The 72,089-nt window shown below is 37.1% G+C and overlaps 1 protein-coding gene across 1 annotated transcript; it reads right to left on the bottom strand.

Annotated features, from left to right (window-relative positions):
• Positions 1–3,249: 3,249 nt before the first annotated feature.
• On the bottom strand, positions 3,250–51,831 carry LOC139150862 (heat shock 70 kDa protein 12B-like). The gene is made up of 5 exons (XM_070723292.1): positions 51,808–51,831; positions 50,921–51,046; positions 45,016–45,234; positions 39,187–39,318; positions 3,250–3,453 (listed from the first exon to the last, which is right to left on the bottom strand). Exons 1-5 carry the CDS (start codon positions 51,829–51,831, stop codon positions 3,250–3,252), a joined length of 705 nt encoding a protein of 234 aa, XP_070579393.1.
• Between the last annotated feature and the right edge of the window lie 20,258 nt (positions 51,832–72,089).

Here is a 72,089-nt window from a genome sequence, read left to right on the forward strand (position 1 = left end):
ACAATTTTAGCCTCTTACCAATGAAAGTTCGACAAATCAGCAGGTTTTTTAGCGCACCTTGTCGTCTCTTACATTCCAGATTTAAAAGACCCCGCATTAATTGAGTCACATGGGCCCGTGGGCCAGGCTTGGCAAACACAGCAACACTTGTCACTAGAATTACAACTCGAAAGTAGTCAGTGTACTGCATCATGGGAACTCCGAAAATATAAACAACATATTTCAGTTATTTTAAAATCTTCCAATTCAACATTCTTCTCCTCTGCTTAGGTTTTCCCGGTGTCACTCAAAGATATGACCTGCGTGTCTAAACGAGTTGAGATTCTTTTAACATTTGCTCTGAAAAGAAGAAGTCGCTCTTTAGGACTTAATAAATACGGAAGAAGGGAAGAACGTAGGGCAGAAAGGGCATCAATTCTTAGAACGAAATACATATACCTGCAAGAAAGATTGAAGAGAAGTTTGTTCTCAATCAGTAAAAAAAGTTCAAAGGCCGAGATTGTAAAGGGAATATTTACCGTTGGTTCTCTTTTAAGCGTACCCGAATAATAAATTCTGAAATATTTATATCACCCTTTCACCTGTCATGACAAAATATAGAAGGAATGCGGAACAGTTTAGATGAATTTAACAGGAGGCCATTTTGAGTCATTTTGGAAGGATTGCAAGATTGATGTATGGACTACAAGTACATACACGCGTTTGCAAGATTAAGAGAGCTGCTTCTGCATGCGTCTATGGTCTTGTAGCCCACAAATGAATTTGACGTAGTGAAAACGGGACTCACAGTAAGCTTATCGTACGCGGGCTATGTCAAATTTTATCACTGTCGATGCTTGCTAGGTGCATTTTAGGTGATGCAAAAAAGTGTGTGAAAATGAAGATACACCTCTTGTGTATTAGGCTGTATTGCATTTTGCAGCGCATGTGTATTATTAGGATGTATTGAATTTTGCAGCGTATACTTTTTCTTTTGTGCAAATACTATCAACAACAACAACAACATCAACAACATCAACACTAATAATAATAATAATAATAATAATAATAATAATAAACAACAATTCACTGAGTCCAAATATATTTTTATATTTCTTCATTTACTAAGTACTTAATCATCATCATCATCATCATCTTCATCAGAGATCAAGGGCCCTGTGCTCATGAGCCTTTATGTCGTACCTTCTGGGACAAGGACATCCCTATATTTAATGCGCCAGGCTTATGAGCCACCACTGCCCTCAAGGCGATTTTACCCTTAGACTCGTCTTGATTGACAAGGTCGAAGGCCTTCCCATGGTTCCTTTTTTACTGCTCTCCCCATGCTCTTGACATCTTTGATATCTGAGAGAGCGAAATCTTGAATCCAGAGACCTAATAGAGGGGTTTCAGGGCACTTGAGTCGAAGGTCAGCCATAAACAAGTAAGAGACTGGCTAGCGTGGCAACTGACCTACCCACTCCATCGACCCGCCAGGTGGATCTTGTAGAGATGCAGGGGTATGTCCAGGACAACTGAGGGTACCGCTACATGCTGACCGTCATTGACGTGCTCAGTAGGTTTGCACAGGCGAACACCCTTTTGGCACTCAAAAGCACCATCAGCGAGAGCAGACGGAGGCCAGGAAAGCTCAAGACAGAAAGAGGGCACAAATTCATAAACAGAAAGATGCAAGACTGGCTGGCAGTAGAAGACATCCTCTGGTTCAACAAATACAGCGGCAAGAAGGCCAGCTTCATGGAGCACTTGAACAGGACCATTAAAGAGCTGATGTGAAATATTTCACCAAAAAAACACATATCTGGGAGGATGTCCTGCCAAAGCTTGTTGCGATTTACAACGGCAATAAAACATGGCAGCATCCTCATGAAGCAACAGCCACGGATGACCACATAGTCTTCCCATCCCTGTACGGCAAGAGTTCGCAGCCAGAGGGTTGAAGCCCGCGTTCCATATGGGGAAAAAGAGCGCTTTTGAAGTACAAGGGCCTCTTCACCAACAAGACAGGAGATCTTCACTGTATCCAGGGTCCCTCTTGACCAAAACCCCCGTGTACAAAATCACCGAACTGCAGGGCAAACAGGTCCTTGGCACGTTTTATAAGGCTTAGCTGCAAAAGGTGACGATTCATCACGATGACCTCTATAAGGTCATAAAGGTGCTCACGACGTAGAAAGTAAAGGGAAGGTTCTTCCTGATCAAGTGGAACTGCTACCTGGATAGCTTCAAATAATGGCAGCCCGAAGAGAATATGGTATCGCTCGATTGAAAAAGGAAGTTGCCTTGCCCACGAGCACGATTTATGTTCGTGCTCTTTTAGCTAGCCTAGTGCCCACTTCACTTCTTATTTGTCCGGCTCCATCCCCTCATTCCTTGATGATGCTCTCATTGTCTGTCTTGTCTTTCACATGTCAGAATTCACTGACTATTTTCTCAAACAAACCATGAAGAAACAACCAACATACATCAAAGATACAACTGACTTTATATGGAAAATTGAGACAATCAAAGTTCCGGCCAGTTCGACATTGGTAACACGAGACAGTTTCAATGTACAAGAATACATCACACAATGAAGTAATTGAATCAGTCCAGAAAAGGGGTGGGGCATTGACGCTGTTGACGCTGTTGATGGCCTCCTCCAGTGTGTCCTTGATGGGGTACATCAATAGCCTGTCCACGTTGTGTTTTGTCGGTTTGTCAGGAAACAAAGTTGATCAGAGCACCCAGCAAAGCCAGTTGTCATCTCATTTATCATGTTAATGGTTACTTTCTCGTTTCTTAGGGTTGCTGGTAGTGGGATGCAAATGACACATCTCAAGGGCTAGTATTGCGTGATGTTCAGCCAGAGTGTGGTAACTCTATCCACCCTCCAGCCAGAGCCCCTCTATGTTCACTGTTCCTGCATCTCAGGAGATGGGGAAAGCATCTAGCACCTCATCAATCTCACGGACCTGTAGGTCTGCCACTTGCTTTTGGTGGAACATGGGCTGTTGTTTATCTGGGAAATCACCTGGTTTGTCAAGTAAAAGGTGGACACTCATTGCCAAAGGAAAATTTCGGCTGCCATGGTCCGTAAGTTTTTGGGTGAGTCTCGGTCTGATCTGGCTTCGTACACCGACCAAGAGAGCTTTGGGGTCAGTTCCGAGATGATGCTCTTTGGCAACACCCATCGCCCAGCTTTGCAGGTAGTTTATTATGGTATAATGCGTCTGAATGAAGATGAGGTCATCTTCATAAATATTCTCTTCATTTGGGAGAGGTTACGAAAGCACTGGCTTTAGGAGGGGCATCCTCTGATGAGTGGGTAACTCTTTTGCTGCTACTCTCTAAATGATTGTTCAATACCTGCTGGGTGGTTCCTCTAAGTGATGAGTGGGCAACCCCTTTGCTGCTGGTAGCTCCTTTTGCTGCTACTCTCTCAATGAATGTTAATACCTGCTGGGTAGTTCTCTTTAAGAACATAACCTCACATCAAAGGCCATTCAATTTCTGCCAGCCGGGCGTATTCCTTTTCAAATACCCTTTGGTTCCTACCAAGAGCCCTCTGCTCTCTGTGCCAGTTTCGACACCTCATTTTTGTAACAACACCCTCCATAGAGAATTAACTGATTTGTCACCCCCTTACCACATATAGCAAGGCTTTTGTACGATCCTTTCCTGAGTTTGTGTCTGTGAAATTTACAAAACTCTGCCATGCATCTTCGGCCACAGAGCTATGCAGAGCTCAAATTATGCTACTAGCGGGTGTTTTATCCTTTCCCCATTGCTCTTCTTTCGGGGATACTCTATTACCATTGTATGTTTCATTAGAAAAAAAACTAGAGGCGCCACAAGGATGCAAATGGTTACTTGGGGCGCCAGCTGAAAATTGTGTTGGGCCTTTAAAACGGGGGGGTAACAACAAACTCATCCGCTAAAGTGAGCCAGTCCTGGCTCCTATTTCTAAGGAGTTTGGAGCTTCCATTTTACCAACTTAAGGGTAGATATAATTTTAAAAAAAGGGTATTTTTTTAATTGGCAAATGATGGCTCTCGGGCCATTTTCAAGTGACTCTGGCTTTTCGAAAGAATTTTCTTGGGATGGGAGCCTCTATTTGCTGAATTAAGTGCCTTCTATACCATTTTTGACTTAAGCCTTAGACTTCTTATAAATGATGCTTGCTTCTCAAAATCATGTCCCACCATGCAAGGATTTGCTCTTTGACCTGAAAGGCAGCCTGCGGCGTCGTGAATGTTTTAAAGTTCAGTGGAAATTAGGTCACCTCATGAATGTAATAGTACTATGTCAATGGTCATCAACCCGAACTGAACCGATTGAAAACTAGCCGTATTTTCTACCCTGGGTTGGTAACTCTGCTGGTGGATAGAATTGTCCCCGAGGTTATCGTTCGCCCGGTTAAAGCGATGAATTCGTTTCTTCGCTTCGATAAAGTTTGTATGTGCGATGTGTGATAGTGAGCATGCGTGCGTGAGTGCTTCACGAACTCTACAACGTGTGGAGCGGTCTCAGTCAGAAAAATGTAACAACTTAGCCGGCTATTGAACCACTCTTTTTTGGGAGTGGAGATTTAGCCGAGCGGTTCTCTCTGTGGCCTCTCCGCTAGGCGACTGATGCCGTATGTTTTCGGTTCGAACCCGATTGAAAACTGTCAAATCAAATCTGATTGGCTCTTGCCATCTGACCATGCAGCTATTCACTTCTCAACAGTATTCATGCGACCACCCCCACGGAAAACTCTCCGATCTTCGAGAAAATTTGCTAACATCGACATTAGTGCTCTTCAACAGGAAATTGCGGCATCGTCATTGTCAAGTTTCACGGAAGTTGATGGCTGCTCCAATGAGCTTGTGAACGCGTACAATAATGCCATGACTTCAAATATTGATGACATTGCACCTGTTGTCACCGAATAGATTTTGGATAAAGTGCGTTTTCCGTGGTTTACAGAAGAATTGTTAATGCTACGTCGAAACCTTCGTCAGTTAGAAAGGCAGTGGATGAAGACAGGACTGGTTGTACATGAAGAATTGTTTAAATCTGCTAGAAACCAGTATACAACCAAATTACGTGAAGCCCATTCATCCTACCATCGCAATTGCGTGTGCGGATACCAAGAACTTGTTTCGTATAATTGATGAGATCGCTGGTACTAAGGTGTGCGTTAGCTTCAGTCATACCGGACATGGACCTAAATAGTTTACCGGACATTTTCGCAGAATTCTTCCGCTCCAAGATCGAAAAGATTCGTGAGACTCTGATAACTGTTCCACCTTCAGACCCTCCTACAGACTTAAGTTGTGATCTCAGTGCTTTCGAACCAGTATCTATTGACTTTGTTGAGAAACTCATAGGTTCACTACCCACTAAATCCTCAAATCATGATCCTATACCAACAGTATTGCTAAAGCAGTGCGTGCATCAAGTATCTCAAGCAATCACATGTAACATCAATTCTTCACTAAATTCTGGTAAATTCCCAAACCCATGTAAATCAGCGATTGTACGTCCATTATTAAAGAAATCAACACTAGATAAAAATGTTTTGAAAAATTATAGACCCGTTTCAAACTTAACATACATCTCTAAATTGATCGAGAAGTCAGTTTTATTTCAAATTAATCGTATCTGTGCAATAATAGTCTGTATGCCAAATGTCAGTTGGCTTATCGAGAGGGACATAGTACTGAGACTGCACTCATTCGAGTCCAAAATCACGTACTACGGGCTCTTGATCGCCGGGATGATGTTGTTCTAATTCTTCTTGATTTGTCAGCTGCCTTCGACACCATCGACCATAATATCTTGATACATAGACTACGTCATCGGTTTGGTATTCACGGTACTGTCCTCAACTGGATTACTTCATATTTACAAGGCAGAACAATGAGAGTATGTGTTGGGTCGGTGATGTCGGAAGCACAATCGCTTGCTTGTGGTGTTCCCCAGGGTTCTGTCCTTGGACCTGTTTTATTTAGTTTGTATATAGCACCCCTTGAGGACATTATAGATAACCATGGATTACAAGGTATGTTTTATGATGATGATTCTCAGCTTTACATTGTTTGCTCGCTTAACGTACAGTAAGACTGAAGTTATAAGATTCTCCTCTAAGTTTGGTAATGGTAACCAACCACGAGAGTGCGATGTACAAGTCGGGGTGTCAGTGTGCATTCATCATCTGCAGTGTATGACCTTGGTGTCACATTTGATGCTTCAATGACCATGACATACCATGTTGCAAATTTGTGTAAAACAGCGTCTTTTGCTTTATGGAGGATTAGTAAAATCCGAAATATTTTAGACCAGGGATCAACAGAAAAATTAGTCCACGCTTTTGTTACTTCAAGGCTCGACTACTGTAACAGTCTTCTTTATGGACTGCCAAATTATCAAATTAATAAGTTACAGGCTATTCAGAATGCCGCTGCACGGTTAATCACTAAAACAAGGAAAACAGAACATGTTACACCATTACTTAAGAGATTGCACTGGCTCCCTATAGAAAAACGGGTTGAATTTAAAATAATTTGTTTGACTTACAAAGTTTTAAATAATATGGCTCCTTCGTACCTAAGAGAGCTTTTACATATTCGCTCTTCTGGCCGCACTCTTCGCTCTTTTACAGATGGAGCTTATACACTTTATCAGCCTTTTGTTAACACGGCTTTTTAGGAGACAGGTCATTTACTACAAGTGCTCCACGGTTGTGGAACAGGCTGCCCATTTTACTCCGTTGCAGTGAGAATTTTAACATTTTTAAATCAAACCTTAAAACTTTTTTATTCACCGAATGACTTTTTATATCATACAACATTTTAAATGCCTTTTCACTTTTTATCAAGTTATGTACAGCGCTTTGAGATGTGTTTACATGGAAAGCGTTTTTTTCAAGAAATAAATATTATTATTATTATTATTATTATTAGCCGTATTTTCAGGAAAGCATCAACTCGTATAGATATATCTTTTACGCATAGAGTTGCCCGTATACCTTTCTTCTGCTCCAAAGCAAATTATTCACTGTAATTACATGTACATGGTGATGACTTGCTCTAGATCATAGCATACCCAGTTAGCAGTTACAAAGTTTTTAACACCTTCTCAACTCAAGCCGAAATATGAACGTTTTGTACCCATTTGAGTGTCCGATATTAACGTTGAAGGGATATGAAAAGTAGAATGGCGATTTACAGAAGCCCCATATCCAGTATAGTTATGTTGGTAATTAACTTGTCATCATCTGGCGTTGACCGCAAAAAGAAACATCGGATGGAATAGACTTGATCATGAATGAGAGAGAGAGAGAGAGAGAGAGAGAGAGAGAGAGAGAGAGAGAGAGTGTGTGTGTGGTGTGTGTGTGTGTGTGTGTGTGTGTGTGTTTGACCATTTTTAATGTGAATTCAGGAACCTAAGCTATTAAACTATTCCATCGGCACTCAAACTCGTCCGCAGATTAAATTCATGTTTCCGTAGCGACTAATTCGGCTGTATGCGTCGATTCAAGGACGTAATCGCCAGTTTATCGCCAGTCTTCTTTAAAATCTCTCATTTTATTTTACAAACATTCTTGATAAAGGCACTACACAACTTTGGGATATGCTACCTCCTTGAAAATGTAATATATCTTGGGCAACAACGAACTATTTGCACAGTACAAAACTAATGTCCTCCTATGTGAAGTTACTGTGCTTACATGTAAAACTTTACGATAGAAATAAAGCACGTGGTTACCAATTTATATATAGCATGTGTGTCGAAGTTTGAGTTACATAAAGAATTCTGTTGTATCATAAACAAAACATGCAGGACGATAGCAACTCTGAATATGATAGCAGATTGCGTCAATGAGCTCATTATCCTGTCCTTGTCGCATCCGTTCTTGTTTGCATTAGGCGCTAAAGCCGGGCTAATGCGTGGGCAAATGCATGCGTAAGAGTGCGTTAGCGCGAACTAGCACAGTCGGAAAGTAATTCTTGATCTGTATTGTATATCTCTCTTGATCTGTATTGTATATCTTAAAGAACTAAAAACTTTAGTGACTTAATGGCATACCAGTCTAAATTTGTGAGTGAGTCACAGTTATCACCTTGAAAATAGTCCGTTCCTTTCGGGTACTTTGTACTCCACGGATAGTGTAGATGGCCACAATCAAGATATAAGATATAATCCCCTGATAATTTGCTGATATCAAAGTGTTGAACAGCAATCACAGTTTTTAATGCACCTTTTCTGTGTGATCGCATATTAAGCGTAGGGAGTATTCATGATAGTTGGAACGGCCTATTTGAACAATAAATGATCTTTCTAGGTTTGGTTTCAAGTCAAAGTCAGTGCATACATATAATGATACTCACACCTACATATCACAGATTACACCTCATTTGCATCAACTAGAGTCATCATCTGTTTGTAATGGAAAATGTCATCATATATGAAATTTGACTGTTCAACTGTCTATCCTCACTAGAAGCAGAAAGGGGGAATTTCAGGTGCATATTCTGTGTACCGGAGATTTGTTTTTGGAATGTAACTGAAAATGTTCATTCACTATACATGAGAATCAATGATAAAACTGTGAAAATTTTTCAGTGAAAAACTTGCTATACTTGTGCTTATACAGACGTTGGATAATTAACATAGTTGTACTTATTAGAATATAATGGTTACAGGTGCATATTATGTGTACAAGAGATTTGATTCTTGACTTTCTCTGAAAATGTTCATCCACTATATATGGTAGTCTATGAGGAAACTATGAACATTTTTTTCGCTATACAAAACTAGCTAAATCTGTGTATTTATAGACGTTTGATAATTCGTTTTAAAGTGGTTGATTAGACTAGGATGGTTAAAAGACGACATATGTGCAAAAGATTGAAGTTTGGAATTTCACCGAAATGTTGATTCACTTTACATTGGAGTCGATGACAAAACTATGAATATTTTTTAATGCTAAAGTAACTTAATCTGTGATACATATGTACTTGATTCAAATAGGGTTTTTGAAAGTTCAGATGTGGACAACAAATGTGATATTGGAATTTCAACTGAAAGTATAATTTCACTTTTCATAGTACTACTAGCTGTAGGTACATGTTACATGTTTTCCCTGACAAAACTTGCCATGTCTCTAACATGTAAGTAAAAGGAGTTGTTCATTGCCTTAAGTGAGCTCGATTTACAATAAGACAAGCCTCAGAGTTGCCAAGGAAAGCTGTTCATAGGTCAGATAATTATACTTTTTTAGATCTACAGTTAAATGATTAGAGAATGAAATCATGCAGTGAATTATTTATATCTCTCAGAATATTTCTGAACACTGAAACTGCTTTTGACGGGATGGATACTTATGGAAATTAAGTGATCCCCTCTGTGCTGTTTGAAAAATACATGACTCCCACCCTTTGCAGTTTTCAAATGTAAGGTGACACTCCCTGGATTTTACCGGCCCCGCCCCCGGCTGTAATAACTGAACACTCCCTAAAAAGGACTTTGATGGTTCGTTGACAAAATAAGTTTTATTGGTCTCTGAATTATCATAGGGAAAACGTGCAGCAGCAACTAACGTTTCTGCTTTTTTGTGATTGGATAAATAATTTGACATCACTTCAAATGCATCTGTTAAATCCATAAATCAAAATGAGTTACTTTAAGTCTGCATGATCTTGACAAACTTTCTAAGAACAACACCAACGGTCAAACAGTTTTCTTTTGGTAGAGGCAATTCAACATAAGTTTGCTCTTTCGCTTTCTAGCAGTCTCTAAAGTTCTTACGATAAGCTTCTGGAAGCAACTCACAGCAATTGAGGATTAATTGTTTCACGGAATTGTAATCTGGAGTTTGGTCAACTCACAATTGAATGCCAATTTATTCCGGCTTTACCCACTAAAGCACTCTGCTGAAGCATAGAAGACAATGTTCTAGGCGAATATAGACCCTGTGCAATTTTCTCAAAATGAAGGAAATATTTGTCAACATTCTTTTCTTGAAAGGGTGGAAACTTATCTGAAATGTTTTGTCTTGTCAAATTTAACTGAAAAGGAAATCTTTCCTGGATTTGAAGCTCTCTTCGTTTTGATTCTACTTGCAGTTGTTGCACTTCTACCTTGTCCTTTCGTTGTCTTTCTTCTTCTATTCCCATTTCCTCTTTCTTCCATGTGTATTTTTTTCTTTTCAAAAACCAATTTCTTAAGTTCAAAATCTGCTTTTATTTCTAATTCTTCTTTTTGAGTTCTGGATAAGGCCCAAGTTTCTTGTAACAACAGAAATAGGCGGCGTAATCAGCGAATTTCTTTAAAACATATTAATTAAAGCCAATTTCTAAACGCAGCCGTAAATGTATAAAAATACACAAAGTGCACTTATAGAGGAGTCGCAGTCAGAAAAATTGAGACATCTTCGCCCAGTGTTTAACCACTCCTTTCAGAGTGGGCATTTTGCCAACTGGTTTGACTGCGTTCTTTCTGTTTTTTTTTGACTGAGTGCAAATCGAGCGTAAGTATTAAGGGCTTTAAGTGAATATCGACGTGAGAAATTCTAAGAGAAAATCCGAACCGTCCCTATTAATACTAATAATCGCTATCCAGAGAATACAAGGGCTTTCTAAAATTTGTATTGATAGGCTAATTACTGTTTTTAAAAATGTCTTCACTTGTAGTAAACATGACCCTCAGAACATTCTAAATTGGACTAATTAACTCAGATCATGGAGGAGAATTACCTACATAACGATCAAAACATTCAATTTACCATGCAAGTGACATAGTAAAATTTTACCTATACCAAGTTTTATTTGATTATTTCAATCTTAAGCGATAACCATTGATACATAGGTTATGTAAACATATATTATTTTATGAAAAAGTAACATTTCTTATGATAAAAATCATGTCAATTATGTAAATATAATTTTTAGGTATTAAACTGTGATTTGCTTTTCAATAAACTCACACGTTCTTAAGAGCTATATTTTGTATAAGGTGTCCTCAGATTTGGTGAGCGCGACAATTATGAACGAAGTTGTTATTGAAATGTAGTTAACATATGTGAATAAGCGATTATTTGACATGGAACTACCAAATAAATATCGCTATAATTATATCGTTGCATCATCAAAATACATCAACACATCATTTAAGATTGTCAAGCTAACCCAGATATATCACTATTTAAAAACGTTTCTTATAAGGAATAAACAGCATGATTAATAAAAAGTGTCATTAGTTGAAATGAGCAATAAATACAGCACAATGTACAAGAATCGATGCATCTACATACGATGTTGTAGAATTTTAAGGGGGGTGCTGCATCAAACACAGCGTATTTTGCTGAAAATTACCTTTTCTGCAAATATTCATTAAATGTTAATTAATTTGTTAACCAAATATTAAAATATTGGTTGGTTTCACCTTCAAGCTTGTCAAGCAGTCATAAGTTGCGTGATAAAGAGGTGTTAATTTATGCAAACGTATGCAAATCCTCGTATTTCCTGGCTTCTCTTTTCTCCAAATTTCAAGATTTCCAACGAATATAATTCCACTTTGGAAGGGTAACATTTTCGAAAATTTTCTCACTATTTTCTTTAAATACTATATAACGAAACGACTGTTTTGTTGGGCAATAACATTCTTACATTTTGAATAAGAGGCATTTTAATTTTGATAATCAAAATGTTTTGAATCACTTTTCTGAGTGTCGGTCTTTCAACCCATGTCATTTTAGAATAAGGATAGAGAAAGGAATATTAAGCTCAAAAAATAGTATCAAGTTTCCGAGTTAAATTAATTTTTGTCATTGATGCCAGAAATGAGGATTTTTACCCCGAATATACACCCCTATGCTACCATAGTAAACTTAAGATACTCTGCTTTTCGAAAATATATATTATGAGCGGGTGTCCTTGTTATCTTAGAGGATAAATATTCCTTTGAAAAAAACTGTGATGGCAACATACGGCTTCACCTTAAAAATGCAAATGGTCGTTAACTTTCCATACAACACCTACAATTAGACGATATCACATCTTGCAATTACAAAGAAGAATTCAAACCTTAAAATAAATAATTCCATACCTCCAGCTACTTTCATTCAAAATACTATGTGTAAAATGTTGATCAAATGTTGAAGTGTGTAAATTCAATTTTCAAGTCTCTTATCTACTGCTAAATATTTTTAGAATGACTCTTACAGCAATGTCCCCTTACATTGCATGCGGCTGTTCTAACGAAATAGACATTCTTCTTAAACTATTAACTATGTAAAGTAACGTAAAGTTTGTAACAAAACATAATAGATCCTGTTCTTCCCACTTCGAAACTGAATGTACGTACCAAATTTGATTCAGATTTGGAAAGCCATTCCCGATGCCTCGGTATCGTGCCAGCAGACAAACAGACAGACATGAAGAATGTTTTGATAAAATTTCACTCGTGTTTTTACAGTGACTAAAATTGAAAGGGCATGCACACACTAACTTGCCATACACAATTGAACATACGGAGTTTACCATACGTTCATCAGATCTTCGTCTGGTAGGGGATAAAAGATGTAAACTTTGATTTCTATTAAATGTTTTGTAAGTATTGACGTTTGTCACGTTCTTGTTTAAATTTCTCGGTTATTTGCAAATACAACCGTCGTCTTTAAAGTATATTTTATCATGATGACTATTCAGTAAAAGCAATACTTGCGTTTTGCATTATTTCCTGTCGTATCATCAATAGCGAAAACCTTAAATTCAGTATCGCCAAATTTAACTCTAACTCTGACTTTTCTGTTCATTCCCTTGGAAATATCAGGACTTAAGACAGCTATGGTAGTTCCCTCTAGCTTTACATGAGGTTCGTCGATGTATAAGGCATCATCCTCTTCGGTGACGTAGAAGGTAAAACAAAACACAGTATCATCCGCTTTTAATGGGCCAATACAAAATTCTTTTGTTTTGCCGCATTCTACTGATTCATCAATTTTAACAACTCTGTTGAACAAGTTTCTGCAATGTTCAACACCGTTTGGCGTTGTGAACCTTTTCTTGGGATCATGAACTTTCGGATCAAATTCACGGCTCACGGCGAAACCATACGTTGCTCGACTATTTCTTGTCTGTATAACATCTGGTTTAATGCCGAACGAAACCGCTCCCTTTAACACTGCAGTGGCTGGGTCCGTAGGAACAAGAACTTTGTTACCGGTGACAAACTTTGCACTGATTTGTTGTTGCAAATATTTACATGCAGAGAAACCTCCAACAAGGAAGATTGTATTTAAGGGTACATCGTCCTTTGCCAAGTCATTCACACGTTTTGACATATGATTGATAATTTTCTTTGTTGAAGCGTCAAATAAAGTTTTGATAAATTTTGCAGACAAGCATACATATTCTTCATCATCAGATAGGTAAAATTCATTTGACTTTATTTCGGTGGCATTTTTCACCTTCTCATATTTTGGCATAAAGGTTTTACTAAAAGCTCGTGACATAGGAAGTCTGGTTTCTTTGCCTTCTGTGTATCTGTCTTTGCGCTTCGCTATCGCTAACTCACATATAAACTTAAACCAAAAATGATGATTGTTAGTCTTAAAATCTTCAACAAAATTGTGACCAAAGATCTCAGCTAGTTTCCTTTCGAACTCTTGTTCAAATAATACTCCTCCCCATGGTCCACCAGTAGCTCTTTTTGCCTCATGGAGCGTTTTATCATCATTTTGAGTGAAAACTGCGATATCAACTGTTCAGCCTGTAAAACATGATACAATCACAAAAAGCAAATAATGTGTACCAAATAATGACACACGCCAGTTTACTACCTGCCCCGAAAATGCATGCAAACCTCGTGTACATATATCTCGCACAAAGTCTTGTACTTTAATATGTTGCTCATGGCGTTGTGCCTTTTTATGAAGGGAGACGTATATGTGTCAATTAATTATAAACTTTTTATAGATTGCGACCAGAATGACTTCCGGATATATACCAGAAAAACTGTCTCATAGTTCTTCATGCAAATGATTTGACTCTCCTCATTCGATACATGGTTAAATTTTGACAAGCACATCCTAAGGTTACCTTCGACATTTGTTACATGCAATCTTATCACTAAGATATAGTTAAACATCGGAATATGAAAGGAAAGGCACAGTAAGGCTTTGGTTATTTGTGAAATTTGACCACAAAGATAAGAAAATGTGTTTTCACGATTTCTTATTCATCATGGTTTTTTGATAACTAATGCTTCAATTGTAAACTCAAAGGGAAGAAAGTGCCATACTTGGTCAAAACCGGTCCTCAATTGCGTTTTATCCCAGATGTAGGTACGTGCAAATAATAAAGCAACCATGAAACGAGTACAAGTAGAGCAAATGTTAAAAGAAAGTGTTTTTTATTTCATGATTGGTCATTACTTTCCCTTCCACTGACCACTGACACTCCTGATTAACATCAAAGTGTAAATGTGTATATTTTAAAACTCAACGTGGGAATATTCTGTCAGTTGAATATAATACACTATTATCAATATGAAGCCCTTTAAAGTTACAATTCCAAAGAATTTCTCAGAAAGTCATACAATTCAAAACACCCTCTGTAATACAAATCTGTGTAATTCTGGCATGAATGTACAATCCTACAAAGTAAAAAGCACTCTTGACCCATCCTATGTCATAAAATGCACCAGCATTACACGAAAATACTGCAATATTTAAGGGAAAGATAACAATGAATTGATCAGATAAGCGAATGCCGAGGGAAGTGAGGTGGGATGGCAGCGCAAAGATGTTGTCTCCCTTTGACATTCTACAACGGTATTCATAATTTTCTAATTGCTAACTTTTACGAAGATAAACGAGACATTTGTTTGCATATTTGCTTTGAAATTAAGCTTAGGTAAAAGCTTTCCATAATAGCATGAATAATCTGCAATGCTGCTCACTCAGTGTGGATCGCTTGCTTTCAGTTGTAATATGTGGACATCGTTTAAGTGTACCTATTAACAATTCATGTAGCAATATAATTTACAGCCAAACACTTCAACGAGTCTTCTTTTTAGGCAAACAATAAAAGAATGTCGGTTAAAATTTAGATAAAAGGAATTCTCCAACCCAAAGATATGGTCAACTACAGATGTCCAGGCACATGACGTTGTCTGGTACCGGTACCTGAACCATGAAATAGCAGTGGACTTGCTTGTAAAATAACTAGTTCACTCCGAGAAATCCTATCACAGTACAAGGAAATAGTTCTAATAATAATAAGGTATTTTAATACAAAGTTGATGAAATATATGCTTTATCTTAACGCAGCAACAATATCGGAACGTGAAAATCTAAAATCAGCCCTAGCTGATTAGGAAGCTGCTATCTGTTCACTACATATACGCAATACACGTGTTGCCTTAACGTATAGAGCAGTAATCTTCATTAACCTCATTTTTAATTGACAGAAGTCTTAGATTGGTACAATCGAGGTTTAATATATTTTAGTATATGTCTTAAAACCCATATTATTAAAAAATTTAAATTTTGCTATCAGAGCACCTAGGGCCCTGTTAGCTGCATCAGCCAGAGCTGTGGCAGTTACTGAAAAATCAAGATGTTCGTCGAAAACAATTCCTTAACATTTATATTTTGATGCATAGTCTAGAATATAATCACCTACTTTAAAGCAGTGACGACTGCGTTCGTCGTTATTTTTTCGAAAATGGACAACTTTTGATTTCAAAGCATTTACAGACAATCTCCATTTTTACACCAAATACTAAATTGATCTAATATTTTCTGAAGATTAGCTTCCGAATCAGAAAAGAGTACAATATCATCTGCGTAAAGTAACATACAATAGTTAGTTCCTCCTATGGTGATACCACAATTTAAAGCACACAACTCGGTAACTACATAAAAAACTAGAATCAATAAACTTTGAAAAATGTTTTTGCTTCGCCAACAACAAATAGATTGCAGTTTATTCAACTTAGATATACTCTGAACAGGTTAACTTTCATGAAGAATCAAAATAATTGTCAACAAAACGAACAACTGTATAACATATCAATGCACTCTCCAAGTGTCAGGCCCTGAGCTCTACAAGGTATGTGTGCCTTAGAAACTTAAAGCGAGCCAAAAGGATCTAAGTGGGACCAAATCGATCGGAATTGGCCCAAAATGATCCCATGAAGTACAAAACAAATCAATGCGAATTGGCTACACTATCTTACCCAAAAGAACACATAACGAGTCCAACTCACTCAAAGTCGAAGTATAAGCCATTTTGTTTTTGTGGTCGTCCTGATTTGTTTCCGAGAATCTACAGAAATATCTTTGGCACTTAGATATTCACTGCCTTTCGTAAATAATCCAAAGGAACCCAACACTAACCCCTAGCTGTCCCTAGATTATGACGTGATACTCTCAGCCACAATGACTTGCATGAACATACACAAACAGCTTTGAAGAAATGTCAGAATGATAATGTCAAGAGAAAGGTGTCGTTACTGATGTTGACGTTTTGAAAATATCATATTGAAAGAAAATGCAATTGCAAATTTGATATTCTTTGTATTCTTAGATACTAATCTATACAATTTAAAAGACCACTATTCTTAGTAACAGAAGTAAGCACATAACCACAGTCAAGTAAACAAATGAAACAGTTTGAAGCCAGATGCGGTGTTTTGGGTCCATGCTTTACTATATACCCGGTTGTGTGTTTGATGACCAAGCTGCTGTGAAGCATTGAATGCACATGGAAAAATTGCCCTTCCCTTTGCAGAAAGTTTTGAAAAGTTATCATCGTAACAACGCCATTTGATGTACTTGGAACAGCTGCCACTTGAATATATTTGCATAACGCGGCTGTTTACTTATCGTGCCTTGAGTAAGCTCTCTGTTGCTAATCTTATTTTGATGGAATAACTCTCAGTCCAATGAGTCCCACTGCAAATAGTGACGGCTTCTTGACCGCACCCTTTCTCCTTAACCTTTCAGTCACTTTAGCCCTCTAATATGTTGTTGTCGGCCAAGATAGTCGTAGGTTTATCTGCTGACGTTCGCTTGGATCCGTTTGGGTTATTTGATACTGTTTTAATTGCTTTTCTCCGTCCAAGTGTCAATGACTCTCAAAAGTTGCTGTGTGAGCATACAACACTTTTAAGCCTAATTCAAACCTAAGAAATCCATGCTTGGGAAATTAAGTCCATAGGCACACAAAGCTTCCTAATAACGGACTTTGAACAGGTCCTCATAAACCAACAATATATGAAGCCATTAGAAGGCAGACATTTTGTACGGTGCAGTACAGTAATAGAGCAGAGACAATAGACTTGTAAATTTAAAACAGATTTTCATAACATTGATAACATTGTTTCTTTCTACTTTGTTTCTAGCCTGTATACCGTACAGCAATGACCTTACAGGTAATGACTTCATAACATACAGTGGTTGCATAATATACCTAGGTAATAAAGGTAATAAGAAAACAAAAAGTTGTAGACTAAAACAAAACAACAAACAATGACATTTCAGAAGAAGTCGGTTAGTGATTTAAAAATCCACCGTCATGAGGTCATTGTTCTATTGCAATTAGAAGTCCAGATGCCCGATTAGTCATATGACCCCGTAAGCCTCACAAGCCCTTAAAGTTTGTGTTTAGCTGTTTTAAGTTCTAGGTTCAAAAAGAAATGGCCGAAGGAGAAGTAGAACTCAAGGAAGAACACCGGGCCTATACCCTTATAGTCTTGTGCCCAAACAAACAACCTAACAAACCAAAAAACCAAAAACCATTCTTTTGCTCCGCTATTTTTTTCTGTTTATTTTCATATCTTCAAACTGAATCAAGATCTGAGTGACGCCACCCAGCACCAAAGGGCATCTCTAAATACATGTATTTAAGATGCATGCCAAAACATGCCAATGGTAATCAACTCTATGAGATCCTGTGAAAATGGTTATTGTGCAATATTGTCCGACGTGTGAAACTCTTAATTTGCATGATATTTCAAGATGGCTGTCGAAACAACTGCTACACAGGTAAAATATTATATCTCGGCTCCATAAGATGCTGTTTGAGTGATTGTGGTGTCCTTTGCCAGGTAAACAGGTTTGAAGGTACATATACAATCAAGAACCATTGCGGGGTAAAAAGTTTTGGGGTTGACCAAAAATCAGGGATTCGACACCAAACTACTAGAGAGGAAGAGGGGAAGGATAAACTCATGTAAAATCAATAGGGAACAATGCCTTGTCGGCCTTTGCCCCTGGAAAAGAAAAGAAAATATATCGTAATTAGTTACTGCCAAAGTTCAGTAAAAGATGTACCCGGATACTAGTCCTTAGTTTACACTAAGTAGAATTTCTGCATGACTATATTGAGAATCAATTTGCTTTTGTTTTAGTCTTATTTCAGCGACTTTATGTACGGAAGGAATTGCCTCTAAAATTGTACTTTATGACAAGTCCATTAGTTAAATTCTTTCTGCCCTTCATCAAAATCATGTATTTAAATGAATCGTGGACAAGCGTCTGTGTTTGCAAAGGGTTGCACTTAATAGTCAAATGAAAGCAATACCTCGACATCGTTCGAATATATCAAATAGTACTGATTGAAAGAGTAAATTAATATTATATTAATATTAATATTTGTATTAATATCCAATACAAATCAGAAGCAAACGTGTAATTTTGTATTGAATTTGGTTGTACAATAGATGGCAATAATGATCGCGTTTTATCAATCGAACCTTTGTAAAGATGGTCATTTAACAAAATTATATTCGCAGTGGTATTATTACCTGTCTCAAGATCGATCGCTGAAACTTTGAATTCAGTGTCACCAAATTTAACTCTGACCTCAACTCTTCTATCTTTTCCTTTGGAAATATCTGGGCTTTTTACTGTAATTTCGGTTCCTCGCGTTCCACGTGAGGTTCGTCTACATATGTTGCATCATCCTCTTCAGTCACGTAGAAGGTAAATGAAAAGTCTACATCATCAGGCAATAGAGGGCTTATTAATGATTTACGTATTTACCTGATTTTACTGGTTCATGTATTTTCACAACCCTACGGAACAGATCGTCGCAGTGTTCGACACCATCTGAAGTTGTAAATTTTTTCTTTTGATCATGAATTTTAGGATCAAATTTACGAGTCACATCGTAACCGTACGTTGCTCGGCTTATTCTTGTTTTTATAATGTCTGATATAAGACCAGTTTGAACAGCACCTTTTAACACAATACTGGTGGGGTCATTTGGTACAAGAACCGTGTAATCAGCACCAAACACGTCACTGACCCGAGTTTGCAACATTTTACATGCTGAGAAACCTCCAACGAGAAATATCGTGTTTAGGGGAATATTTTTCCTCCTCAAAGCGCTCACAAGACCTGAAAGGTGGTTTGTTATAGCCCTTATTGACTTATCAAACAAAGTTTTAACGAAATTTGCAGACAAGCACATATACTCTGAATCACTTGTGAAAAAAAGGTCTTTTGACTTGAGTACCTTGTTCACATTTTTTAACTTCTCATACTTTGGCATAAACTTATTACTAAACGTTCTTGACATAATAATCCTATGTTCTCGGCCTTCAAGATACTTCTCTATACGTTTTGCAGACTGTAAGTGACACATAAATGTAAACCAGTAATGATATTTTTCTCTCTTAAATTCTTCAACAAAATCGTAACCAAAGATCTCAGCTAGTTTCTTTTGGAATTCTTGTTCAAATAATATCCCTCCCCATGGTCCACCAGTAGCTCTATGTGCCTCATGGAGTTTTGTCAGCACTCTGAGTGAAAACTGTGATGTCAACTGTTCCGCCTGTAAGATAATTGTTGAAAGCAAACCATTGAAGTATATTGCAATGTTAGATTCGATGGTTTCTTTTTCAAAATGAATTATATAGTTATGAATTATGTAATTACCATGAGTTATTGTAAGGTTGTAAACCATAGATTCAGTTATAATAATACATTAATTGGGACCCATTCAGGTAATAGCTTTCGTAGAGCATTTCCCTGTCAGCAAAACATTTGTATCAGATATTTTCTTGTCACTAAATACTTTGTACTGCAGCAGCGAATTCTTTCTCTATCTGAAACTTTCAACAACGATCCAGGCAGTTGATCACGTCCGCTATCCGGATTCAAAATGGATATATATATATATATATATATATATATATATATATATATATATATATATATATATATATATATATATATAAATATATATGTGAAATTGAAATATGACAGGTTCCCCAGTGTTGTGTAGCGTGGAAATTTTAAAGTAGAAACTAAATTGAAAAACACACAACTACATCTGATTGTCTCTGCACAGCAAATTTTTGGGGCTTGAAAAAATGACCCATGTAGGACTTGAACCCACGTCCCCCGAATTCAGTTCGGATGCTCTACCAACTGAGCTAACGGATCAGTTCAAGTTGGTTTGACGTGCGCCGTCCTGTTGGCCTTTTTTCTTCCCCGAATGAGACCTCAGATTTACACTGGTTATTCTCTCGAAAGAGTTGTTTTAAGGAACCGTAAATATGTAACTAGAAACGTGAAATTGAAATATGACAGGTTCCCCAGTGTTGTGTAGCGTGGAAATTTAAAGTAGAAACTAAATTGAAAAACACACAACTACATCTGAGTGTCTCTGCACAGCAAATTTTTGGGGCTTGAAAAAATGACCCATGTAGGACTTGAACCCACGTCCCCCGAATTCAGTTCGCATGTAGTTGTGTGTTTTTCAATTTAGTGGAAATTTAAAGTAGAAACTAAATTGAAAAACACACAACTACATCTGATTGTCTCTGCACAGCAAATTTTTGGGGCTTGAAAAAATGACCCATGTAGGATTTGAACCCACGTCCCCCGAATTCAGTTCGCATGTAGTTGTGTGAATTACGTGGGAACTATTATCAGAGCTATAGATTAACCGTGTTCGATTCACAAATCTCAAATTATCAGGAGCTCTGGAGATTCCATTACACCCAATAAAATTGTGTTAAAGAGTATACAATTTGTACCTTTGACACACAGCTCTTGTAATATGACACTTTTGTTGGTGTCATAGATGTTCATCTAATTTTGTACTACCTTCCAGGCTTTGACTTATAATGTTAAAGGCACCATCAACCGACTCACTGGTAAATAATGTATTATCATCATAAGATCACATTTCCAGTCCCTGACGAGAGGTTCTGAAGATTTCACGAAACTGTTGGGAATTATTTACATGATGAATATAAGTACCAACTAGTGATGCAAACACAGCCAACACGTACTTAGCACAATTGCATGAAATGGAATCAATGCAACTTACTAAGGGTATCTAGGTTACTCCCTCTTTATAGATTGTTGGCAAATTATTTTGGTGGTGTATCTGTTGGTGGATATAATCTTCTGTTTTTTAAATGTATATCGCGTATACAAATGTATGTAGCGATCGATGAAATGAAAATCTAATCACAAAATATGATGAGGCGCACCAAACCAACTGGCAGTGATGATGAGTCGAATTTTAGCCACAGGTGGGTGCAGAAATATACGAAAAGATTCTGGAATGGAATTGAGCGATCGGTGCAAATGAAAGTCTTGAATTTGCAGTGACCCCTGCCACTTGCAAATCATCAATAACATAGCTACAACAGAATATCTGTGCAGACACTTCGACCAAAGTGATTCTAGTGCGTTGTTTGCCAAAACACTTGTGTAATTAAAAAACATGACAGGGAGGGAACAAAATCTTAACCAATTAAAGCACTCAAAAGTCACACACCAACCCAAAGTTCTGCCTATGGACAAATGGGATGTACATTCGGTTTGGTCTTGGACATGTACAGAGAAAACCTTTGATCACTAACCCCAAAAATACTAAAAGCGGAGCCCACGTAAAACTACAAACATAGTTTATAACAGCGCTGATAGACCTGTCAGATACGGGCAGCATCAGTAAAGAACTTCACAGACAATTTTATCCGACAACACTAGACCACCCAAATTGTATGGTTTGCCAAAAATCCATACAGAGGGTTACCCCAGATGCCCATAATTATTTGCATTGGTTCGATATCATATAATGTGCTAAGTACGTAGCGGCTGTGTGCGCACCAATAGTTGATACTTCTGTTGATCACATGAATAATTCCCACCAGATTTATGAAATCATCAGAACATGTCATCTTGCACTCGATGACAAAATGCGATTTAATTATATATTGCATTATTGAGCAGTGTACAATGCATGAACATCCATGACTCCTATAGAAATTACCATATTACTAGAGCTGTGTGTTACATGTATATATTTGTACATATAATGCACACATTCACGGGTTCACACATTGAAAAGTTACAGAAACATTGGAGCACACTTCAAGAAAATATAATCTGCAGTAACCCTTCAACACCATTAGACAACAAAAGGTGTCCTCAAACAACTCCACGTCGATGAAAGACGCCCGTGGTCCTATTTATCATATCCGATGTAAGGGTCGTGAAAATAATGTGCATGATGGGTTATATCGGAGAAACACAACGATCTTTGCAAGCGCGAGGGAAAGAACATAGTAGTCCAGGCTGCATCTCTTCGAAGTTTTCCAAACACATTCACAAGGACTTTCTGTGTCAATATTTTATGATAGAAAATTAGAAAATTTTGGCTCGTAAGACGGATTGGTTTAAAGAAGTATAAAGGAAGTTTCAAACATGAGAACATACAACCAATGTCGAATCAGGATGATGGACGTTATCAAATGCATAGATTCTTGGATGATAGTTTAAGATCACACAGGCGCAGTGGTGCTAATTAACTTAATTTATAAAGACGACTGGATAATTGTCGAAAGCGTTCGATAGAGAAATAATTATGTGATTCAGTAAAAGTATTAAGCAAAACAAACTATAATATGTTTGCACAGAAGAGTATCAAATATTATGTCAAATCTTGCTAGTGACTTCTAGGCGCAATGGTATTCCATACTGAAACCACGAAATCAAAAGCTGATCTTTATTCTACATCCATCATGCATTGAGTGAAGAAAACAAAATATAAACATTCTAATGGATATCGGATAGTAATACAATGACGATTCTATGTAATGTTTCCCTGAACCCCTTTCCTCATTCCATGTAAACTCTGGTTCAATTTAGTATTAATCGATTACAAACATGTGACATGTAATGTGACTGGCTACGCAGTGCCACATGCTGATTAAACGATATGGTACAATTGGCAACGCAGTGGTGAGGCCCTCATAAAATAATGTTCAATCTGTTTACATGGTCATTTAACCAGCTATGTTCTGGCTTTTTGTGCACATCGTTAAAGAACAGTGTCTGTCAGGGTTTCAGCTCTTTGGTCATGCATACATCATATTTATACACATTGGAAACAAGCAAGCGATTTTGAGATGAAATAGGTTCTAAAGCAGAGCTCAATGAAATTCGAAACATGAAAAATGAATGATATTTTAATACGTAAGTTTTGTAAAACAGTTTGTTAAGAGCACAGCTGCCACGATGCAGCATGCACTTTTAATAGTATCCCCATCAGAACCAGCTTAAATTGCTTGCCTATGTGCAATCATATCAAGCAATGATTTCACTCCTTTTGATTATACTTTTTTATGAACTAATAAGACTAGTATATGAAGTAGTCAGCAAAGCAAGTAAGGCCTCTGAAGACCAAGCCTAACACTCTCTACATATTATACTGTGACATCACTGACAGGAAGTACAAATTTGGTCAGTAAATCTTTCCACTGCCAAACCCTTGGCTGAAGTTACTTTGAATTCTACTGCATTTAAAAACATGACAGCACTTCTTGCAATAGTATACAAACAAGAGCGTTTTTTACGATGATAGAGTCTCAAGAAAGGGGATTTCACAGATAAATTTTGTCTTAAGAGTGGGGATTTAGCAGAGCGATTTTGACTGTTATGTCTTCACCATTCATTGTGAGTTGGAAGCCAATCGATAATTTACTGAATTTTCGACCCTTGTTCCATGGCTCTTCTTGTGGACAGAATTTTGACAGAGGCTGTCTTCGCCTACTTAGTTGGTGTATTAATTACTTTGATAATGTTTGTTAGCCATGCATGATAGAAAATGTGTGTGTGCGTGTGTGTGTGACTAATAAAGTAACTCAGTAGCATGACCGGATTACTTTCATTTTTACAGTTTGGGTCTAGAATGCTAGCAGGGTGCACTTACCCATCCCAGCCATCTGACACCCCAACATATTTCTCATAATTATACATTTTGAGTTTATGTTACCTGGTAATTTTATTATCCTGAGCAATTTGAATTATTAGGGTTTTTGACGCCATATTGTGACGCACGTTTAATTCAATACACGACTTTCTTTTGAATTAGAGGAGTGAGGGTTCATACCACAGCTAAAGAAGATACACATAATAGAATTAGCGTTTGTTACAGCTTCATTATCACATTCAAAGATATGCCGCTTGACTAATGCAGACAGATATTGTGAACCGGACCCGACCATACGGAATATAAGCTCTAGAAGAACCAAACAAGATGCACACGAAGTTCAAGCACACTTTTTTTAGAAATTTGTAATGAACACACACTTCATGTTTGTTAAGTAGTGAACAACTTAGACCTTCCCTTCTCAAGAGTATACATCACTCAATGATTGATACAGAGACAATAGATTCAGTTGATTCCCCATGGGCTTTCAATTTTGGTAAAGGGATTTTAATAAATGATGTTGCAGAAGAAAAACTTCAGAATGCTTATTATTCTCCTAACCAATAACAATTGGAACAACCTAAGATCTCACTCGAGAACCTCCCCTACAAATTGTTCATACTTGTGACACTATATGTGCATTAATTCTACATTCGATCAACTAGCACAGGGAATCTATCTTAACTCAGATACTGTTGCTTGCCAATGGCTCATGGCAGTTGGCTGCATTGTTCTTCAACCAGATCTACTCAAGAAGCTTAAAATGTTCTTGAGAGAACAAATTTTGGCAACATTAGAAGTCGTTTTGAGGATTTCTAAAATCAATATGCTGTCATGCCCCTCCCCTTTCAATTACAACCAACAAGGATGCAATAAGTGAACAATAGTTATGTGAATATATAATAGATACCTCACCAGATGAATGCAATAAACATGAACCTTTCAAGACATTTTTGACCAGATCTGTGGTATTTATTGAATAATGTTTGTAGTTACATGTCCAAGTACCACGAGCTCATCACAGTGTAATGTACAAAATGTCTGCCAATCATTTTCCTCTGTTTCGTCAATGAGTTTTATTCTGATACTTCCGATTCCATGTACGGTGTTGTCATAGTTCTCAAGAAATTGTGGTAGAACTTCTAACCACTAATGTGTCTGCTTGTGGGTGAATCATTTTCATATAATACACATATACAAGCTCAGATGAGTCTCTGTTGATGCATTATGGTGTACACCAAATATACTCAAGCGAATGCAAATCTTGCCAACTGCTGTTTCATAAAGAAGTTATTCTATTGATATTGCTAAGAAGTAAAACAACATCTACATCCCTAGAAACTAATGGTCCCAACAGTATGGAAATCAGGGAGACAAACAAGGACTGTTTACTGATATTTTTGCGGTGAATCCATACATATTCAAAGAGTTTGCAGACATGGTTTTCTTATTACTTGCTTGGCCTCCAGTGTCCAAGGACACAAAGCACAACACTGCAAAGCCTTTCACAGACAACGCTAGATTCTCGGCAAAGATGAGCAAGCCGCGGACTTTGTGAACTCTCCAAATATGCGTTCGTCTCGTAAAAACTCTTCTAACGGTGTTCAATGGTTCTACTCCGGAATAAAAAGGACACGATGCGTTCTACAGACTCAGTACGCCCAAATAATCACGTGATGCCGGTACAAACAAACCCACATGTGTACTAGCGCGTATGGAAATACACGTACGTCTATGCACGTTTGCGCACATGGCTTTGTTTGTACCGTGGTCGATTCGAATTCCGGGTTTGGCCTATTAGGTCACTGGAATGTACATTTTTACAAACAAAATGAAAACTGCAGATTACTCATTATCTGACGGTTGGCATATGTTTCTCGCTTGACGTGTTGTTTGTCCCTGAAACCATTTTAAATAGCGCAAACCCTGTCAATGATTTTACTTTTCCAGGGTTTCATATATAGAGTTGATAGAGATGAGAAAAAAGGGAGTGGCATTTGGCTGATATTCGTTCAAACATTTGTTACACTAGAAGGTTAAAACTTGCACTTGCAATGTGATCAATTTGAAATCATGAGGCTTGAAATCATGCCCCCAAAAAGCACCAGTTTCCTCATTGCCGATATTTATAGACCACCTTGTACTTCACATACCATAAATTTAACATTGAATCGAATCTTGAAAAGGGTTTTTATATCAGTAAAGACCTTAATATTTTCGGCTACTTTTTCGGCATTGACTTATCAACTGCTAGAGGCAAAAGTCACTACATTTACAAATCTTTGAGTAATATGTCTTTCATTCAACATCTATCGCAACTCACCAGACAAGTTACTAAGACTTGTATGGACCATATGTATGCCACCGATCATGCGAATGTCGCCAAACTTTTCGTACCGGACATTGGTCTTTCGGTCTCTCTGATTACTATAATTTTTGTAGTGTTTAAAGAAACTCAAATTTTTGCCTGTAACTCTCATCTTATAGTCAAATTTCGTTCTTTTACAAATTTTGACCAAAGTTTATTTCTTCGTGACCTTTGTCATGCACCATGGAATCTAGTAAATATTGCGAACAATATAAATATTGGGATGAGAATTTGGATTACCATATTAACAAAATTTGTACTAATCATGCTCTATTTTTGAAAAAACGAGTTGGACGTACTAGGCAACGTAATTGGATGAATACCGACAAAATAAAAATATGCATGAAAGGGATGCTCTGCTAAACTAAGTGAAATAGGACCCTAGTAAACTTTCTCAGTATAGAGTGACAGCAATAATGTTGCTCACATGATTGAAAATCAAAACGTGAGTATTTTCTACAAGATCTCAGAAGTAAAAGTTCGAATCATTAGTCAGTCTGGAACATTTATACCGACATTGCAAAACCTGCAAAAGACAATTCCATATAAATAATGGTTGACGATTCCCTTGCCTCGGGTCCTTCTGTTATTGCTAATGCGTTTAATACCTTCTTCTTGAATATTTCAAGTTTTCTAAATATTTGCGTCACCAATAATCTTTATTTCTCTGCTTTGGCAAATCATCTCCGTGGCAACCTTGACAATGTAAATTTGACATCCCACGTTTATCATCAGAAAGTGTTAAAAGGTACTCTTACAAGCAAACTCCACGCGTGTTGATAACATTAACGTAAAGCTATTGATCGTTGGTGCATTTGTCATCTAATTGTTGGTTAACAAAGTGCTAAATTTGAGCATTGATAGTGCAACATTCTCTGATATTTTAAATATACAAGAGTTGTTCCGATTTATAAGAGGTCTGGTAATGTTAATGAAATGTCTATTTACAGACTTATTTCAATCTTACCTGCAATTTCAAACGTTCTGGGAAATCATGTTCATTTTAAATTGTCATAAGTTTTTACTGAGAGAAGTTTGCTGTATCAGAAGCAGTCAGGTTTCAGAAAATATCGCTCGTGTCAAACAGCTCTACTACGTATGTGTGACGATTTATTAAGAAATATTGACAAATGTCGTCTCTCTGCAGTCCTTTTTCTAGACCTTTCCAAGCATTCGATCTTGTAGATCACGGCAATCTTCTCAAAAATTGCCCCTGTATGGGATGCAAGGTAAAGATCTAAACTGGTTAAAATCGTACTTATCTGGTTGTTCACAAATTCTCCGTCATGAGGGCAAGACCTTGGTTAGTGTTCCACAAGGATCAACACTTGGTCCTTTGCTCTTTACTATTTTTATCGATAATTTACTATTGTCCCTAACTTGTAATTCTAACTTATGTACGCAGATGACCAGACTTTTCTTTTATCTTGTCTACTGATTTCCCAAGTTGGTAATTTAATTCAAAATGATGCAATCTCTGTTAACAATTGGGTCAAAAGTAACGGTATGGTTATCAATGCGAGCAAAACCAAAGTTGTGTTAACTGAGTGTCGCCTAAAACTGAATAATGAAGACTTGAATTGTGAAAAATTAATATGAGAATTATGAGCCACGTTGAGTCAAAGAATTTGTTTGCTTCGACGTCTACAAATCGGATTCCCTCCTATTTCCAATGATTTTGTACTATGGTTTAATTCAATCTCAATCGATTTCTGTTGCGTTGTTTGGGGGAATGCAATCACGAAGAATCTTGGCAGGGTTTATAAAATGCAGAAGGGGCACTAAGAATCCTTCTTAATGCAGATTTTGACATTTCGAGTAATTATCTTTTGGAAAACCACCGATGTTCTCTCTGTGAAACAACGCATTTTTTATTTTTAGTGTATAATGACATGTTTGTTCCATTAATGAATGTCCATACTTATCCTACACTTACCACTTCTACGCGCAAACTGCAAATTCCAGTTCTAAACCGAGTCCGCAGAAATCTTTCGTTATGCGCGCTTCCAGAATTTTGAATTCTCTGCCAGAGAATCTTCTATGTAGCGCAAGTGTTGCGAGTTTTAAAACCGAACTTAGTCATTTTATTAAGTACATTTTCGTGTTTTTATTGTTTTTTCTTATCTGTACAGCTCTTTTATTAGTTTTGTACGACCCCATGGAAAATTACGGCCCAGTTCGGGAATTTTCACTCAATTGGTGTTTGCAAATGGGTAATTCTTTAATGTGATGAAATAAATAAATAAATAAAAGTGGTTCCCATAGTTACTGAAATGAGCTGGGATAAAGTGTTAAGTATTGAGTTGTTTGTTTGTTTCTAAGAGACCATGTACCTTGTTGAACAAGCTTTGCCATAGCTTAGGGTGTTGTGCACGCTGAAGGTCGAATGTTATCCTTGGTCATCATGTGCTCGATCCGAATGCCTATTGTAAACTTGAAGGAACTTCCACAAATGATGACAGAGGTGAACTATCAGTAAAATGGAGAATTGTTTTTTGAGTTTTTTTGAAAATTGTAAGGTTATCATCATATAGTGTTGTTCATGTGCCAATGTCGCCGCCAAACCACACGACTGATCAATATGTGCTTCATAAACTTACACGAACACTTAATAATGAAATAATAATAATAATAATAATAATTAATATAAGTATTATATAGAACTAATAACAGGAATAATAATAGGTTCAATTTCCGTGAAAATTTCACCATAAGGGTATTTTGGGTCGAAAAGACCAAATATGATATCGATTTCACTGCCCCATGTTTCCATGGTAACCATTTCAGGTGTTGAAATTTCAGTTTTTCTAATATCCAATGAAAAGGTAGTTTGATTGATATGAAAATTATCTAGCGGGGGGAGTTCGGGTCAGAGAACACAAAAACCAGACTTATTTTAATATTTTGAGTTGCCATGGTAACTATTCTGGGATTGAAAATGTTACTTTTTCCCTAATTCCTATTAAAGAACTATTAATTGATGTAAAAAATTGATAATAAGGGGTTTTCTGGTTAGCACACCAAAAAATCACACTAATTTTAATGTGAGATGTTTCCATGGCAACCATTTAGGAGTAACAACACCTTTTTTTCAGAAGTCCCACAGCTTCAATAAATTGTTTTTTAGATTTCTATATAATACTTATAGCCCTAAACTTGTAATAATAATAATATAATATAATAATAATATAATAATAATAATAATAATCTATTTTGGGAAATATAAACATAGACATTAATAAAACTAACAGAGCGAAGAGTTCAAAACAATCTCTATACACTATTTCCCAAAAAGCACTATTAAAATGCACATACATTGACGAAGTAGCACCATTGAAGAATTTTCACTTTTTCCAATCTTAGATGAAACCAGCATTGCAGAATTTTCACTTTTTCCAATCTTAGATGAAACCAGCATCGCAAAATGTGTTGCTTGCTTTCAAAAGTCATAATATTATTGTTTACAAAAGTATCTGTACCGGTAAAACTTATTTATCGTCAACCCGTGACAAAATTCTGAGTACGTTATTGTATACAACGCATACAATAACTTATAAGTAACCTGGAAGACTTTTGACTTCTGCATGTATCTAAGCAATGTGACGCAACCGGACTTATAATGGTATTGTCGATCACATGGTAGCATGTCGGGGCCGACAAGGTTGGTATTCCGGTGTTGATCGGGTGTAAGGAAGACTGGAGGCAGCGAGTACTATAATCTAAGATGCTACTTTATTCCACTATACACTAAGCTACAGTACATAGAGTGATGATTAGCTGGAGACTGAACTGCATACATGTGCGCAAGACAGATTTACATGCCCTCATGAACAGTAATGACGCCTAATGAATTATAATGACATGATACTACATCACATTCTTCCCGTCTTATTTTGATGGAGACAGGTAGTATACATCACTAGTACAGCTAATAACTCAGAAAAATTAGCAAAATTAAAATTAAAGGCACGGGTCAGGCGCCAGCTTGTCTTGCCATGAGATTTACTTACCAGAGTACAATTTCAATGGAAAAAAGGCTATGGCACCTTCATAATCCCCTTACAGCCTAGAACAAACACGATTCCTGGGATTGAGTCCACTACCTTTAAGTAATACATGCTAATACTACTGAATCGAAAAGAAAGTACACGATAATAAACTCCTCCTAAGTCATGTACAGCAACCTGGGCAAACACCATTACCATGGGGTTTAAAATTTAATATTGCATTTTATCAGTAAATGTCAGTTCATATGGTGAATTGGGTTTCGAGAAGAAGTTTTTGAACATAATTGTATGGTTATCATTATATAGTGTTTTGCAAGAACCAATGACGCCGCCAAACGACACTTCTGATCAAAATGTGCTTTACAAACTTACACGAACACATAACAATGATCACATGAGTAAATGTCAGTTTAAATGGTGCATCATATTTAGAAAATGAGTATTTGGAACATTATTACATGGTTATCAGCAAGCTAAAAAATTAATAAGAATCGGTTGGGAAAATAGTTAATAATGAAGCTGTTGTTTTAAAGAAGAAGAAGATGATGAAGAAGAAGAAAAAGAAGGAAGATTTTGATTTTTCAAATGAACGTTTATTACTAAAATTAATCTCCTGTACAGAAAAGTACACATCAAATCAATTCTTAAAGACTAAAAAGCAAAAATGAAATCTGACAAATGCTTTATAGCAAATGATTGTCAATTACTGAAAAACCTAAGCAAAGTTGGACACTATAAAAACCAGCAAAACTGCAAAATGGCTATGACACTGAAGCTGAAGCGAGACGGAGAGAACTGGTGAAAAGGCAAACAGGTAGCTATATCACTTGCAACATGGGGAAAGATACCAATTAAATCTGAAAAAAGCACAATTTTGTCATTGACAGAAGGCAAGATGCGAGGTGCATGAAAAATCTCCACTGAATAGGATAAAGCAAAACAAACTTCCGAAACAAGAAAAGAGCGACAGAAATTTGCAAAGAATTAGTACAAGAACACATGCCAGCCAAGAATCTTCTCAACTGACTACCCCCTCTCAATCCGAGGAGTACGGTGCCCAGGACGAGTTAGGTGTTGGCAAAAGGGAAAGTGTGCTTAGAGGTGAAAGCACACAAAAGAAAGAAGTGTTCACAACAAAATTGAATCAATAGTAATTATTCCATCAATGTCTACGGAAGCAATGATGTCATTAACACACCAAATGTTTTTGAAAGCACCTATGTTTGAATTGAGCGTGAAGTAATTGTATTCTTCTAAAATGCGAGAACAAACTCGCCTTTTAAAAACAGAAACAAGCATTTTACCGGTTGAGGGATCATGATCATGAATTGCATTTCGTCTCGTCACATGAATTGCAATTTTAGCTATCATAAAAAAATTAAAAGCGCAAAAGAATTCTTGTCCATGTACGATTTATCAAAGGGTGGGCCTAAAACAAACCACCAGTATAAAATCTTGCATTCCTGACCAAGAAAACGGTGACAGAGTTTACGAAGGCGTTATTATTCCATCAATGTCTACGGAAGCAATGATGTCATTAACACACGAAATGTTTTTGAAAGCACCTATGTTTGAATTGAGCGTGAAGTAATTGTATTTTTCTAAAATAATGCGAGAACAAACTCGCCTTTTAAAAACAGAAACGACCATTTTACCGGTTGAGGGATCATAATCATAAATTGCATTTTGTCTCGTCTCATAAATTGCAATTTTAGCTATCATAAAAAAATTAAAAGCGCAAAAGTATTCTTGTCTATGTACGATTTATCAAAGGGTGGGCCTAAAACAAACCACCAGTATAAAATCTTGCATTCTTGACCAAGAAAACGGTGACAGAGTTTACGAAGGAGAATAAACAAAGGAAAAAGACGAGGGCATTCCATAAATATGTGTAAACGGTCATGTCTGGCACTACAGAAAACACAATCAGTGGATGAGCTATACCCAGAATGGAACATAAACGAGACAGTACCGTACGCACCATGGAGAAGACACCATTTAATGTCAGATTGTGGTCAAAGTGGTCAAAGTGGTTCTAAGCCAACCGGCTTTATTTCTTCATCATCTCAATTAGAGTCTAATAATGTGTGTAACACATTTTCTGGGTTAAACCCCTCTTATCCCCAATTAATGAGGTTAAGGTCAATTCATCTCAAGATAGCATTATGGGTATTTTCGAGCCATTTATTTATGATGGTTTTATATCACTTTTGAGTGATTTTTCTTCCGCTACCCCTGTCAAAAATTTAAGAGATACCGGGGCGTCCCAGTCTCTTTTATTGGCAGATACCCTGCCGTTTTCTGAAAAGTCATTTTCAGGTTCTAAAGTTCTTATTAAGGGGTAGATTGTAATGACTACATTCCTGTTCCTCTCCGTAATGTCTATTTGTCTTCGGACTTTGTTTCTTGACCTGTGACTTTAGGTATTAGGCTTTTTTGCCTTTTGAAGGGATTCACCTTCTTCTTGGAAACGACCTTGCTGGGGACAAGGTCATTACTAATCCACTTGTGACTGATAATCCTAGTTTAGATCAGAATCCAGAGCCAATAGAGGAAGAAATTCCGGGCCTTTTCCCTTCATGTGCTGTTACTCGAGCCATGTCAAAGAAAACTTCTGAGAATCAAAATATTCTCAAAAATAATGTCACAGATGTTGACTTAAATGACACCTTTCTAAGTCAGGTGTTTGAAACGGATCATTCCGTTATCCCTCGTGGATTTGAAACTTCCAGTAAAACTTCTGCTGACCAAGGTCAGACATTTTCTAGATCAAATCTCATTGCAGAAAAACACAAAGACCCAGATATTTTGTGTTTGTTTGACAGGGTAGATGATGAAGGTGAAACTTCAGATAGCTCTGTTTCCTATTATACAAAATCTGGTATTCTCATGCGTAAATGGAGACCTCCAGATGTCTTGGTTGATGATGATTGGGTTATAAAACATCAAATTGTGGTTTCAAAGCCCGTCGTGCTGAAATATTGCGCCTGGCCCATGAAAACCCCTGGGCTGGTCATTTGGGAGTCAGGGAAACTTATCACAAAATTCTCAGTCACTTTTATTGGCCTAATCCAAGGCAGGATGTCGCACATTTCTGTAAAACTTGTCACACATTTCAAATGGTAAGAAAGCGAAATCAGACCATTCCAAAGGCCCCTTTACAGCCAATTCCTGCATTTCAAGAACCATTTAGTAGGATACTCATAGACTGTGTTGGGCCCCTACCAAAAACAAGATCAGGAAATGAGTACATGTTGACAATAATGTGTACATCAGCTCGGTTCCCCGAAGCCATACCACTGAGAATATAAAGACAAAGACTATAGTGAGAGCTTTAGTCAAATTTTTCACTTTATTCGGCCTCCCTAAATGTGTCCAGTCCAATCAAGGCTCCAACCAACTTTATATCTGGAATTTTCCAACAAGTAATGGATCAGCTAGGCATTAAACAGTATAGGTCATCCGCCTATCATCCAGAAAGTCAGGGTGCTCTTGAGCGATTTCATCAAACTTTGAAAAATATGATAAGGACCGACTGTTTTGACACAGAGAAGCAGTGGGATGAGGGAATTCATTTTCTGCTCTTTGTCGTTAGAGAGTCAATTCAAGAGTCTCTTGGTTTTAGCCTATTTGAGCTTGTATTTCGACATACAGTCCGTGGCCCACTTAAGCTCTTCAAAGAGAAATTCTTATCAGACAATGATGAATGTCTGAATAATTTACAATATGTGTCAGATTTTCGTACAAAACTCTCTAAGGCATGTGAATTAGCCAGAGAAAATATTGAGTCATCTCAGCAGTTAATGAAAATCAAATACGATAAAAACACCTCAAAACGGAAGTTTGAATCAGGTCAAAAAGTTGTTGTTCTACTGCCGGTTCCTGCCAAAACACTCTATGCTCGTTACTTTGGGCCATATCTAATTGATAAGAAATTGAGCGATTTAAATTACATCATAAAAACACCTGACAGGCGAAAACAAAAACAGCTATGTCACATAAATATCCTTAAGCCATATTTGGATAGGGATAATCCAACTATAACACAGCCTGTCAGTGCAGTCAGCAATAGCCATTATGAAGATATCGATACTGAAACTGACTTGAGTGAAAATACTCTAAATTCAAAGCTGGGCTCGGTCAAACTTCAGAACTCAGAAATCCTGGAGAATCTGGAGTCTACAAAGTTGGCACAGCTTCACCTGTCACAACAACAGCAGGTGAAAGAACTGCTCCACGAATATAAACACCTGTTTCAAGATGTTCCAACCAGGACAAACATCATTTACCACGATGTTGATGTTGGCGACAGTAAGCCTGTGAAACAACATCCATACAGACTGAATCCAACGAAAGCGAAATATCTCCAGGAAGAAGTCAAATACCTGCTGGACAATGACTTTATTGAACCCAGTAAAAGTAACTGGAGTTCGCTGTGCATACTTGTGCCAAAATCAGATCATAGTTATCGTATGTGCACGGACTACAGGAAAGTGAACACTTTAACAAAGACAGACACTTTCCCAATCCCGAGGATTGATGATTGCATCGACTGAGTGGGAAAAGCCAAGTATGTGACGAAATTTGACCTACTGAAGGGATTTTGGCAAGTCCCTCTGACGGATCATGCTCGTGAAATATCCGCCTTTGTTACACCAGATGGATTGTTCCAGTACAAGGTGATGCCATTCGGAATGAAGAACTCTCTGGCAACGTTCCAATGGATGATCAACGACGTCATATCCGGGCTAGACGGATGTGAAGCTTACGTCGACGACGTCGTCCTGTATAGTGACACCTGGGAGGAACACATCAAACTCATGTGGAAGTTCTTTGAGAGACTGAGCAAAGCAATGTTGACTGTTAACCTTGCCAAATCTGAGTTTGGTTGGGCGAGGGTGACTTACCTTGGACATACTGTAGGACAGGGTGAGGTAAAACCTGTTGATGCCAAAATCAGTGCCATTTCAAATTTTCCCATACCAAATTGCAAGAGACAACTGATGCGCTTTCTCGGTATGGCTGGTTACTACAGAAAATTCTGTCCAAATTTCTCTACAATTACTGAGCCTTTGACTAACTTACTTAAAAAGAAAGTAAAGTTTGTTTGGTCAGAGCAATGCCAACAGGCATTTGATACACTTAAAGCCATACTTCAAAGTGCTCCAGTCTTGTCTGCACCAGATTTCAGTTTGCCATTCAAATTAGCTGTAGATGCTAGTGATACGGCTGCTGGTGCTGTTTTATTGCGAGAGGATAGTCATGGGATAGATCATCCTGTTTGCTATTTTTCATGCAAATTTAACAAAACCCAGAGAAACTACTCTACAATTGAAAAAGAGTGTTTAGCTTTGATATTAGCTTTACAGCATTTTGAAGTTTATGTTACTTCTTCAAATCAGCCAATAGTGGTTTATATTGATCACAGCCCTCTTGTTTTTCTGCAGAAATTAAAAGGCAAAAATCAGAGATTGTTAAGATGGAGTTTAATGTTACAGGAGTTTAACCTTGATATTAGACATATCAAAGGCATAGACAATTTAATTGCAGATTGTCTCTCTCATGTTCAGAGTTTATTGTTGTTCACACTTTTAAGATTACATTTGCAAAAGAAAGATTTTTCTTTTAAAAATGTTCTTTTTTTTGTAGGTCATTTTCCCCCACACTCATCATGACCTGAGTTAATTAGTCTAGAACATTCTCAAGGTCACTGCCCTTTAAGACCTCACAACCTTGAATTCAATTAGTCATGTTTTGAATGTTCTGGCAATTTAGAGTAGTTGTGTAAGAGCAATAATTTTAGAACAGTAATTAGCATGTCAATAAAAAGTCTAGATTATTCTTATATACTCTTATGTAAGCACATTGGTATAAATAGGGACATGCACAGCTTGCAGGCAGACCTTTGGGATCGTGTCTCCTGCTTGTTACTTCAAGTCTTTGGAAACTCTAGCTGTATTAATTTCAAGACTTTTCAAGACCTTCACTGCCACGCTGGATTTATTCTGTGGACTCTGCGCAACTTCAAGCCTGCAAGCCAAAGCTGTTCATTCATCGGACTGCCTGTTACACCTCTGAGACTGGAGCTTCGCTGTCCCAGTTGAGATAAGTAGTCTGTACACTTTTACAGTTGGTATTCTATCCCTTACTTATCAATTAGTTTTATTTTGTTATAAATTTCGTTTTACACGGAAACTCCTGAGTTCACCCTTTTGTTTGTTTTTGTCACGTGACAAAATTGGGAGCTTGTCCGGGATACGAACATTTTGAGCTGTTTGAAAACACTTGCCAGCCTTTTCAAAACAACTATTAACCGTGAACTTAGCGAAATTCAATCATGGCGGAATTCAAGCCAGACGAATTTATGGATGACCTTGATCAGGACACATTTGATTCCCTCAAAAAAGACAACCTCATTGCACTGGCCAATTTCCTTAAAGTAGAAGTTAAAAGATCTATAACTTTGATCTACGTGTCATGATATCTTGCAAAACTTGTTTCAAGTGAAGCGATATAGCTTTAGTGAAAATTTTATAATCAGAGCAAAGCAAACTTATATGTCTCCAGTTCTTAAGAAGGGAGTTATCACCTTGTTTCGGAAGGAGTGTGATAACAGCTCTACGACAGGACGTTGGAAGAAGGCCATCGGAAATTGACTTTTGAAAAACCTGGTGAATATATTTTACCAGAAGAGACCAGAATTTTTTATAAAATTCACACGGTATGCCATCAACACTAGGTGTTTTATCATTCGCTATGTTCTTGAGTGCAAAAGTGTACTCATCAAGACTAATGGGTTCAGGTGAAACAGACTCAGCAGTAAAAAAGTTTTTGATAAAAATGGCGAGTAAGTTGACGAATTTCTCTCTGATTTTCTGTAATTGTTTGATCTTCACGTTCGAGATGAGTAATGGATTTACGACATCCTCTGTATTTTTCAAGAGAAAAGAAAAACTGTTAATTAGTATCAGAATCATTGAGCTGTTGAAAACGAGAACGAACAACTGCACCTCTGGTATCAAGTTTCTGAAAACTGTCTAACAGGTCTTTTTGCTAATGATATCTTGTTTCCAGAGAAGGCTGAGTATGAATCAATGATTCCAAAGTATGAATTTTCTCAATAAGCTTTTGTTTTGAACGTTTAAAGTGATGAACTCTTTCAACGCTGTACTGCTGACTTTATTCTTTAATCTTTTGTTTTCCAATATCCCACCAAGACTGAAGAGAAGAAAACCTATCCTACTCATTACGCCAACCTTCCCAAATTCCTTAATTAAAGTACAGTCATTCATTTTCATCATTAAGAAGACTAGTATTGATACACCAAACTGGATTTTTGTTGACACTCTGATTCATAGTTAAAACATAAAAAACAAGAGAGTGATCAGATAAATCAGAAGGAGAGTCAATAGACACAGATTTAATTTTCGAAGTCAACCTCTTGTTAATGAAGAAAGTCAATGTGACTTTTTTGCTCTCCTCTCTGCCACGTAATCTTTTTAAACTGCTTATGAAAATAACGCCAAGCATCAGAAAGCTTACAACGATGGACAAGTGAAGCAAATACTTGCGAAGACTTTAAGTGTGGTTCAGTATGAGACGACCTATCTAAATCAGGAACAAAAGTACAGTTTAAGTCTCTCCCTATGACAATATTTTCATTGTCTAGATCAAAATCAAGGAGAAATGTACGAAGACTTTGAAAGAAAATACAACGATCATCTCCACTAGAAGGAGCATAAATATGGAGCAAATGAAAGGAAGTGTCATCCATCTTAATATGCAAATGAAGTAGACGACACTTTTTACAGAAATAACATCAACATTTCGGAAACAGAACTGCAACCCCAACAGAATTACTGGTACCATGTGAGGAGCACGTAGGCGCACGCCAAACGATTTGCCACTGTGCCTAATTAGCCACTGTAGAATGAGTTTCTTGTAGAAAATAAAAATCAATGAAGAGAAAATGTTGTACCGTTTTAAAAATCATGACACCAATTTACGTTCCAAGATATTAAACTTGCCATCATAGACAAGCAAAAACAAGAACGATTTCACTTCCCATGTTTACTAATAGAGCCAAGTTTTTACATTGTCTAACATGTTGTAACCTTGTCACTAGTTTATGGATGTGAACTCTTTGTTAACTAGTGACAAGATCTGACCTGCGTAGTTAACAAATGACTTTATGAGAACTTTGATTTATGAGCAATAATCTTTTCTATCATATTTTGAGAACCTTTGATGTCTTCTAAAAAGTCATGACAAGTAAATTAGATGGTTTGATTTACAGCTTTTCCTTAAATTCTGATAAGTCAGAAATTTCAGACGAAACAGACTCATTGTCATGATCAGAACGAGTTTGATGTTTTCACTCCTGACCAAATAAACTGACTTTGAGAAACTTTTCTTGGAGACTGAGACTGAGAAGTAAACAAATCCTGAGACTCATTCATATTGACATCTGAAAAAGGAGTCTCAGGAAACTCAAGGGACTGAGACTGAACAAGTGAAGATGATGACGATGAAGGGGTCAAATGAAAAAAACGGGAGTTGAGGGGAGCGGAGAGAACGAAGGCGAAGCAGGGGTTCGTACCCTGTCTTCATTGGCATGGACGTCTGCAGCAGAGTTAACACTGTTTTCTTTCTCTTGAGCGTCAGTTGGTTGACTGGTGAGAGGTCTTTGATCTACAGAATTTTCATCAACAGATGTGACTTTGTGAGAGGACTACAAAGCGAGTTGACGTTGAGGTGTTACTCAAAGTTGAGGTGTTAATTTCTGGAGTATTCATATGCTGATCAACACCTTCATTTACATTTTCTTGACTTTCAACAACATCCATTAAACCTGAGTTTTCATCCACACAAGTATCGTCTTTCTGAACATTTCCAGTGTCATTATTGTTGTTTTCTGACGATCTATAGTTAGGACAACGTTTACGGATATGACCTTTTAGTCCACAATGAAAACAACGCAGTTCATCGACAGATACGTAAACAGAATAAAAACGATCATCATGTTTGATCTGAATCACACCACTGATGTTCTCGTTATGTAGCAAAACATGAACTTGTCGTCTAAACGACTTTACATGCTTCAGCGAAGCGTTTTTACAACCAAGAGGGATTGCTTTTATATTTAAACAACTCTATCAAGTTTCCATAACTTCATCAGGAATGAAAGGAGGAACATTTAACAGAATTAATTTCGAAGCCGCTTACACCATGTGTTCCATAATGACTAATCCATCAAACAAGCGAACTTCGATTCAACAATGCTTTCAACATTACCGAGTGTTGCTAAAAACACAACAACGGACTTATTCATTCTAGATGCAGCAATAACATTTTCACTTCCGACTTTCTTTGCAATCTCTTCAACATAGCTTTCAACGGGAACACCTTCAATATTAGTACACCTGACAGCATGCTTGCGTGTCAGATTCCGAAATGGCTTGTTCTTCCGGGCGGTCATATTGCCGACCATGGGGTTAACAAATGACAAAAAATAAAATCGAAGAAAATCCACCTAGTCGACGATGAAACCGGACCGGAAACAAGACCAAAAAAAACTAAACACTACTCACAACGCAAACTGATGACAATTGACGAAGGATGGAACTTCTCACTGGTAGAAAAGCAAAACAATCAGGAGCCCTTCTTCTGTACGTCTATCCAATATGGCGAAAGAAGAAGAATACAACAACAACAACAACAACAATAACAACAACAACAACAACAACAACAACAACAACAACAACACTTCAACACCACCACCACCACACTAACAACAACAAAATTAAGTTGCACGCGGTTTTGAAGGTTATATGACAGGGCAGACATACTGCTCTCAATACAATATTGCATATGCAGATTTGATGGTGGCAACGAGTAAAATGATCGAATATGAAAATAAAACCAACGATTTCAATCCGAATGTCCAAATCACACTATTCGTACATCCCTTAAAACAAGTCATAGTTGATGACACGTTCCCGACTAGTTAATGGGTACTTTGATTACAAGTCCTTTGAGAGGATAGGGTCCTCTTCATAAATTGGGTCTGTGATTCAAAATACTGTGATAGAGAGGGAGCTTCCTGGCCGAGAATGAGTTCAATGGTGATGACAATGTAAAGCCAATGTGGGTCCCACCCCAATTTCAAAAGGTTATTTCATAGGTCAATTCGTAATTAATCGACAGGATATTGCCAAACATTTTTGCATCCTTCATGACACTGCATATTAGCACATGTACCACATTGCATAAAATTTGACGCACTGATTCTACCCATTTACCATATAAAAAAACCTCATCACGTATGTAAACTCGCAATTAATTTAAACGATTCTGCTAAGTGTCATTGAATTGTATTACAGCGCTGTGCGGTCAAGATCTTTACCAGGTTTCATCGAAATGATGCAGCATTTCTGGACATATTACTTGATTTAGGAAAGTTCATTTAAATATGCAAATTAAACATTTGTTAACAAGACACTGATAAACGTCTTTATTTTAGCAATAATGTACCCCCTCCTGGCCAATAATGGACGAAAGCAAACTTTGCACGACATAATGATCTCGGCTTCGCCTCGTACATTATGTCGTGCAAAGTTTGCTTTCGTCCACTATGGGCTGGGAGAGGGTATATTATTGCTGTTATTTTATAGTTTTAAGAATTTGAAGATGTAGAAAACGAATAAAAAAGGCAATGCAAACTGAGTTTTAAGCCAGCGAGCGTTTGGCATGATCGGCCCTGAATCTCTATAATGTATACATTTACACACACTTTGCACAGGCTTCACTGTACACGCTGTTCGTGGTCATGTTTCGATTGGAAATAAAAAACGATATATTTTCGAAAGTAATAAAACAGAAATTGCATACCTACAGTCTATATCAAACTTGAAATATAGACTTTCAATATCAAGTCATTCAAAAAGCTGAATCACATGAAATGCCAGGCATGAAGAAACGGAATGGCCATGCACCAACAGCATCACTGCTTGTCGCAGCAAGCTGCATCATATCAGCTGATCGATACGATCAGTATATTACACTCGTAGTACAGCATTCAATTGCAAACAATATCAACAGAGTTAAAAAATGTTATTCAAATGTTCAAATTTCATAAATAATTGTCTATAAATTTCATTTTCGATGACTTCTTCAGAAGAGCTATTGTATTTTGTTGAACGGGAAAATGTGACGTAAATGGGTACTTGGAAGGTACAGTTGACAAGCATACTTGAGGGGTCTTTGTCGGGAACAAGTCGAAACCACAGACAAGGAGGGAAAAAACGATGATGAAAGTTGTCGCCGATAACAGCCGGTGCATCAAAACTAGATAGCCCATATTTTAGATCAACGGAGAGCCCATGGTCGTCACGATTGTTGGTCGCAGCTGACTTTGGACCGAGAATTGAATGGCTCCGGGGCCATTTCCGTAGACGGTAGTATCGCTACCTGTCAAGGTTGATGACAGGTGCCGCTGTTGGCCTGTTGACGACTAGTTTGAGTACCTTTTCCCGTTTGCCTCGTTTACATTGCCAATAACTTACAAGCATCATCTAAGATAAGAGTTTGCAAGCGTACTGAGTTCAGATTCACCTGAACATCAACAAAGCGAGCCATGTTGTAAACAACATAATGTTGAACACTGCTGCATTGCTATCGGACGGAGACTTTATGCTGAGCGCGAGCCACACAGAGCAGACGAGAAGTACATGCGGGAGGACTGAAAAATTGATAAATCGTATAGTAAGGTATTATCATCGATATTGTGCACCGTTATCAAGATGTATCGTTTTCTGTATTACATGGTTTACCCCATAATTTCCACCCTTTTTAAATTCTCAGTCCTTTATTCGTTTACAGACAAAACCGTTGTTTTGGTATGCTAGCTGTGGGACCGAAATGCTTGATAATCGGATACATTGTCAGTAATAATCAGGGAGTATGACGTCAAAAAATCACTGGTATGACAAAGCTATAATATCATCACACTTAAAGCAATGTGAGCTAAACATCTGTACCAAGTTTTATTAACTTTGAAGATATATTTCCTAACATATTAGCCTAATTGCGAAAAATTCATTGAATGTGCAAATCAACAGTTAATTGACATGATACTGGTACATATCTATGCACACCATTACTCTACTGAAAGAGCAACATCTTTGCCACGTTTCGAGAGATTTGATGCAGCATTTCTATTTATATCACACTGAGTACAAAACTTCTTCAAATATGCAAATAAGCAATTAATTGACACGATACTTCTTAATGTCTTCACACGGTATTAATGTGCTGAAAAGTCAACATCTATACCATGTTTCATCAAATTTGATGCAGTTTTTCTTGACATACCACACTTATTAAGTTCATTGAATATGCAAATGATTCTGTTAAGTGTCTTTGTACACTTTTATAGGACTGTGTGCTAAAGATTTGTACCGAGGTTCACGTAATTCGCTGCACTCTAATTACAAAAATTCATCAAAAATTCAATTTCCAATTAATTGACACAATATATATACATATATATATATATATATATATATATATATATATATATATATATATATATATATATATATATATATATATATATATATATATATATATATAATTATGTGCTATGTCATTGTTTGCTATTTGAACTAAAGGCGACCGACATCTGTACAAAGTTTCATCACACTCCAGAAATAGATATTTTTTTCAAAGATCACTCATTTGGCACATTAGCACTAATTATGCATGCTACACCAAATACGTGCATATGTATGCCATAATGTATTATCCTTTTTCCAAATTTGGAAGGATTGGCTCAGACACGTGTGAGACATATGCGTCAATGGACGGACGGACGCACAGACGTACAGACATACGGACAGACACGCAAACGCACGGACAAGGCAAACGCTATCAGTTCCCCAAGACGTTTTACGTGGGGACTAACAATGACTGGTCTTCGAACTCTAAGATGATCAGCTCTATTTTAATATTTAATTAAAATGTTTAACTAACCTCCATTGTCGACAACCATAAAGGCTGTGCCGTCACGCGCCACTACATCACCAGATAATGCAGTACCGTAAGATTCGTGGCCAATAAATTTACTCATCGGCAAATTTCGACAATATAAAGCCGCAGCCTCTGGTTCCAAAGCTATCTGAAGCCTATTTTGTGTGCATTTGGTAACCAGACCAGCCTATGTTAATAAGAAGGGTGTGGACATGGTAGTCAATATAGTCATTGTTTAATGTCAATGAAAATAGCTTCCTAGCATTTGAAATATGATACGAAGGCATTTCAATTTCTTCTTGTTATGTTTTTTTAAAGTTTTTTTCTGTGTATATATTTGTATGTTGGTAAACATGTTATGCGATAAACTAATATTAAAAACATGTATAAAGTTTATAGATAAAATGCTTTTTACAGAAGAACATTGGACAACTTTATTATTAATGATATGAACCAAACAAATCTCAAGGAGTCAGTAAACGAAATTCATCGACGCATTTCTTGATTAATAATTAGGATGAGAATGCATTTTCTTGTGCCAATGAGCAAACTACGGAAAATGTTGCAAAGACAATATATGTAAACTTTAACACCACTCGACAAATGAACGACTTAGAAGCTAAGTATATCAAAAAGAAAGCTATCGGGAACAAATGAAACAAGAGCGAGACAAATGAGTTAAACATGTTACACTCCAAATTTTAAAGAATACAATACAAAATCACCTAATTGCAATAATAGTGAATAGAACCAAAACATGCAAAAGAATAAAAATTATTCCTGCTATAAGTGTAAGACTGACGGTAGCAGATAAAAGTCTCCTTAATTGGAATATGAAAATTATGAACACCATGACAACATAACTATGATTGCATTAGGACGATGTTTATATCAGAATTATTGAAGATATTTATCCCCAATACAAGTCAAGAACAAAACATCATGGATTTTGATCTTAATGTAGTGGCAAACAATTGTCTGTCAAAAACGTATGGAAAGTATAATAACGTCCCCACTAAAACGTTACCAAATAAAATTCACCATCATTCGAACACAAGGTCCATTTGATATTTTCTCTCAGTGTTCATTTGCGGTCTAAAATGAACCTCCGAATCAAATAACACGTTTATCGCAGACAAGACCACTTGCTCTCACATTTCCTTTTTGATTTGAACAAGAGCGTTGTTTGCTCAATGTATAGAATTTGAGTGACGGACATCAGAGAAGAAGTACAAACTTTTTTTCGGGTGGTCGATGACATACTTTGGCCGACATTCATCTTTCTTATAATCTTTCCTTTGCCGACTTAACTATGCAAATATTTACCAGATTGTGATAGAATCAGTCATAACATTTTTGCCACTCCTCTCACAAGTAATGTTTATGACAGAAAACTTACTCTTGTTGCAGCTTCTCTCATAAATTGCTTAGAAGAAGGTTTCCATATTGCTGGCACTGTAAGAACGTACTTTAAGTCATTTTCGGACTTTGCAGTGCCTGCCAGTATAAGTTCCTTGACTGCCTGCTCTTTGAGGAACTGCAAACTGCGACTGAAGACATCGATGGCCAACATCTGTTTGCCTGTCTTTTCTTCAAGCATCATGTCTGTGTTTATCTCCTACAATTGATAAAAGTAATCAGGTGTAGGATAGTAACCTTAAATGACTTTGTCAAAACTGTAAAACTGCAGTGCTTGATAATCTTTTGTCATTTACTTTATATATTCGGTGTCTTTTCGATAGTGTTTATTGTAAATTCATTAAAGCCAGGGTTGCGACCTATTTAGATTTTCATAACAAGATGTATTGATTTATTGAAATCTTAAATTACTGTTATAAAATTATTTTAAAAGGTTACCTCTGTAATGTCTGTACATGTTCTACCTGCAGATGTTAACCAGTATATAAAAGGAGCAAGGCTCACAAATTATAAAGACGCTTCTGAAAATTTTTATAAGGAGACCAAAAACCTTATCGACAGTCTACTACAATTTTATATGAGGGAAATTAGACTTGGGTGTCAATAGGTCTCACTTAAAGTTCATCGACAACATTCTCAAAGTAACCAAAAGGAATAACATGCAAATATGATGCTGTGTGAAAGATTGTGCTATGCCCTCGTTAAGAAAGAAGCATGTTGACATTGAGCTTCGCCTTGATAACATTACTCAGATGATGAAATTAATGCCATGGATACATAACGTCTGTGTCTGTTATATTTTTCAACCTGATGCTCTACTCTCCACATGATTATGGCAAAACAATAGACGTTGAAGTCGGCTATTTTTTAAATAAATTCAGTAAAAATATATAAATGAGTCAAGCGGAAAGTAACAAGTAGTTATAAAAGAATGCAAATATTACATTACTAAGCCGGGATGGTACAACACTCCTAAATTACAATTTTTAAGGACTTGAGGTCAGATAGACACTGATAAGTGAAAAAGTGCTACCTTCTCTGACTACAGAGCTGATGAAGGTCTGAACCGTGCAGAATTCTTAGAACAAAATCCGGTGTGAAAGTGTTGAAGTAATCACTGACTTGAGAATCCCAAAGTCTTACTTATCTTCTGTAGTTCACCGTATTTATAATGAAAACAAGCTCTCTATAACTATGTAGAAGTAGAACTGGACATGCTATTGGTATGCTAATTTAGGTCAAATAGTGGATGGGTGGGTGGATGGATAGATAGAGAACAAAAACGTGTCTGTAAACCGTTTAAACTCGAGAATCCCTGCACGGCGGTTGCTGACAGTTGGTCACAACTTGGCTCGAGGTATGAAGATGGGGTGGTTTCAATCGGCGTTCAAAACTCACAACGTACGGTACTCAGTCACGTAGCGGAGAAGCCACAGACAAAACCGCTAGACCAAATCCCCAATTTAAAAATACTGGTTCAATAAACGAGCTAAGGTTGTTACAACTTTTCTGACTGCAACCCCTCCACGCGCTGTAGCGTTCTTGAAGCACCCGAGCTCGTACGCTCACTATCACACAAACTTTATCGAAGCGTAGCAATGAATACATCGCTTAAAGTGAGCGATAGACAGCCTGGGGGACAAAACTGTCCACCACCAGAACTATCAACCCAGGGTAGAAAATACAGTGGTTTCAATCGGGTTCGAACTCATAACATATGGTACCCAGTCACCTGGAGGAGAAGTCACAGGATTTGTTCAAATCAAGTTGATCCTATAAATCTAACCGGAATTATAGTTTTTTTTGAATGATTATTTTCTGTATTATTGTAGACCATTTTCTGCCAAATCATGTAAATCTTTTTGACTGTACCATTACCAAAATACACCATTGAAAAGGTAGGTAGGTGAGCTCCATTTGGAGGGATTTAACGTAAAAATCAGCCAAGAATTATGGAAACCGGGATCATCACACTCAAACTTTGTTTGAGGGTTTTCAAATTCAAACAATATATATTTTCTCATTAAAGGCTTGGTTATAAAAATTGATCTCCAAGACTCAGTATCATATGATGTTTGGATGATAAAATGCTCAATTTACCGTTAAATGGTACAGGCCAAGGCTGATGATGTGCAGCTACTTTGCCCTGAGCTAGTTGCAAGGCTAGGCAAGACAGCCAAGGGGTCATTGCATGTAATTGGGTTTTCGAGATCACAGATCTTTAGTGTATTATATTCGTGATTTTTCAATGACCTTTGACCTCCCCTATACCTATGCAGCTAAGCTATGGCAATGGCTTGCCCATGTAAGAGTCCGAGAGGGCTAGTGTCTAATGTTTAATGTTTAATGTTTAATGTTTAATATATTTCTATAGCGCTTTTTCTACAATAAAATATTCAAAAGCGCTTTACATCAAGTAAAACAATAAAAAGTATTGCATTCAATAAAAATACAAAACAAGATTTAAACAAAAATCTCATAAAATGTCCAATAATATTAAAAATTAATCAATGCAGTTGATAAAATTGTTTAAAAAGAAAAGTTTTTAATTTTGATTTAAAAGGTTGAATTTCTGTTATGCACTTTAATTCAAGTGGGAGTGAGTTCCATAACCTTGGACCACAGACTGCAAATGCACGATCATTATACTTGTTGAAAGATCTCGATGCTCTGCCGGCAACCAAATTGCAAACCAAACTCTGGGGAATTCCCTTGACCTTTGACCTTAGCATCATCCTGCTTCTTATTAAATATGTACATATCTAATTATGGGCTTGCAAATATAGCTAGAGGTCTGATTTTTTGTTTACAAGGGTATATATGGGAACAAAGATTTTGGACAAAATGTCCCATGAACCAGCTACTTCCTGTACCTCATCAATTATGCACATATCTAATTCTTGCCTTGCTAATGGAGCTAGAGATCTGACTTTTGTACACAGGGATAACTATAAAATATAACTATTTTGACAAAAGTCACGTGACCTCAATGACATTTGACCTTGAAATATACATTTGAGTCCATATCCCAGTAACCATAAGTGCTACATCCTTCATATTTTGTATAATGGGAGACCTTATGGCACCACATCCTGAACCTCATTAATGATGTACATATGTAATTATAAGCTTGCCAATAGAGCTACAGTTCTGGTTTTTTTGGACACAGGGAAAGTTATTTGATAATTTTTTGACAAAACAACACATTATCTCGATGACCTTTTACTTTAAATATGTTTATAGCTATAAATCAGGGAACACAAGTGCTACAGCGTTCATATTTGCTGTGATGCACAAATTATGATGCAACGTGCTTTAACTCATTAATTATGCACATATCTATCTCCGAGCTAGCCAATCGAATTTTTTTGACGAAATGTCATTAGACGTCGATGACCTTTAACCTCAAATTTACATATATGTCCGTAACTAAGTAACCACAAGTGCTACATCCTTTATATTTGGTATGATTGGAACCTTATGATGCAACTGACCCGAGTGTGATCAATAAGCCACAGCACTGCTGGGTAATCACATCAAAAGTAGATGTGGCATGTTCATGTGATTTTATATCCGTAGACATTGTGTTGACAAATAAAAGTCGTCAAACGCAAATACAGGACCAGGGTACTTGAAAATGTTGGTATTAGGTTGTGTCTGGACAATAGGCATGGCTAATTTTTTTTGGATTGGCCTGGCTCTCACATTATGTCAGGTCACTTTGTTGTAAATCTTGGTTACACTTACGCCATAAATGCACCTTCAATCACAGGCAATCATGCTTCAGCGATACTGGCGCTATTTTTATCATCAATGTGATGTGGAATTTAGTTGTTAAGGCCGAGTAACTGGAAGCGACTTGTGTTATTTTCTTGTTGGTGCACAAGTAAACAAATTGTGCACATTTATTTGCATTCCAACGCCTCCGGTCCATATGCAAAGAGGGTTATATTACTCAATTGGACGATATTCTATTAAAATACAAAACCAACACATATAAAGATACCAAATAGCAAAACAATCTTTATGTAAAGTGATATATTTGAAAGAACAGCTTTGAATATGAGGAACGCAAGAGATTAATAAATTTGCAAATGTTTGTCTCAATAATTGCATTTAGAGGTAAGTATTGTTTTCGTAGTAAGCTATAAAATGGAACAATTAACATAAAATGATACTCATCTTCTACATCATCCTTACTACATAATTTACACAGTCTAGCTGATAGATCAATATTCTGTCTTCTTCATTCTACAATGGCTAAAGGAAGTTCCGGGCATCGAAAGGAAAGCAAAGGTTTGAATCAGTTGCCAGTTACAGTTCAAAGAAATGTAATTTTCTGGCTCAGGTACAGATTTGAATTGGTTGTAAGAGCGTAACATGGACTTTTCCATTACCGAAGTTTCCCATTGATGTTTAAGTATGTCTTAAACTCTTTCATTAAAATAAGTTAAAAACAGAGATTATTACTCATTCTTGAACTAGCCATGCATAGCCAAGCCAAAAAACCCCAAAATATTCTTAATTGATGTCGCCCATGCGTGTTTACCCATTCTATTAAGATTACATAACACTTGATAAGCTTGCTTTGGGAGCCGATCTGATGGCATTTCTAAAAACTCAATCCAGTAGGGTAGTTCGTGTTTTAGAGAACGGTGGAAAATGGGGAGGCGACCTCATTGTACAATTACAACTTCATTGCAAGCATGGTTCGGTAAACCCAAAATTTTCGACACAATTTCCTATGAATTTTCTCTAAAACATCAAAGTATTGCAATTCCGTCAAAAGATGCAAGAATGCACTCTGAGCAAAACACTGAGTTGGCTCTGAACTTGCTGCCCACGGGCAAACGAGGGCTAGTTTTGTGCTAGTCCGTATGCATAGCATGCTTATGAGATGGTGATAATGAGTATGAAGCGGATATGGCATTCATCAGTTTAGTGTTAATGTGTTACTGTAGTTGAAGGGTGATATGAGACCACTGTGAATTATGTTGCACAGATTAGTAGACGTGGTCAAGGTCTCGGTGCCCTTACTCAGCGTTAACCACAATTATAGCAGAGCCATAATCATCTATTTAGAAACCCGACTGATACAATTGTTGGTTTGGCTTCTTTTACCTATAAAGCTTAATGCGCGCGCGCACACAGACACACCTACCTATAATCTACCTACCTAACCATCTACCTACCTACCTACCTACCTCCTACCTACCTACCTACCTACCTACCTACCTACCTACCTACATATATACTTACATACATACACCCATACATACATACATACATACATACATACATACATACATACATACATACATACATACAGACAGACAGACAGACAGACAGACAGACAGACAGACAGACAGACAGACAGACAGACATACGTACGTACGTACGTACGTACGTACGTACGTACATACATACATACATACATACATACATACATACATACATACATACATACATACATACATTTTTCAGGTGAGAGCGATGGAACAGTTAGACAAATAGGCACGCAGATAGACATGCAAACAGGCAGACTGACAGAGAGGCAGACTGGAAAATAGAGTCAAACCTTGCATATCATCTCTGAAGTATATTTACGTGCGACAATGTCATAGGAATAACAAACCTAAAACTCTAGATATCTACATATTTTAAGTGAAATATTGCAGTTAATCATAGATGAGGATATTTAGATTGTAAAATTACCTTCTCTTGATAAAGTTGCATTTTAAACTTGTCAAAGTAATAGTGATCTTTCTGTTCTTCAGTCGATAGGTCAGGGAAGTCGTTTTCTGCTTCGTATCCGAAAGATTTAAAATGCTTTTCCCTGTCAAGAAGAAGACAGGTTGGTGTTTTTTCTGTTTGTAGACCTTTACCATTATCCCACAACTTGACGTGTGCACCTTTCCATCTTTGTGATGAGTCAACGAAAATGCATATCCACTGTACGTTGTTCCAAAATCTATCGCAACAACCACCTTTGCCTCTTCATAAACATCCCGCTGAAAGAAGAATGGAAGTAAACATAATCATTTACTTATATGATTGAGTTGATAATCGCAGGAATGCATCATCTGAACGATTTTTGGCATATTTTTTCGGCGCCCAAGCCTGTCGGCTGGACCCATATGGGTTTCATTGGGGTTTTTCTTTCTTCTTTTTTTCTTCTTCTTCTGTCAATTCTTTGCCAGCCCAGATCTTGAAAATCACTGGATGTACACTACCCAAGCTAGGCAGTGATCATTTGCAGTTAGAGGTGGTGCACTTAATCCTTGAATTTCTAATTAGTCATGTGACCTCGCGGCCATATTGGATTTTTACAAAACATTAAAATGGCTTCTTGTGCTGACCTAGTGGTCTGGCCAATTTGAAGTTAGGTGTGAAGCAAGCATGCTCACTGTTTTTCAAAATTGGCAAAAAATATCAATATTTTGAAATCTTGAACTCCAGAACCACCACGCACAATTTGAATTAAGATTTTACACATGTCATCAAAAATGTAAGTACTATCAAATTTGCGAAGGGCATTTGGATCAGTCACGTGGTTTGGCCACCATATTAGATTTAAAAAGGACTTTAATCTTTAAAAAAAATTTAACTCTGTAACCAATACGCCATTTGAACTGCAATTTTACTCATGTCATCTCTAGTGTGGGTACTATTAAGTGTATAAAGGAATTAGTCACGCAGTTTGGCCGCCATATTGGATTTTTATAATATCCTATTCAATCTACAAAAATCGCAAACTCCAGAACCAACTCACCATTTCAACGGAAATTGTACTCATGTCATCTCTAGTGTGAGTACTATAAAGTTTGCTTAAGGCATAGAGATCGGTCACGTGGTTTGGCGGCCATATTGGTTTTCACAAACATCTACAATAACCACAAGATGATTTCAAATTCTTCTTTACGATAAAAAAACCCTTTTGAGCTCAAATGGTGCACACAGTGTCATCAGTTCAGTTACTTTCAACAATGGCAATGCTTTGGCCCCGCTAACGCTGCTTGCAGCTTGAATTCCTTTTCTTATCACTATAACATATCATTAAAATAAAAGTTACAGATGATAGCGAGAAGAGATCATACACCATAAAGCCGATACGTGTTGTTTGTGTACAACCACGCACATTAAGGAAGATATGGAAAGCAACGAGACAATCATGTCTGAAGACACTACAATATTAATGAGATAACGAGTAAAACAACAACAACAACAACAACAACAATAATAATAACGGCAACAAAATACTCTCCTTCTTTGTAAATTCTTTGATGTCAGGACAAAAATCTAAATTAACAAGACTTTCACTTCATAACTGAAAGTTCTCAGAGCTTTTAAAGATAATCGCTAGGTGCATACCAGGGGAAACAGTTCTGGAACACTTAATGGCCTGAAGTATCATCAACTCCTCTGAACAAGGATCAGAGGGACCCGGAACTATAATGCACTTTTCGTCAGAAGATTGTTACCTAATTGGGTAAGCTCAAAGGTTTTGCGAGTGAGTGACACTTTTTCGAATGATTACTTTGGCCTCTGAATTAACAGGAACATTCAATTCACAGCAAATTTACTGTGCCAACTTCTCAATTGAACTTGCAAGGTGAGGAGAGAAAACAATGAGGAAGTTAAAGCTGCAAGCAGCATTATCCCGGCTAAAGTGTGATAGTAATCAGAATCAAAGGCATTATTTTTGGTGTTTGAACAGAATAATATTTTATCCTTACTGCTCCATATAAGTCAACACGTTATCCTAACCTATTTTTCAGCCTTAAATTAGGTATGCAAATAATAAATTACGTTTGTCAGTTCCTAAATCGATCAGTAAGTGTAGAAACAGTATGTCTTTGCCTGTAATTGTTGCAGGTGCCGAGATACAGTAAAGTATGTCAAAGGTTAGTAAAAAGTTTTGGTAACTAATTAGCCAGATTACTCTTCTACAGAAACAAAAATTCTAGCACCTTCAGATGAAAATTTCTGAAAAATCATCAAATGTCATCCAACTTTGAAAGAAAAATTGCCACATACTGGTAATCATCCGTGAAAAACCAGAACTCTAGCTCTTACAGTTGCTGAGGTACGCAAAATTAAATAAAAAGGCCATCCAAAATTTTAGGGAAAAATTGTCACTAGTCATAATTCAACAAAAAGCTGATCCCGAGCCCTAAAAATTGCAAAAATGTATATAAAAGTAGGTCAAAGTTAATCCCAATATTTTTGAAAAAAGCCTTTGAAGTAAACTGTCTACATGCAATGAAATCGAGTTCCTAACCCTTGTAATTACTGAGGTATATGAAGTTTCAGTTGTCAAATTATTCAAGGCCATCCTACGTTTCGGAGATTCAAATTTTGTCCTGCAATGATCAATTTCGAACAAAAACCAAATCTCTAGTCCTTGAAATGATTAAGTGAAAGAAGACCCTTCGTCATCCATGGTCATTAAAAACATTGCAAGAAATGTTCATGTGAGTCTGGTCATCATATGAAAAGGGATTTCTAGCCCTTAAAGTTGCTACAATTTTATAGCATAGCTACTTCCAACGCCTAAACACATGCGAACTTTTTAAATGATACAAAAACAGTTTCTGAGATGAGGAGTGACAAAAACCTGATTGAAGAAGACTTGATGTTGCATTACGAAGAAGAATGCTGATTGAGCTATGAATGTATCTTTAACAAGATCGGAACTAATTTTGGATAATTGGATGGTACAGTAATGTCGATTGAATCTACAAATGTTATCTGATCTACTTTTCTTTTTATCTCACGTGTGTGAACACGTGGGCTAATGTCATAGCGATGTCTGTCTGTTTGTCCGTGTGTGTGTGTGTGTGTGTGTGTGTGTGTGTGTTTGTATGTGTTTTAGTGTGTGAGTGTGTCTGTCTGTCTGTTTACACGATAACTCAAAAACGCCTGAACGGATTCAAGTCAAATTTGGTACACAGGTACCATATGCTACTTGCAAGAACTGATTAGATTTTGGTTAGTGTGGCTTGCATATTAATGAAGTTATGCAATATCGTTTTTTTCCGCACAATGGTTTCCCTATGGAGACGGTAATGACAGTGTAGACATATATCAAGAAATACTGCACAAAATTTCATGAAACTTTTCACAGATGACAATCTCAGAGCATTATCATGATACTGTGAGTGTCATGTCAATTATCTGCTCATTTGCATATTTAATGAACTTTTGTTATTAGTGACATAACTCTGAAATTCCTGCACCAAACTTGATGATACTTGCAACAAATATTGATCTGATATATATCTAATTATACTTAGAAGCATTGGGCAGTGTCAAGTTAATAAATAGCTCATTTGCATATTTTATGAAGTTTTGTAATTAGTCATATAACTCCGATATAACTGCACCAGATGTAATGAAATCTGCTGCAGATACAGATCTGAGTGATATCTAACTGTGATGTAAAGCATTTAGTAGTGTAAAGTTAATTAAGGGTTCATTTGCATATTTAATGAACTTTGTAATTAGGTATATAACTCTGAAATTACGGCACCCAAGTCAGTGAAATCGGGTACAGATATTGATCTGATAAATATCTAATTGTACTGAGAAGCATTTGGCAGTGTCAAGTTAACAAATAGCTCATTTGCATATTTTATGAAGTTTTGTAATTAGTCATATAACTCCGAAATAACTGCATCAAATGTGATGAAAACTGCTGCATATACTGATCCGACAGATAACTAACTGTGCTGTAAAGGAATTAGTAGTGTGAAGTTAATTAAGGCTTCATTTGCATATCTAATGAACTTTTTCATTAGTGATATTACTCAAAAATTACAGCATTAAATTTGATGAAACTTGCTACAAATGTTTATCTGATAAATATGCAATTGTACTGAGAAGCATTGTGTTCATGTACTCAGAAAATAAGTCTGCAAAATTGCATATCCTGTTATATGTGCCATTTTGAACAGTCTTGACCTTCCATCAATGTAATCGGCAATAACCAGAGTAGGAAGTGGTCAAATATAATTTATAGCCTTGCGTTATCCACAGATTTTTATCCCAGGCCTGTTTTGATCATAACCTTAATACCATCAACTTTTCAAAGCTGTGTTTTTGAATTATTCAACAATTTAATATAAGAGGTGTAAAAGTTAAACATACTTACAGAATATGCCATAATTGACGTGGACGTTCAATATTTTTCTGTTCAATATTGATAGATGGTATCCGGACTTTAGGTTTTGGCAATAGCTGTACAGCTGAAAAAAGGAAAGCGAAAAGAAACATGCGCATTTTACGTTCTTTTTTTTAAACTGATTAAAACCATTACATAAAAGGGAAGCGTTAAAAGATGAAAGCAAAAAAGGCCAGAAAATATGCTTATATTGTTCTCAAAATCCCCGACCATGGTTATTGGCCAACACATACTGCTGCACAGTCAAAATGTTCTTTTAGGCACTTTTGCATGTTTTTCTGTTTGCATCGAGGAGCACGTTGACACGCTAATATGTTGTCGTCTTAAAGCTGCTTTTATACATTTGATACCTCCACTATTGTTTTGCTCGTTGCCCATCGTCTACTTAATCACTCTCGATCTGCACTCAAACTTTTGGAACCAGGGTCCTTCCAATGGGCTTAATATTTAAAACCCTGCGAATAAAACGTCAAGTATCGACTCTGCAAAAATGTCCTATCGAACAGCTAAAAGGAAGTAATTATTTTGAATGCTACTCAATAATGATATATAACCTACGGAATTTTTCTCTGCATGACTATATCGTGTATACAGAGCCATACAACTTAAGGGCGATAAATACGCTAGTATATGATGAAATGCAATAGAAAACAATTCAAAAGAATTATATATTTATAACATGGAAGTCTAATTACTTTCCGTTTGATATTGATGGATGAAAACTATATTTTAAGATCGCAAATTTTGTCACAGTCTGGTTTTTATTTCCCGGTATTAATATCATTTCATGAGTATAACATCCAATTACACATAAGATATGCAAATGATGTACTGAGTAAGTTCATTCATTAATCCGATCAAAATGCAATTTTGATGCACCACATGCCATTTTCACCAATTACACATACAGATTCGGCTTCATTTTTAGATGAAGTAAATTTACTCTTGTTCGTCGAATAACTACATCTTTTATGCCTTTTTTGTTGCTTTCTCGAAGATCATAGAACAGCCATAAATAAACAAATAAATAAATAAATAAATTAATTAATTAATTAATTAATTAATTAATAATTAATTTATTTATTTATTTATTTATTTATTTTGGGTGTATAGGCAGGTGCCACATCCACACCGAGCTGTACGTCTGCAGCCACGATGTTACTTAGCTATGAAGTCGCCGAATGACACCCTTATTCAATTCGTGGGATTGAGTTAAGCGATTCCACATTTTGTTGAAATGCCATCTATGTTTCAACGTCAGAATGTTTTGAATAGCCTGTTCGCAAAAATATCATGAGAGCACGGCATCGATCACAACAAATCTTCACATTACAGTATAGTACTGTACAGTGTGCACACGTACACTCGCCGTCTGTCTGTCTGTGTGTCTGTGTGTCTGTCTGTGTGTCTGTCTGTTTCTGTCTGTCTGTCTGTCTGTCTGTCTGTCTGTCTGTCTGTATGTATGTATGTATGTATGTATGTATGTATGTATGATGTATGTATTATGCTGTTCCAATGACATGGTTTCATAATTAGGGTAGGTAGGTCGGTAGGGCTTTTTTCAAATATTCTATTTTTAAATGAGCATTTTTCAGGGGTTCAAACCCTGTAGCTGTTAACAGTTGCATAATCAGATTGTATTACTGGTTGACGTGTATATTTGTTTGAATGTCATACAAATTGAATTGAACTGCCTAAGCACAGTCCGGTTTCAGACCTGCTTGTCTTCGCTTATGCAAACTGCCGGTCGCCCGCCACAGAACACGAAATGTATCAACGGTTTTCTTGGCTCTTGCAATTCCTCACTTTCGCATTCGTTCAAAATAAAAGTGAATCACGGTGACTGAGAGGATGTATTTCACTTTTAAGTTCATCGTCGCCAACTTGGATATTTATCTGCTGGACTTCAAACCACGGCCATGCGGCAATACTGGCAAACTGAACTCGAGTGGAGGGTTTTTAACATTGAGAAAAACCTTGGTCGTTTTCCTCAAGACTTTGTTCGGAAGTCCGTTTCCGGTTTCGTGCTTGATTTTGCTGGGTTTTTTTCTTTTTTTTTACTTCTGCGTCTACATAGCTCTAAACGTCTAGGGTCGGCGGGTAAAAAAGAGGGTAGGTTGGGTTATCGGAACAGCACAATTATTTTCGTTTGGCCTGATGGGTGTTTGCTTCACTGTAATACAATTGTAATGAAAACAAACCTGAATATGTAAGGAGCACATTGATAACATTAGCAGAGTGAAGGCTTGCGAATCTGTCATGAATACTGAGGCTAATGAAAGCATGGCTGCCAATTATGTCAATTTTTTAGAAGCAATCTTTTTTATTAACATTTTTGTTGTTTTACTCTAGTATATGACAAACACACTCGGTTAATGTAATCTTAACTGTCTTAGTCCTGATGAGGTTTGCCACCAAAAATTCATCCCTGAACAGAAGTCTAAACAATTGCAACCGCAGTAACTAGAGCTGCTGCTTTGTTTCTTAATCAGTCACATATCATTCTAAAGAAGCTAACTAATAGATGTATGTGGATCAATGACAGCAACATTTATTAAGACACACTGGTAACGGGGAGGGGAGAAGTGTGACGGAAGGTGTAAGCTCTATTATTACATGCCTCGTATATCGAACGTCGCGCATTCCATAGGATTCAATGGTAACTCGCCGATGACGTCGCGGGCCGCATAGTCATCACTGGACTGAAAGTGAACTGGAACTATTTTCAACTTGAAAACTTTTGGATGTAAAAGTCTTGAAATTTCATGTTTTGCACAGAAAATCCGATTTATGGAAAATTTCGCATAAAAATATTGATAAACCGCACAACAGTAACAGTAGTTTAAATATATCAATGCGCCATTCGATGATGAAAATCGTTCTATTTTTAACCGATTTTCGTCTAAAATGAAAATGAAGCATGTGATAATAATTTGCCAATAAACATAAATATTTTGGTGCAAACTGACTAAGAGAGGCATGTAATAAAAACATTATAGCCCAAACAAGGGACTATGTACCCTCGGGGCAGGAGACCATTTGCCCTCCTTACGTCGGGCAAATGGTCACCTACCCTCGGGCACATAGTCCTATGTTTGGGCTATAATATATAGAAATAACGGGCGACGCGCTGACCATTAACGTTTATTTGTGGGCAAGGGCGAGAGGAAAGCCAAAAATTAACGGGCGAGGCTTGCCGAGCCCGTTAATTTGGCTTTCCTCGAGCCCGCGCCCACAAATAAACGTTAATGGTCAGAGCGGAGTCTGTTATTTCCATTATATTATCAGCGAACCCAAGAAAACCGTCAAAATTTCCGAAAATTTCAGGAGCGAACGACAACTGGGCCACAGAAACTGAGCAATACGCGACGCACTGTCACGCGCGCTGTAAAAAATTGGCAAATCCGGAGATGTTTTCAGAAAAAAGTATCTCAACTTGACCTACAAGTGCTCTATTTTATTTTGTGATTGATTATGATTTATGTTTGAGCTGTAAAGTTACGATACTTTGAGTTGTTAATCTTATTATTCATATTCACGGGCATGTAAACGAACCATTACTGTGTATTTGTGGTCAGTCACGTGGTTCAGCTCGACCAATCAAAATGCGACGGGCAGGGCATGGTAATATAATATATAATGTAGGGCAGTGCTCACAACAGAAAACCTAATTGCGTGATGAACAATGTTCGTAATTTTTGAACAAAAGATTCCACATTCCTTGTTTTAGTCGTTTTGAATGAGAGACCTGCAGAATGTGAAGGAAATGCAGGCATGGACTTCAGATCTCGAAAATTTGTTGCATGAAAAGTGTATAGGCCGATATCTTGGTTCTGGTAGAGAATATCATTGGCTCATTTTATTAAATAGCTTGGCATTAAAGGTTATTAAATAATATGAGGATAATACGAAAATAACGCATCAACTTATGAACAGAAGAAAGTTGATCCTGATAATTGCAACGATTTGTACTCTTTCGCATATCAAACTACTACATGATAAGCTCACACGTACAGCAACTCCTGTTTTACGTACAAAGTGAAAATAAAACATCATACACGAGATCAAAAGCCCGGAGAGGGAGTACTCCATAGAAAGGTGAACGGGTATGTGCCGCCCGAATGGGTCACTTTTTCGCGGAAAAATCCATAAATATGGGTCGACTTTTCATTGGAAAAATCCCTAAACATGGGTCGGAAACACAGCGAACGTCCCTAATTTTTTTACATTGATTAGAATAACGGTATAAAATCCTCAAGACCCATCCCTCCGGCCGGCCGCGCCGACCGTGATAGGCGATGCGCGTATGCGGTGATGTGGTGACGCGTACGCTACTCTTGATCGAGAACCTTTTCTGCAGTGACGTGACCCAGGTTGACCCAACTGAAAGACTGTTACTTAGCAACCAATGTCGTCAGTTCCAGTGCGTCTGATCCTTGGAAGTCATCTGTCATGGCGGCTTTTGGTGTTTAAGGTGTCGCGGGAGGTTTTGCGAGTGGCATTCACACATTTGAGTTTAGGATTCCAGTTTTTTTCCGAAAATCCCCATAGTTTAAGTTATAATAAACCCCCGGAAATAAACCTCGATCTTTTATTCAAATGTTACAAAACAGTACGAAGCTGTGAAAGATATCGGGATTTGATTTCATTCATATGTTGTCGTCTGCATGGCTTCCTTGGCATGGCTTCCAGTCACACATAGCCGGAAAGATGAAATGTGCTGTGCCGAGCGAGCTCAGAGGATATACTGTGCAGTTATTGTGATTTTGCATATTCTCAAAAATGATTCAGGCTACACAGTGAAAATCCATTTCTGTTTTTTGATGACTGGTGGAAATGTGGGCTTATATAGCACAGTGGCAGTAAAGACATTGCATGCATGATAATTAAGGGACTGGTCAGTTTCTTCGGCCTAGGGGGCGGGGGGGTGGATTCATGGGGGTCACCCTGTTTTTGATTTGGTGATAGGGGTCACCATGTTTTTGAAATGCCAAATAGGGGTCAGTGTGTTTTTGGATTTTGACACGGCCTCATAATTGCGTAAAATGCATCGCGTCAGCCACAAATTTCATCATTCAGTAATTTGTTGCATTTTTTGGCACGCCCTTTCGGGCGCGTAACTTTAATAATCAGACATAATTTTCAGCACACCCAACTTAAATATATCAGACATACATATATCAGAGATATATCATATCTGTATGTTCAATACCCGGGTTCAATATTTTTCAGTGGGCTCTTTGAGCGCATTACTTAATTAATCTATCAGACATTTTTCAGCACGCCCTTCCAGCTGATGACTTAAATATATAAGACATATATATCAGAGATATCAGGATGTTTCATATTTTTCGGTGCGCCCTTCGGGCGCCGTACTTTAATAAATCAGAGATATATGTCAGAGATATCTTGATGTTTGCTAAGTGAAAGTGTACCATTATGAAATCTGCAGTTCATATGAAAAGCATGACAAATTCATGACAAATTCTTTTGTTTTGTTGTATGTGAGCCACGTCTAAGACACACAACAAAAGTACTGTTTCAGTCTCAGCTAAATGTTCAATGAATTAGTCAAATGTCACCTCAGATGCCACCAGAGAACACCATTTCCACTCAAAAATTTCATTTTTCGCCTTGCGAGAGGGGGACACCCCCTCTCGCACTCTCCCCCTCGGTCGCTTCGCTCCCTCGCTGTCCACCCGTCTACTTTCTTAAATTACCTGGCTACTTTTAAATATAAGGACAACACTTTCTGAGTATAAGTTACATGAACCTCTGAATGTAAGCAAATGATAAAATGATGCCACACCCAAATGTGGCCGCCCCAAGTGAATTTTCAAACAGACAGTGAAACCAGTGCATAAACCTATAAGAACTTTACAGACCAACGTGTTTCCATCCAATAGATCTCATGGGACTGAATATACTTCACTGAGACAGGTATTCTCTATTTTCATTGTAATATGTGAAGTATTGGAAAATTGCGGGAAATTTAAAATAACTTATTAGACTATGTAAAAATTCCTGGCTGTTTTGTAACAAATTATTGTTTTCGTGACAGTTCAAGGTTATATCACTTTATTGGTAGAAATCAAATAATATCTGAAATTATTGGAAATATTTGAACTTGAACAAATTCAATGACATTGCAGCTCACGGCCCTTTAATACTTTTGTTTGCTAGTATTCTACTTGACAACTGGTCGGCTTATTTTTTTTTTTGATCGCTGCATTATTCCCTAACTATGGGTCTGATTTTGACAAAAAGTCCCTAACAATGGGTCTAGTTTTGGCAATACACATGGGTAGATGTTTTAAACTTGGACCACACACCCCCGTATGAAAATATTGAGAGTACCTCCCCCCCCCCGGGATCAAAAGACCGAGAAATAATACAGTAATTTCATGTCTGGGTATGTATTAATTAAATCAGGTTGCGACAGGAGGACAAATGAAGACAAAGACTGAAAAACAACATAGCAAGTTGAATAACATGTATCTGCACACCTTGCTAATATATCATGAGCGATTCCTTTTCTTGGTTTTTCGTAGGCAATATTAATATCTATTCGTTAAATCCAAGGCATATTAAAATATAATAATAATATTCCATTCACGAGACGCCATTTTCAAAAGTAATTCCTTTTTCGAAATAGTGGTGTCCATTGTCATTATTAGTGGTGCTCTACAAGTTAACAAAACACAAGGACATGGAGTCATAACACGAAGAAAGACCACTAATCTTTTTGAAGTACTTGATTTTGTCCATAACTATTACTTATGTTTACTAAAAAATTTCGCAAATATACTTACCACTCTTGATGTAGTAGATGACAGAACCTAATCTCGCTTGACGAACCGTTGCCCTAACGCGGCTGGCCGAATACTAGGTAAAATTATTTTAAATTGAAAATGTCATTGTAGCTGGGACATGTGACGTCTCCACTTTGATACCTTATATGGTAATACTTTTCAGTGTGTAATCATAACCCACACTTCATCGAATTTATCGCACAAAGGAATGGTTGATAACTGTAAACTTTATCTTTTATGAGACGACCTCACTCTAGTCAGAAACTAACTGCTGAATTACATGTAGCTTGTCGTGTAAAACGTAACAAAAGCCCACATACGATTAACAAATTATCCAACGTCTCTCAGTTCGTGTAAAATTTGACAAAATCGCTGGTTGGAGAATTTAAGAAATTTGTATTGCTACTACATTCTTGAAAGGCTGGCAGAAAGCCAACGGCATACCTTATTTGCCTGTTGTCATAAGATCCTGTAGAGTTTTATTATATATTGCTGGCCCACCTGTTCCGCTTCTAGTACGATAAGGTTGAAAGGTTGTGTGTCGAGCGAAAATTGAATAAGGTTTTCTTTGGAATGTTGAATATTTCGCGTGAAGTAATAACCAAACATGAACAAGGCAAGTCCGACGGCAAAAGATATATGGTTCTTGACTCTAAGACTATCGACGAGATTAGACGAAATCTACCATGATTCGACAGCCAATCAAATGGTTTGGAATTTCTGTTTTTACATTTTGACCATATATGTCAAAATGGTCTGATTGAGAATACAAACTGCCAGCTTCAGCCAATCGTGACAATGAAACAGGCAAAGAAAGGTATAATAATTCAACAGTCATGCATTGTATGTAGCGTGCTACCCACTAGCGAGGTTCCTGCAAGTTGAAGTAACTTTGTGTCATCTTCAGCATTGACTGTAGCTAAAACGTAAGTACTATTTGTTCTCAGACTCTTCATTGTCGACCTGCACATTTGCTGCAAGACTTCAGTCGCGAAAATGCTGCCAAAACGTGAAAAATACACTTCTTGTTTGAACTAAAATAATTTTATCACAGCGGCATCGATTCACCTTGTTGCTGATTACATTAAAAACCTGTATGACTTATCCAACATGTCATTGCGTTGTAAGCCTTTCTGCCGCACCATCTTTCATGTTGCCATCACTGTATTGTTAATCAGGGTATGCTACTAAATTACTCCTGTTAATTAAGTCAATAACATGCCGATGTAACCTTCTATGACAAACTCGCCGCTGTGCAAATTATGTTAATTTTAACATGATAAGTGAATTGCCAAGTTCTATATATAATAACATGGAAAGATGTTTATCTTAATTATAAATGAGGCTCGTCATCGAATACATTATGTAATTTTTGTCCACATATCAGAGAGGAGAGGGTTTACAAACTTGCCACAAGAGAGTTACGACTCAAATCCTTATCTTCAATCCACGCTGTTATTCTCATTGCGGTCCCAGGGATGCATAAATGTAGCTCATGGATGTTAGACTAGGGTCTGAAAAGGGGCTGCTCTTTTTAAAACGGTATTGTAGAGGTTGAAAAGTTATACCAACGAGTTCCATATGCAAAAAATGCAAGAAAACGAATCGGTATTCCATTTCTTGTTAACGATATTATTTACGGGTCGATGAAGCATCATAGGTACATTGCAGTTTTGTATACCAAAAGCATGGGAATACCCCTTGAATGACATACTACGCCCTTGGCATTCTTTCTAGAATTAAACGTAAAGCAAGAATGTTAATTGCTTGAGTTTGTAGGTCATCCGTTGCCAAATTCGGGCAAGAACAATAGTATTTATTTTTTGACAAGTTTGTTGCTGATTTGAACATGCTATAAAGTAATAAAGGTGTATTGATTTACGTCGAATGCAGTGATATGCATTGTTTTCAGCTTTTGAATAAAGTACATTCCAGTGTAAGGAGGGGTGCATCTCTTGTGCTCTAATATAAGGGACATGCCCCTCTTGCACAGAGCAATTGAGTTTTTCTACCTTATCATTAACTTTTCAGACATGGTGCACAAAATATACGAATACATGTCTAGCAACTCAAATGTTATAACTGAAATTTGTCGGAGTCTACTTCTCCATGTAGCAATTTATAGCTCTGGTCTAGGCAGGGTTAAGCTGCATTCACAAGCAATGAGTAGAGAGCTGGAACAATTGACAGATAAATGAGAACAACTGAAACAGTAACTGGGGAATAAAATGTCTATAAAACATTTCAAAGGGCCGTAGCCTGAAGGTATTCTAAACCACTAACCTCGCTCATTAGTACCTATGACGACTGACCAAGAATGGATTTCTCGGAATCCTGTATGTCTTTGTAGCAATTTATTTTAGCAATTCGTATTTTTAGCCAAGCTGTCTGAGATGCGGAGCTCACCAGACAGGCTGGTTATTCGCCTTCCGTCTACCGTCCGCCAGTTGGTCCACCTGTTTGTTGTCCGTCAACAATTGATTCTCTTGAATGAGTGGTATTGATTTGGTTTGCAGGTTTTTTAGGGTACTTCAAGTTTAGTGTGCTGGAATTTGCATATTTTTATCGCCAATTTTTGTCAAAAGACCCCATTAAAGCTATTTTCCAATCGCATAACAAATTTGATATGCAGAACACGATTGGAACTAATTTGGGATAATTGGATGGTGAAGTAATGTCGATTTAATCTACAAATGTTATCTCATCTGCTTTTCTTGTTATATTACACACTTGTTTTTATGAGTAATTTGCGATATTGCAACATTCAGCTATATGGCACCTAACACTTTTGAGAAATTTGTAAAACATGCAAATCTAATTATCCCAAATTACTTCCAATCGTGTCTATTACACGATAGAAACAAAGACGATCTCGCTAGTGTGCAACACTGCCGTTCTGAAGATACACAACGATTTTTCAGATCAGGAGGCATTCATGACCCACTGGGTTTAATCTTCGCTCCAGCTAAACAACTGCATCTCGTTGATGTGTCCACGTGATAAAAATAATCGATCCTTATTTCTAAGTTTCTCGAAAAGAAATCCAGTGTTGTAGCAAAGTGAAACTTTGATCATGACACACTACAATAATATCAAAAGATCGTTCGGAAAACAGATAATGATGTGGTTATGGGATCATAGCCTGGAAGTTCCAGAACGATATCTGAAATATTGATTACATCCACCTTGTCGTACTCCCATGGACATTTGAAAAGTTGAAATAATCTACCTAGAAGTCGTTTTCTGGGCAAGGATATGGTGAACCGTAGGTGACGAACGGTCGCTTTAATCGCTTGCCAACACTACAAGCGTCTTGCAAATAATCTGACATGGCTTAATCGACGATGAAATCAAAACGTTGAAAAACAGTACCGTTTTGACCATTGATACCAGACAGATGTTTAAGTTTTTAAAAGCAGAGGGTATGCAGCATCAAAATGTCATAATTATAATATGCTTAGCTGGAATCCGGCAATCTGATTGGCTGGAGCCGGGGTTTATATTCTCAACAAGAAGACCTGCGCGCCGCGTAACATTTTTGAGCTCGCGCAAATTTCGAACGAACGCCAACTTGAGAGCTCAACGCGCCATAATGTCGAGCAAGTCTATGGCTTCAGATTGATTTTGATTGTTAATTTTAGTCTAGTGCAGCTTGACGAACCAACAAATGAAGAGTTTCTGTAATGAGTGGATGCTATGTAACAACAACACGATTTTGTAAAGTTTTTTGAGCGTTTTTTTTAAGTAAAATTCTTCAAGTTCGATGTCTAATCGCGATATCGATGCGTTGCGTAACCGTATTTTATGAATTCAACTGTGCACGCGCGCGCGTTCTGAAACGTTCTTTTTTAGAGTTTGTATGAGGCTGGGCGCTCCTGAACTCTCGTTCCAACTTCGGCCCTAAATAACGAAATTGCCCACTTGTTTTTAACTTTAGCATATTATAATGAGGTTATAAACGGTGCGCTCGGGTATTTGGTTGCGGATATAAGACCTCTGGGGTGAAAATTAGCATATTTGGGTTCGCTCGGTGATTATTTCCCGCCAAATATGCTAATTTTCACCCCAGAGGTCTTATATCCGCAACCAAATACCCTCGCTTGCCGTTTATAACCTCTAAATAAAATCTTCCGGTGATTTTACTTCATTACGCAAGTTATTGATGCTATGTTCGGACATAGACCCTCTAGAGTCTATGAATCGGAGAAGTGTCTTTGCATTCACAGCAGGACAAGGTCGATCGACACTCTTTAGCAACAGTAAAATTGTGCACATTCACACGTCACTGATGTGAAAAATTGGTTTTTACTAGTGTTTTACGGTTGGGAAGTGTGCCTTCACTATAAGTATAATATGATTTCAAAAAGATGGAAAAAGTCCACTGAAATTTAATGTAAATTTTCTCCTGCAGTACTGTTTGATGCGGACCATCGCCAGTGCGTCAGTCAAAAATAACGTCTCCGTCTTACACCATGGAACTAGAAACAGATCTAGCTCCATGCTTACACTGATATGTTGTACACTGTGTTTCTCTACTGTCTATGATGCTGCTAATGATCTAGACACGTCTAGGAACACATGATCAAGTGCTAATATACTCTTGCATTGCAGGGCCAAAACCAATATCGATCTTGTATGACAGTCTCTCCTCAAAAAGTATTGGTCCTTTTCTAGCTCTATGGGTCAACCAGTGGAGGTAAGGGTTAGCCACAGTCCGTATCGTGTTGAGGGATTGATCATGGACCGCATTACCATAATGATGGCCAGAAAATTCATCGTCAAGAATCCCCCTCATAACCTAATACTGTGAGCAACTAACTTCTTTAAACTTCGCCGCGAAAGTCATACAGGTGGCGCCTCTCGCAACTGATTAACAGGTATTAATAGGTGTACATGTTAGCCTCGCCGAAGATGTGATGTCTTTGAATAAGACCGATTAAAGACTGAAAAAGTGTATAACATTGTCATAAATGTAAATTCAAATGTTTTACCTTTTGTATTTTATCTTTTAGATTTCCTGCCAATTTCAAAAACCAACAATGCGACAGAAAACATAAAGATTACAGCAACAAAATATAGTCCATTATTTGTTGTGCATTCAAGTAAATGCCATCATACTTGTTATCTTTATGATGACGATGAGTGTGCAGGAAATACTGCTTTTTTACATTTCAATGGGGGCGCCATTTTATTAGTGCAGCACCCGTTTATTATTTAACCCATTAAAACAAATAGGCATGGTTCAAATCAGCGAGCAGTGGTACTTTTGTACATGTCCTAGAGTTAGCACATGTAACAGACTTTTGTTTGAAAATAAAATCATGAACATAACATAAAATTGGCAGCTATAGGGGCTTTAAAAATCATGAAGAAATTTTCCTATTTGCTTTTTCTGGCAAAATGTTCCGTTTTTAATTCCCTTGGCTAACTTCCGGTGGGCGTTTATCTTTTGGTCATGTCCGTGTGTATGTATGTGCGTGCATTCGTCCGTCCATTCACACAAATTCCTCTGACATACCTGATGTAATTTTATTCGAACTTAGTACAAGGATTATGCCTTATGTCATTAATATGCACAAAGATTTCTTTTGTAATACCAACCAATATGACTGCGCGATGGTCATTTTGTTTCCTTCGTTTGGAGTCCTAGCGTCCATTTTCGCAAATTTCTCAGAGGTATCTGGATTGATTTCATTCGAACTAGTAACAAGGATTACTCCTTATGACATACATATGCACGTTTGTTTTTTTTATTGTTATGCAGGTCATTTTAACCCTGTCATGACCTGAGTTTAATAAGTCTAGAACATTCTTAAGGTCACTGTCCTTCATGACCTTCAAGTCAATTATTAATGTCAACACCTTTCTGTAAATTCAATAAGTCGTGTTTACTACAAGTGGAGATATTTTAGAGCAGTAATTAGCATAGCAATAAAGATTCTATATTGTTCTTTTATATAATCATTTAAGTAAAATACCGGGGCGGCACAGTTTTTCAGTCAAAAATTTGGATTGTGTTACTGGCGTCTTACTTCAAGACTCTGGAATCACTCCAGCAGAGTTAATTTCAAGACGTTTCAAGACCTTCACAGCCACACTGTATTTATATTGTGGAGTTTGCACGGACAAACCTGAAGCCTGCAAGCAACCTGCAAGGACTGCTCATTCATCTGCCTGTCTTAGTGTCTAACTCAACTCTGGAGCTTTGTGCCGTCCCAACTGAGATAAGTAGCCTGTAAACTTTTACAGTTTTACTTTGTCTCTTGACTTAGTGGCTACTTTCATTTTTTCTAATCAAGTTTATTTAAAAGAAATTCGTTGACTTCACCATTTTTTCTAACGTAACAGTAGTATATCAAATGTGGCTGCGTGACAGCCAGTGTTGCCTGTATTTGATGTCCTGTCTCCGTTCTAGGAACTTTCTCAAAGATGCTTGAAAACTTTCATTCGAACTTGATACTAGGTTTACGTCGTATGTCATACATATGGCAATAGATTTGCTTTGTTACACGAGGTAATATAAGCGTCTGACAGCCATTTTCTTTTCCTGCATTTTATAACCATGCACCTATTCTCGCAAATTTCTGAGAATGCTTGGAGCGATTTCATTTAGACTTGGTACAAGCACTAGTTACTATGTCCTACATATGCATTTTGATTTGTTTTGTGATACCTATTACACCATCGGACATTTCCCATATCAAGAACCTGAAATGTCCGTATGTGCATATGTGCGTGCATTCGTCCGTCCATTCACACAAATTCCTCTGAGATACCTGGAGTAATTTTATTCGAACGTAGTACAAGGATTATGCCTTATGTCATTAATATGCACAAAGATTTGTTTTGTGATACCAACCAATATGACTGCGCGATGGTCATTTTGTTTCCTTCGTTTGGAGTCCTTGCGTCCATTTTCGCAAATTTCTCAGAGGTATCTGGATTGATTTCATTCGAACTAGTAACAAGGATTACTCCCTATGTCATACATATGCACGTTTGTTTTTTTTATTGTTATGCAGGTCATTTTACCCCAGTCATGACCTGAGTTTAATTAGTCTAGAACATTCTTAAGGTCACTGTCCTTCATGACCTTCAAGTCAATTATTAATGTCAACACCTTTCTGTAAATTCAATAAGTCGTGTTTACTACAAGTGGAGATATTTTAGAGCAGTAATTAGCATAGCAATAAAGATTCTATATTGTTCTTTATATAATCATTTAAGTATAAATACCGGGGCGGCACAGTTTTTCAGTCAAAAATGTGGATTGTGTTACTGGCGTGTTACTTCAAGACTCTGGAATCACTCCAGCAGCGTTGATTTCAAGACATTTCAAGACCTTCACAGCCACACTGTATTTATATTATATACCATATTTATACAAATCTCTGTGACAGAAGCATTGATGCTGGTGTTCTCTGTGCTGACATTTCTGACCACTTACCAGTTTTTGTATTTTTTAATAATTTTTGTTTATCGCTACCAGACAAAGTGCGTGTTTTGTCAAGGGATTTTTCCAATTACAGCAAGGATATCTTTACAAATGACCTCAGAAGAGAAACGTGGGACGATGTTATCTCTTGTCAAGATGTCAATTTAGCTTATAGAAACTTTTCGACAAAATTTCTCAATTATTCTTCAAAACACGCCCCTTTTAAGTCATTCAGCAAGTTAAACAAAAAGAAAAATAAACCTTGGATTACCCCTGGTATAAGAAAATCAATAATTTAAAGCTAAACACAGTCGGTATAAGCAATTAATTAAGGGTGGGTTTCCAGGAACATTTTAACAGCAAATACATGAAATATAGAAATTGTCTAACTAATATCTTGAAGAAAGCCGAAAAAAATGTATTATTTACAGCTTTTCATGACAAAGAGTAACAATAGTAATGAGATGTGGTGTGTAATAAATGAACTTTTGGGTAAGCAAAAACGAAAGAATCTTAAGATATCAAATCAGATTCATGTTGCATCCAATAGTAGTATGGAAAGTACTTCTGTCTTGCAAAATATGGTTGAACTTTTTAATAATTACTTTATTAATATAGGAGAGAATTTAGCATCGAGTATTGATACTTCTACTGCAACAGATTTTAATAAGTACTTAAACAATTGTAATCAACAGTCATTCTTTTTACGTCCTGTAACTGAGGTTGAAGTAAGGGATATCATTGTGTCACTTTATATTGAGAAAGCAACTGGCCATGATAACATTAGTGTTAAACTTGTCAAAGATGCTGTTGAAGAAATTTCCAAGCCACTTTGTCACTTGATAAATCTTTCATTCTCAAAAGGGGTGTTCCCAGATGATTTAAAAATTGCTAAGGTACTACCAATTCACAAACAAGGGAATCTAGATGACATGGCAACTACAGCCTATTTCCATTTTACCGGTGCTCAGCAAAATTTACGAACAGACTGTTAACAAACAGGTTCTTCTCTTCAACACTTTCACCGCGGGAGGGCGCATTCTGCGCCAACGGCCAGACTGCGGGAGGCGCGTAAACGCGCCAAGAACGTACGCGTTTATATGCGTTCGATATACGTTGGCTTTGTCTGATCTAAATCATGTTTGTTGACTATTTCCTCAAGCCTAGCTAAGCGTACGAGGTAGAGGTCAAACCTAAATGAGCATGCGCGCCAAATTTGTAAACAAATGCCGCCATACTCGCTCATTTCTCCGCCGTAATTTGTAAGGATCGTGTGATTAGTTGTTGTTTTTCTGTCAGGAGATATTTAAAAATGGCGACACGGGCACAGTTTAACACCGACTAAACCCTTTAGCATGTTTTTCTAGACAGTGATAGTGGAATTGTCAGTAATCGTGAAACTGAACTCGACGGAGATAGCGGAAGTCAAATTTCAAATTACAACTTTATTACCGAACTTGAATATGTTCACAAACCAGTTGAGCAAGACAGACATTGCAAGCAAGACAGGAAGGTAGGCCAGCTGAGAATGCTGAGAGAAAAGTGCGACAAAAAGTCTGTGAACGACGTCACAAACGTTGATGGTGTATCCTGTGGATGTTGTACGATATCAATCCATCAATGACAATTACACATCGGACTATCTACCAGTATGTAAGCTTATATATAATATAGCTCTCTTTTGAATGTCAGATGATACCTGTTGTTCGAAGATGAACTTGTAATAAATATGCATATTAACCTCATTTATGTGGGAAATCTTTTAGAGTATGTGTTCCCCTACTGAATTTGAGTTAATAAAATGTAAGTAGTAATTTTTACAGTGTTGCACTGAAAAAAATACATTTATATATTGAAATACAAAAAATGCAACTTTTTTTGATTTTTTTTGTGTACAATCCAATATGGCCGCCGTTATCACGTGAACTTCTAGGTGTGTCACATGACATTTTGTTCATTTTTATGATGCTCTGTCATATTGCAATACTCACTGAAAAAATTGTCCCGAATACTCTTATAATTACAAAGATACAGCTTATGCATGTAAATCAATATTTATAAGGCCGTATTTCCATAGAAAACTACGCACAGGAATGCACGTATAAAAATTAATTACGCAGTGAAAGTGTTAACAAGCACAATTTATTCTATGATCACCAGTACGGGTTCCGTAAACAGTATAGCACAAAGTTATCACTAGTCAGTCTTTCTCAATATCTACTTCATGAAGTTGACAATGGCAATCCCACTCTAGGTATCTTCATAGATTTTTCAAAAGCATTCGACACGATCAGTCACGATGTTTTACTTGCTAAACTTGAATTTTATGGTATAAGGGGTTTACCTCTTAGCTGGATTCAAAGTTATTTATCGTCAAGAAGTCAGTTCGTTGGTGTACACGGTGTGAATTCTCACGCAAAAACAATCACATGTGGAGTCCCTCAAGGATCAATTTTAGGCCCTACCCTTTTCCTAATCTATATAAATGATATTCCTATGTCATCAGACGCGTTTAACTTTCGACTTCATGCTGATGACTTGAATTTATTCCACACATTTTGTAACAGTTCAAATTGAATTAATCTGCATACTATTAATGACGATTTTAGGCATGTGAGTAACTG

The sequence above is a fragment of the Ptychodera flava genome, chromosome 2 (assembly GCF_041260155.1).
Source record: "Ptychodera flava strain L36383 chromosome 2, AS_Pfla_20210202, whole genome shotgun sequence".
In the NCBI taxonomy this organism is placed as follows: Eukaryota; Metazoa; Hemichordata; class Enteropneusta; family Ptychoderidae; genus Ptychodera; species Ptychodera flava.

What these genes read in the sequence shown, in the direction of transcription:
- LOC139150862 (XM_070723292.1), bottom strand. Translation starts at nt 51,831, where the DNA reads ATGAGTACAATTTCCGTTGAAATG. An exon ending in GTACAATTTCCGTTGAAATG is followed by an intron (nt 51,047 to 51,807) that starts GTGAGTTGGTTC and finishes TTCTTCTTTCAG; the next exon opens with CGGGATGTTTATGAAGAGGC. An exon ending in TCCATGCCAATGAAGACAGG is followed by an intron (nt 3,454 to 39,186) that starts GTACGAACCCCT and finishes ATGTTCTTAAAG; the next exon opens with AGAACTACCCAGCAGGTATT.